General features: G+C 37.9%; 2 protein-coding genes across 12 annotated transcripts; both read right to left on the bottom strand.

Annotated features, from left to right (window-relative positions):
- Positions 1 to 26,371: 26,371 nt before the first annotated feature.
- LOC135585586 (uncharacterized) lies at positions 26,372 to 29,279 on the bottom strand. 2 transcript variants are annotated; one of them, XM_065163837.1, is made up of 5 exons: positions 29,027 to 29,279; positions 27,728 to 28,498; positions 27,448 to 27,654; positions 27,280 to 27,371; positions 26,372 to 27,182 (listed from the first exon to the last, which is right to left on the bottom strand). In XM_065163837.1, the coding sequence occupies exons 2-5, from the start codon at positions 28,460 to 28,462 to the stop codon at positions 26,513 to 26,515; spliced, it is 1,704 nt and encodes a 567-aa protein (XP_065019909.1). In that variant the 5' UTR covers positions 28,463 to 28,498; positions 29,027 to 29,279; the 3' UTR covers positions 26,372 to 26,512. The 2 variants fall into 2 exon arrangements, with proteins under 2 accessions (XP_065019909.1, XP_065019908.1); XM_065163836.1 differs by having other exon boundaries at positions 29,059 to 29,276.
- Positions 29,280 to 30,368: 1,089 nt separating this feature from the next.
- Positions 30,369 to 69,121, bottom strand: LOC135645671 (uncharacterized). Of its 10 annotated transcripts, none has more exons than XM_065164297.1 (22): positions 68,666 to 69,120; positions 53,797 to 53,859; positions 51,110 to 51,456; positions 50,905 to 51,001; positions 50,757 to 50,834; positions 50,609 to 50,668; positions 50,410 to 50,514; positions 49,671 to 49,781; positions 39,664 to 39,705; positions 39,377 to 39,493; positions 39,100 to 39,296; positions 37,502 to 37,758; positions 37,290 to 37,408; positions 37,118 to 37,160; positions 36,934 to 37,025; positions 36,367 to 36,415; positions 35,592 to 35,662; positions 35,364 to 35,483; positions 33,845 to 33,930; positions 33,612 to 33,657; positions 32,697 to 32,799; positions 30,369 to 30,641 (listed from the first exon to the last, which is right to left on the bottom strand). In XM_065164297.1, the coding sequence occupies exons 1-21, from the start codon at positions 68,891 to 68,893 to the stop codon at positions 32,746 to 32,748; spliced, it is 2,382 nt and encodes a 793-aa protein (XP_065020369.1). In that variant the 5' UTR covers positions 68,894 to 69,120; the 3' UTR covers positions 30,369 to 30,641; positions 32,697 to 32,745. The 10 variants fall into 10 exon arrangements, 7 of the variants coding, with proteins under 7 accessions (XP_065020369.1, XP_065020371.1, XP_065020374.1 ...); XM_065164299.1 differs by having other exon boundaries at positions 37,290 to 37,405; XM_065164302.1 differs by having other exon boundaries at positions 37,290 to 37,411; positions 50,757 to 50,819.
- Positions 69,122 to 72,089: the final 2,968 nt, after the last annotated feature.

Below are 72,089 nucleotides of genomic sequence, written 5' to 3'. Positions count from 1 at the left end.
TTGATCCCCTAAAAAGATCAACCCCAAGCTTAGAATCTGTAAGGGTTCTAGCACTTGGTATCAGAGCATCATTCTTGGCATCTCGTTGCCCTTCCATAGCCATTCATCAGCTCTCCACAGTAACCCAAAGTAAGTCGATAGTGTCTACACCATCTCATTCTGGGGATATGCCTTAGAGACCACAGCTTACCTTCTGAACAGAGTTCCAACTAAGTCGGTAGTGTCTACACCATATGAAATATGGAAAGGAAAGAAGCCCGATCTTAAGATTGTTAAGATTTGGGGTTGTCTTGCCCACGTTAAAAGATAAAACCCTGATAAGTTGGAATCGAGGATAGAGTGGTGCAAGTTCATGGGATATCCTAAAGAAACTTATGGGTATTATTTCTATCATCTCGAGGACCAAAAGGTCTTTGTAGCGAAGAGAGCAGTGTTCCTTGAGAAGGAACACATTCTTGGCGAAGACAGTGGGAGCATGATAGAGTTGAGCGAGGTTAGAGAACCTAGCTCAAGCACCACTCCACAGCCCGAGTCTATTCAGGTACCTAACACACAAGTTCCAACTTTACGTAGGTCCAACAGAATATCCCATCCTCCTGAGAGATATATGGGACATATTAGAGGAGAAGATGTTGAAGATATTGATCTCAGACCTACGATGAGGCTATTATGAGTATAGACTCCGGGAAGTGGCAAGAAGACATGAATTCTGAGATGGATTTTATGTACTCCAATAAGGTTTGGAACCTAGTTGATGCGCCCAAAGGTATTGTACCCATCGGTTGCAAGTGGATCTTTAAGAAAAAGATCGGAATAGATGGAAAGGTAGAGACTTATAAAGCAAGATTAGTGGCTAAGGGGTATCGTCAAAGGCAAGGTGTTGATTATGACGAAACCTTCTCACCCATAGCAATGCTAAAATCTATCCGAATTCTATTGGCTATTACAGCACACTATGATTATGAGATCTGGCAGATGGATGTGAAAACTGCATTCCTTAATGGGAACCTCGAGGATGAGGTGTATATGATACGACTTGAGGGATTCGTGTCCAAGAACTTCCCAAATAAGGTGTGCAAGTTACTTACATCCATTTATGGACTAAAGCAAGCTTCTCGAAGTTTAAACATAAGATTTGATGAGGCAATCAGATCTTATGACTTTGTTAAGAATGAAGATGAGTCTTATGTGTACATGAAGGTAAGTGGGAGCGCTATCACCTTTTTGGTGTTATATGTGGATGACATCTTGATCATTGGGAATGACGTAGGAATGCTATCCACAGTAAAAGCTTGGTTATCTATACACTTCTCCATGAAGGACTTAGGGGAAGCATCATTTATCTTGAAGATTCGAATCTATAGAGATAGATCCAAGAGGATGCTTGGCTTGTCCCAATCCAGGTACATAGAAACCATTGTCAAAAGGTTTGGCATGAAAAATTCTAAGAGACGTCTCATACCGATAAGACATGGGATATCGCTTTCTAGGAGTATGTCCCCAAAGACTCCAGAAGAAAGGGCGAACATGGATATGATAACTTATGCCTCAGCGATAGGGTCTATCATGTATGCCATGCTATGTACTAGGCCTGATATAGCACATACTCTGAGTGTCACGAGTGGGTATCAGGCGGATCCAGGCTTGGAGCACTAAAAAGCAGTAAAGTATATCTTTATGTACTTGAGAAGGACTAAGGATATTTTACTAGTATATGAAGGTAATAGCCTCAAGGTTGAAGGCTACACAGACTCAGGTTTTCAGTCTAATATCGATTATAGCAAGTCGAATTCGGAGTATGTGTACACCTTGAATGGAGGAGCAGTGTGCTGGAAGAGTTCCAAGCAAGATACTACTGCTAACTCGACCACAGAGGCGGAGTACATTGCTGCATCAGATTCAGCAAAGGAGGGAGTCTGGGTGAAGAAGTTCATCACAGATTTGGGAGACATGCCGGATAGCGAGGAGCCAATTTTCTTATATTGTGATAACAATGAGACAATTGCTCAAGTGAATGAACCCAGGTCTTATCAGAAATCTAAGCATGTTCTGAGGAGGTTCCACCTTATCAAAGAAATCATAACTCGAGGAGATGTACTAGTGGAAAGAGTTCCATTCGAAGATAACATTGCAGATCCATTGATAAAGTCATTGTCTCAGATTATCTTTGAGCGTCACAAGGGTCTGATGGGGATCAGACACATAGGTGATTGGCTTTAGGTCAAGTGGGAGATTGCTAGTCATAGGTGCCCAACAAGCCAATCACATGAGTGATGGCACATGTGACTTGACACGGAATCTTTTTTTGGTTATTATATTTTGGCATTTATCACTTTATATTGATTATTGCATATATGCAAGTATATATTGTGATGTCATTGGATTGTGCAATGGGAATCTGATTGTGATGAGATCACAATAATGAGACTGATTCACCTTTAAACACAGATCCTAAATAATCTCGGTCATAGGTTACTCGAGAGGGACATTATGATAACCGGATAGACTGGTGTGTTGTATACCCGTCCATATAATGGATGCAGCTGGTCTCATAGTTGCTCGTGTGGGGACACTAGGGATACAGTACAGGTACTCATTGGAGAATGAGTTCACTGATTGATCCGCTTTTGGAATGCTGGATGGTTGATGATGCCTTATTGTTAAATAGCGATTCCATATTCCTAGTGGTGTATTTGGTCCTTAGACTTGAGACACTAAGGATGTCCTGTTTGAGTGCTCCACTCTTTCATACCAGACTTATAGGTTTGGATATCCCATATCTAGTACAATTGGCCATTGGGAGTGGCAATCGACATTACGAGGGCTATTGAATGTCAAAAGAGGATCATCCACTCTTGGTGTCATAAGAGGAATATCCTATTTGTTCTTGCTCAGATAAAACCCTCGCCAGGGTCATTCGGGTTGAGAGAGAAAGAGTTTTCCGAGAGAATCCGATTAGAGCGAGACTCGAGTAGAAACCGTATAAGTCTGACAGCACAATGCTCAATATACGGTCTCTGGAATATTGTTAGGACCCTTTTTCTAAGCTTTTGAATAATGTTTATTGAGTCTGTTTAGTCCAGTTATTTATTGAGTCAATTTGGTTCAGTTAGAATCAAGTAGAGGTTTATTTAATATTTATTTATTATTAGAGTTCAAGTCTTGATGGACTTTGGGTGGAACTCTATAAATAGGGATGTAACTGCTTCTTTTCGATAATCTATGGAAAATATTATTCTGTCTTTTGACAAACCCAAGGAGGGCCGATCCCCTCAAAGCGATCAAGGAGGGCCGATCCCCTCGAAGCAATCAAGGAGGGCCGATCCCCTCGAAGTGATCATTATCATCCCCATTTCTCTTCTTTCTTCGACGATAAGACTTTAGGGTCTTATCATTTGGTATCAGAATGACGATAAGACCTTTAGGGTCTTATCATTTGGTATCAGAGTCTACGATAAGACTTTAGAGTCTTATCATTTGGTATCAGAGCCTATGATAAGACTTTAGGGTCTTATTATTTGCTATCAGAGCAACGATCCTTGGCGCAGCCCGTAGCAGCCTTGCTTCCCTTCTTCCCCACCACCACTACAAGGCAACTCTTTCTCCATCGTTGTCGTTGTTTCCCCGGCCAGCGACCTTCGACCACCGCTCGACATCCTCGCTGCTCCACCTCATTCAAAAAAAAAAAAAAAAACAAAAACAAAAACAAAAACAAAAACAAAAAAAAGAGGGAAGAAACACGAGAGGAAGAAGAAGCCGCAGCCACCCCTGCGTCCCCTGCTTCCGGCCAGCCCACCCGCCGTTGCTGCTCTCCGGTCAGAGCCCACCATCGCCCCGCTTCCCGGTTGGCGACCACCGCCGCCGCTGTTCCCCGGCCAGGAGACGACACTGCCAGCGTCCATCCCAGCCCTACTGCCGCCGCTCGCCTCCCCTTGCGTCGCACCGCAGCCGCTCGACCTCTCCTCCTCGGCGATCGTTGGTGACGCTGCTCCCAGCCGCGCCACCACCGCTACCTCTCCACCGCCGCCCGCCTCCCCTTGTGTCGCAGCCGCAGCCGCCGATTGTTGCCCTCCTCGCGACGACCAAAACAGGGCAACTCACGGATTGCCCTTGTTCCCAGCCGCGTCACCACCACTTTTCCCAGCCGCATCGCTGCCGCTCGATCACCCGGCCAATGACCTCTTCTCCTCGCGTCCCCATCTCGCTCGAGCGAGAAGGACCGCCGGCACCGCAGCCGCAGCCGCCGGTTGCCGTTGCCCCTCCTTGCAGCGGTTGTAGAAACAGAGCTTCCTCAGTTGCCGCAGCCCCTCGTCGATCGTAGCCACGCCTCGAGCGCCGTCACCTTCCAGCCGACCCACCACCACTACCAGCCACCGTGCGGCGGCCGCTGCTCGCCTCCCAACCGCCGCTCCCCCTGGCTCGGGCGAGAACGACTGCTGCCACTCCCCCTTGCTCTGCCCCCTTGTGACCGAAACAGGGCAATCCTCTTGCTGCTGCCCAGCCAGCGACGACGCCGCTCGTCGCCCAGCCTGCCACCGTCGATTCCTATTTTCCACTGCGACCTTAACCTCGGCAACGCCACCGCAACCGCCCTCCAACAGCACACGCAGCAAGCTATTGTGCGACCGCTTCAACCTAGGCAACGCACGCACGACTCCTCTTCTCAACCTCGGTCGCTTCAACGGCACCGATGTGTCCTCAACCGCATGCGATCCATTGGCGTAACCAACGCCTCCTTCCGTAGTGCGGTAGAGACAGAGCAACGCTGTCTTCCATCCGCACCATCGCAACCACTACAGCGACAGTTCCTTGGCGACGCTGTCCCCATATGCAGCCACATCAACGCAGTCGCCTTCCAACCCCGGTGCTCTCACCCCACGCAGCGATAGAATTAGCGCAGCTACTCTTCCTCCAATGCAGCGACCGCAGCACTGCCCTTGGCGTCCACCTCCTGGCAACTTCGCATCGACAATATTGATGCCCTTGACCGATACCAAAAACAGAAGTTGAGATTATAGATTTTTAGTCTTACGCAATGGCCACTGATAACTGATGAAAGCACAAATGGAAGCATTGGAAATCAGAATTGAGAACCGACTGCAAGAAACACTTAATGATTTCAAAAAGAGCCTACTAGAGAGCCTCAGCAAATTTCAACAAAATGGGGGCTCAAGTTCTACGTTGCACAGATCTGAAAATACAGGAAAAGGGCCCCAAGATTGTGACACAAATTACTCACACATGAAGATGGAATTTCCGAGATGGAAAGATGGAGATCCGACCAATTGGATCTCTAAGGCAGAAAATTTTTTCCGTTTTCACAGAACCCCAGAAGAATCCAAGGTAGAAGTGGCCTCAATCCAGCTCAAGGGAGATGCACTCCAGTGGTACGATTGGTATGAAACTTTCCACGGAGTTCCTTCGTGGGAGCAGTTCAAAAGAAGGCTTCTTATTCGCTTTGGCTCATCTGAATATGAGAATATTGATTGCCAGCTCACCAAAATTTGTTAGACTTCTACAGTGTTAGAATATCATAGTAGGTTTGAAAGATTGTCAAATCAAGCTAGAGATTGGTCGGACCGATAACTTCCGGATACATTTATTGAAGGGCTTATTCCAGATATCCGGTGTGAAGTTAAGGCTCGTTAACCCCGCACTATGATAGCTGTGATCTCATTTGCAAATCTATATGAGAAAAAAATTAGCAAGGAAAGATTAGCAAGGGGTTTGTACTATGATGAAAAATAGAGTATAGATCACCGATGTAAACGAGGGCAACTTCTGATGATTGAACCAATTGGAGAGGAGCCGAAAGCTAAGAATGTGGACTCCGATCAGGAAGGTATAAATTCTAATGATGTTGAACCTACCATACATACAATGCATACATTAGCCGACTACTCTAACCCGCAAACTATGGAAGTTGCCGAAACTCTAGAGCATCAGCCTATTATAGTTTTGATTGATACTGGTAGCACTAACAATTTTATGGACAGTGAGATTGTTGATCGATTGGCCCACCACATTGAAGACTATGACAGATTCGAAGTAAAGATCGTTGATGGATGGATTTTCACTTGTGATAGCAAAGGTTCAAAGATAAAATTGATTATACAGGGCTAGAAGTTTTATGCAATTATTACTACACTGAAAGACCGACCTATTGCTTACACTATCAAAAAGTGGAGATCATACTTACTTGATCAACGGGTTGTGATGCGTTACAGATAGTCTATAGCTAAAGTGCTAAAAGAGAAGCTCTCCGAGATTGATGCTGCTCAGCCTTGAGGACAAGGCTGATTTGAAGAGGGAGGAACTGTTAGGACCCTTTTTCTAAGCTTTTGAATAATGTTTATTGAGTCTGTTTAGTCCAGTTATTTATTGAGCCGATTTGGTTCAGTCAAGTAGAGGTTTATTTAATATTTATTTATTATTAGAGTTCAAGTCCTAATGGACTCTAGGTGGAACTCTATAAATAGGGATGTAACTACTTCTTTTTGGTAATCTATGAAAAATATTATTCTATCTTTTGACAAACCCAAGGAGGGTCGATCCCCTCGAAGCGATCAAGGAGGCCGATCCCCTCGAAGTGATCATTATCATCCCCATTTCTCTCCTTTCTTCGTCGATAAGACTTTAGGGTCTTATCATTTGGTATCAAAGTGACGATAAGACCTTTAGGGTCTTATCATTTGGTATCAGAGTGACGATAAGACCTTTAGGGTCTTATCAGATATTAAATGGATGAGGGACTATAAGTATATGGTAACTGAGGACAAACAGGTCCAATGGATTGGATTCCCCTGTATCGTCTGGGGACTACGGCGTAGTGGCTTAGTACGTCCATAGTCGATAAGTCGAGTGAATTATTATGGAGATAATAATTCACTAAGTTAGAAGAAGTTCTAATAGGTATGACTAATGGCCAGCTCGATATTGGGCCTAGAGAGTCACATACATATGGTAGGCATTGCGATGAGTGGAGGTTCGGATATGAGATATCTGCCGGAGCCCTTGTCTTATTAGATATCCAATAAGCTCCTGTATTATTGGATCCCATGGACGAGATCCAATAAGAGCCCATGAGAGATTATTGGATAGAGATCCACTAATCTAAAAGGCTTGGGTAATTGGATGCATATCCAATACCCACTAGGGGAGAATCCATTAGGTTTTGACAAGGGGCCTCTATAAATAGGAGGGATTCAGAGCCTCATAGGGAAATGAATTGATGTAAAGAATTGCACTTTTGTGTTATTCCTTTCTTTTTGCTAATGACAAAGGGGGAAAAAGAATTGCTAATGTGCACATCTCAAAAGAGAACCAAAATTTTCTAGCTTGCACAATTCAAGAAGAAGCATATCACTCTAGCTTGCACATCGCAAAGAAAATCAAACTTGCTAGCTTGCATGTTCTAAAATCATGTAAAAATTACTATTCACTATCTTGCATTATGTTTCAAAAATTTGCTAACTTGAACATCACAAAGAAAAGAAAACATGCTATCTTGCACATCTCAAAAGATGTAAAAATTTTTTTGCTAACTTTTATATATGAAAAACTTGCTAGCTTGCATAATGATATATGATGTTTCAAAAGCTTGAAATTATGTTTATAATGTAATGATTGTTAGGATCAAGAGTCAGCACTAAGAGGGGGGGGTAAATTAGTGCAGTAGTAAAATAACGTCGGTTTAAAAACTTTTATATGATAAAAACTAATTTCGATGTAGAAATCTGATTTCGGAAACTTAACTTTGAAATACATTCGTAAATGAATTGAAGGCAGTAAGCAATTGAAGAGGTTTGCAGTTAAAGTCAATTGCTCAAGACAAAAACGCAAACCAGATTTTAGAGTGGTTCGGTCAACATGACCTACATCCACTTTCAGCTTCCTCCGACGAGGTCACCGGCATCCACTAGAGGCCTTCATTCAATAGGCGAAGGCCAATTACCTTTTACACCCCTCTTCTCCTTTTTACGGGTTTAGGAGATAACCCTTACAAGCACTCACTCTCCTCTCTAAACAGAATTCTAACACTTAGACTAGAGGAGGATTCTCATAAAAGATTTCTATAGCAATTCTTTACTTTTAAACTCTTTGTGCTTATTTGCTTTAATCAGGGATGAGAGGGGTATTTATAGGTTTCAAGTTGATTTAAAATTGGAGCCTAAAACTTTCCAATCCTAGGTTCCTCGGGCACGGGCAGTACTACCACCTGTATTGGGCGGTATCACTATCTAGTGTCAGTCGACACTAACACTATCCTAGGCAATACTACCGCCCAGGTCTAGCGGTACCATCGCCTGGGGGGCAGTGCTGGGTGGTACCACCACCCAGACTGGCGGTACCACCGCTTGGCACCCTGCTAAGGGTGGTACAATCGCCCAGACTAGTGGTACCACTGCCTGACATGATCTCGAAGACTGTGCCATGACGGTGAGACTCCTTGGGGCACTGTTTGGGCCTTTTATTGGGCCCAACACAGTCCTTACATGGGCCTAGCTGGTCTCTAATTAGGTCAGCCCAAATCCAAACCCATTTACGTGCTAACTACGAAATCTAAGACATTTGCTAAGCTAAATAAGTCCATATGTCTTGGTTTCTTCCGGCAAGCTTCCGGCGATCTTCCGGCAAACTTCCGACGATCTCTCGACAATGTTTCAGCGGACTCCCGGTAAGCTCCTGGACTTCACGATGATCTTCTTGTTAAGTTCCAATAAGCTTCTCTAGCAAGCTCCAAGACTTCTAGGTTGGTTTTGGCAGAACATTTGATGAATGTCCGGACTTCCGACGAACTCTCGAACTCCCAACGAAGTCGCATCATTGATTCTAGGACTTCATTTTGCTTCATTCCTTGTTATCGTAGTTAATCCTGCACATGTAAAAACATACTTCAATCTAGATAATTAATACTAAGCATTAATCATGTTGTCTGGCATGTCAATGGTCCCTTGACGCTTCGTCTGATTCTTCGGCGCATCGTCCTCTCTTGTGGCTTATTGCCCAATCAGCCAGTTGACTCCGCAACTCCGATATCCTTGGTGCAATATCCACTCTTCTTAGCTCGATGCCCGAATCCATACCTTGAAGCCTTCTGTCGATACGTCGACCGATCCACCGGTTCGACGTCCAATCTTCTGACATGTTTTCCTCCGGCACAATATGATTCTTCCTGCTTTAATTGTCTCATCCTGATTGAAGTATCCTGCATCATTCAAAATGCAGATTGAAAATATAACCACTTATCAATCGGTTTCATCATCAAAATCCGAGATTCAATAATCTCTCCCTTTTTTATGATAACAACCAATTGATGACGGAGTTAACCTTAACTCCTAGAGTTTAAACAAACTCCCCCTATCAATATGTCATATTGATAGAAACTCTTGGATTCAAAAATCCAAGTAACATGTCATGATCAAATCATGCATGACATCAACATACTTCTCCCCCTTTGTCATCAACAAAAAGGAGAAGTACCACTATCAAGTATTTAAACATACAAGTTCAAATCGTTGCATAATAAATCTTCAAGTTCTACCATTATGCAATTTTGCTATCATCATAGATATGCAAGGTAGTAAGATAGCAATTTCTACAATATACAAGCTAGCAAATTTTACAACATTTTAGAACATGCGAGCTAGCAGTTTTGAGATGTTCAAGAAAGCAACACTTGCTTCTTGAAATATACAAGTTGCAAGCTAGCAAATTTTTGCTTCTTTTACAATGTTTGAGCTAGCAATTTTGCTTCCATTACAAAGTACAAGTTAGCATATTTTGCATCTTGAGATAGGCAAGATATCACTTTTGGTATGCAAATTTATAGTATGCAAGCTATCAAATTTTACACATAAAAAATTTAGCAAAATTTTACATCTTTTGAGATATGCAAGATGGACTATTTTGCCTCTTTTTGAAATGTGTAACTTGGCAAACATTGCTTCTCTTGAGATTTGCAAGAGTACTTCTTGCTTCCTTTTTGAGATTAGCAAGCTAGCAAGTTTGCCTCTTTTAGAATTGTACAAGCTAGCAAATTTACTTTCTAGCAAGTTTTGCTCCCCCTTTGTCATTGTCAAAAAGAAGGGAAGACCCTTTACATCAATTTTCAAATTATGACAAAGGTAAATAGTATAGATGAAAATTCAAGTCATAAATATCAAAACAATTATTTTATCATGAATATTTCATCATTGCATGCATCATTATCACAAGTTAAAGTATTACATGCATAATACCAAATCATCATGTATATAAAATATAAAATCATCATTACATGCATGATTCCAAATCATAATTCTAGAGTATTATTTTAGAAAAGGATAATTATTGATTTTTATATTATTTCAAAAATCATAGTGTTGCATGCATCATTCCAAAACATTTCAAGCCATACAAGCCATAAATACAAAGAGATTATGTCATGAAGGATAAGACCAATTAAATACCAAAAGACATGATTCATATAGTAAATCTCTTCTTTAAATAAAATATCGAGAAAAAAATCGTAGGAGTTCAAAGAAGAGATCTTGAAAAAAATGTTAAGTAATTCCAAGAAATCAAGATATGATTTTGATAAAACTTATTCAAATTTAAATCATCAAAATCATTAATAAATCTTTTCAAGAAAACTTAATGAAGACAAAAGTAAATAGATTATCATGAGAACTCGATTCATGCATAATGTCTCAATTTTTCATGAATGTCATAAGACAATTTATTTCAATAAATATGTTTTTATAAGTGGATAAAAGAAACATAGGAGATCTTGATTCGTGCATAAGAAATCTAAAATTATAAATTTCAAAAAATCAAGATAAAGCTCATTCAAATTCAAATCGTCAAATCAAAATTATTTTCAAGAGATTCATAAAAAGAACATAAATAGATTCATTAATCTTTCCTTTTTAGAAAAATCAATAAAGTAGGAAAAAATAAATTCTTCAAGGAGAAACCTTTCCTCTTTTTAGTTGTTTCAATTTATTTGATTTAATTCATAGAAGCATGCATTTTTCATTTATTCCAAATGAAAACAAGCATCATCGTTTAAAAACAAAAGTTTCAATATACTATAAATCATCAAGCATAATTTCAAAATGTTAACCTTCAAATCATTACTTTAAATCCTCATGCATAATATAAAATCATTAAGCAAGATACAAAGTCATTTAACATTTTCATTATGTCTTATCTCATTATGTCTTTAAAACATCAAGCATTATTGCATTAAACATAGAATATTTTTATTTAAAATAAAAAGCAATACGGAAATCATCAAGATGCACATTATTACTTCATTACATCATTAAAGCCTCAACATGATTTCACGAGGCTTAAATCATTTTTCAATCAAAATCAAAAATCATCAAGAAGAAATTTTTCAAAAACATACATAGAATTATCATTACATTTAAATCTAACATTTTATTATAATTTTATAAAACATGTAATTTTCATGATTATTTTTAAAATCACTAGAAAGATAAGTATGATACAATTTTATTTTTGTATTTTCATTACATCATAAAACATGCAATTAAAAAAAATGTATATAATTTTCTTAAGCTAAATTAAAACTAAATTAAAAATAAGTTATGAGAAGCATTATGTAATTTTAAAATAAACTAAAGGCATTTTGATTAACTCAATGTCGAAAGCCGTTAAGGCATAGTTTGTCACCTTGCCTTTGTTGATTTTCTTCTTGTCTTTGGAGGAGCTCGATTCATCCCAATTTGTGTTCTTCTTCTTGCGTTCAAAGCAAGTACTTCCATTATTTTTGTTTTTTAATTTTTGTTTAATGAACTTTTTAAATTTCATTTGTGGTTCAAGTTCACCATCACTTGAGCTTATGCTCGAGTGGTCTTCAATTGTTTTATGTCTCAAATCCTTCTTATTCTTTGGAAGGTGGTTCTCAAGTTCTTCATGTGTATTGCACGTCATTTCATATGTGATCAATGAACCAATTAGTTCTTCAATCGAAAAATGGTTCAAGTTCTTTGATTCTTGTATTGCCGTTATTTTTTAATCCTAATTTTTTGAAAGCAATCGTAAAATCTTGTTAACGAGTTTAAAATCCGAAAAACTTCTATCAAGTGCTTTTAAACCAATGACAACATCCGTAAAACGGGTGTACATGTCTCCAATGGTTTTGCTTGATTTCATTCGAAAAAATTTAAAATCATGCATTAAAAAGTTGATTTTCGAATCTTTTAATCTACTTGTGCCTTCATGTATGATTTCAAGAGTATACCAAATTTCAAAAGCTGTTTCATACCTAGAAATTCAATTAAACTCATTTTTGTCTAAAGCGTAAAATAAGACATTCATAGCCTTTGCATTAGAGATAACGTATTCTTCTCCAAGTCATTCCAATTGTTCACTGGAAGAGAAGATATTTCAAATCCATTTTCAACTATGTGCCATAAGTTCAAATCCAAAGAAAGCAAGAAAACTCTCATTCGAGTTTTCCAATAAGTGTAGTCCGTCCCATTGAAAAAGGGAGGACGAATGAGAGAGTGACCCTCTTAAAAGCTGAAAAGAGTCATTTCTCTTAGGTGTTAAACCAACTAAGAAATCACAAGTCTTTGATACCAATTGTTATGATCAAGAGTCAGCACTAAGAGGGGGGTGAATTAGTGCAGTGGTAAAATAATATCGGTTTAAAAACTTTCATATGATAAAAGCTGATTTCAATGTAGAAAACTGATTTCGGAAACTTAACTTTGAAATACATTCATAAATGAATTGAAGGCAGTAAGCAATTGAAGAGGTTTGCAGTTAAAGTAAATTGCTTAAGACATAAATGTAAACCAGATTTTAGAGTGGTTCGGTCAACGTGACCTACACCTACTTTCGACTTCCTCCTCCGACGAGGTCGCCGACATCCACTAGAGACCTTTCTTCAATAGGCAAAGGCCAATCACCTTTTACACCCCTCTTCCTTTTCACGGGTTTAGGAGATAACCCTTACAAGCACTCACTCTCCTTTCTAAATAGAATTCTAACACTTAGACTAGAGGAGGATTCTCACAAGAGATTTCTACAACGATTCTTTACTTTTAAACTCTTTGTGCTTGTGTGCTTTAACTAGGGATAAGAGGGGTATTTATAAGCTTCAAATTGATTCAAACTTGGAGCCTAAAACTTTCCCATCCTGGGTTCCCCGGGCACAGGTGGTACTATCGCCTGCGTTGGGCGATACTACTGCCTAGTGTCAGTCAACACTGACACTATCCTAGGCGGTACCACCGCCCAGTTCTGGCGATACCACCACTTGGGGGGTAGTGCTGGGTTATACCATCACCCAGACTGGCGATACCATCGTCGAGCACCCTGCTAGGGGTGGTACAACCACCCAGACTGGCGGTACCATCGTCTGACACAGTCTCAAAGACTATGCCACGACGGTGAGACTTCTTGGGTCACTGTTTGGGCCTCTTAATGGGCCCAACATAGTCCTTACATGGGCCTAGTTGGCCCCTAATTGGGTTGGCCTAAATCCAAACCCAATTACGTACTAACTATGAAATCTAAGACATTTGCTAAGCTAAATAAGTCCCTATGTCTTGGTTTCTTCCGGCGAGCTTCCGACGATCTTCTGGCGAACTTCCGACAATCTCTCAGCAATATTCCGGCAGACTCCCGACAAGCTCCTGGACTTCATGATGATCTTCTTGGTGAGTTCCAATGAGCTTCTCTGGTAAGCTCTGAGACTTCTTAGATGGTTCCGCCAAAACTTTCGACTAACGTCTGGACTTCCGACGAACTCTCGAACTCCCAATGAAGTCGTGTCCTTGACTCCGGGACTTCATTTTACTTCATGCCTTGCTACCGTAGTTAATCCTACATATGTAAAAATATACTTCGATCTAGACAATTAATACTAAGTATTAATCATGTTGTCCGGCATGTCATTGATCCCTCGACGCTTCATCTGATTCTTTGGCGCATCATCCTCTCTTGCAGCCTATTGCTTAATTGGCTAGTTGACTCCGTAACTCTGATATCCTTGGTGCAATATCCGCTCTTCTTGGCCCGATGCCCGAATCCATGGCCCAAAGCCTTCTGTCGATATGTCAATCGATCCACCGGCTCGATGTCCAATCTTCTAACATGTTTTGCTCCGGCACAACATGATTCTTCCTGCTTTAATTGTCTCATCCTGATTGAAGTATCCTATGTCACTCAAAACGTAGATTATATAAACAAACACTTCTCAATTGGTTTCATCATCAAAATCCAAGATTCAACAATGATTTAAAATTATATCTCAGTAACTTGATAGTTGCACTGCTCCTTTTTTTTATGATAAAGAGGGAGAATATATGATGATGATGTATAAGTTATGATGATAATCATGCATGGGATGATCTACTTGGATATTTTAATTATGCATGATTTTATGTTGCATGCAAGGATATGATTAATTGGTTCTTTCAATATTCATGATGCATGCAATGGTAAAATTCTCTTAATTCTATGAATTCAATGTTCTATTAATATGATATATTAATATGGGGAGTTTAATTTAAACTCCATCATCAATTGGTTGTCATCATAAAAAAGGGGAAGATTATTGAATCTCGGATTTTGATGATAAAATCAATTGATGAGTTTGTGATCTAATCTGAGTTTTGAGTGAAGCAGGACTACCTTCGATCAAGGAGAGGTAAATTGATTAAAGCATAAGGAATTGGACATTGGGCTGGAGTGAACATGTTAGAAGATTGGACATCGGGCTGGAGGATCGTCCACGTGTCGGCAGAAGGCTTCGTGCCATGAATTCGGGCATCGGACCGAAGGAGCGGACATTGCACCAAGGAGATCGGAGTTACGGAGGCCAACATGCCAATTCGGCAAAAGGCTGCAAAAGAAGACAATGTGCCGAAGGATCAAACAAAGCGCCGATGAACCAATGACATGATGGGAAAAGGATTCATGCTTTGTAATCATTTGTCTAAGATCGAAATAGTTTAGGGGGCTATTGAGTTAGCTTTTGGTATAATCATGCTAACTCAATTATAGGCCAATTGGGCCTTAATTGGGACTAATTTGGGCTCATTAGGAGGCCCATTCAGTGACCTAAAAGTTGGGTCAGGCGGTGGCACCGCCAGAACAGGCGATGGAACCACTTGTGAGTTGGAAAACTCAAAAAACTCGATCTCTGAGGCTATCAAGTAGTGGTACCACCTAGTAATAGTGTGTCAAGTGGTGGTACCACCCAGTGTCAGGCTGCAGGCGATGGTACCGCCTAGTGCAAGCGGTGGTACTGCTCGTACCCCGAAATCTCGGGGATTTGAATTTTGGGCTCTAAATTTGAATCCATTTAAGGCTATAAATACCCCACTCTTTCCTGCTTGGAAAAGGAATAAAGTGAGTTGAAAAGAGGGAAAAATTCCTTGAGTAAAAATTATAATATCTCTTGAAGAGTAAAGTCCCTTCTTCCTAGTATTTAGAAAGTTCTTCTAAAGGGAGAAGAGAGGTCTAGGTCTAAAAGAGAGGTGTAAAGATTCTTTCTTGAGCCTATCAAAAGGAGAATAGAGTTGTAATAAGGTGGTTGGTCTTCATCTATTGAAGGAATACCGTTAATGGATATCGGTGGCCTCGACGGAAGAGGAATCAGGAATAGATGTAGGTCACGACGATCGAACCACTATAAAACTCGATTTGCATTTACTTCTTGCAATTTACCTTTACCACAAACTGCCTTATTTTCTTTACTTTCTCATTATACTCTTCTGTATATTTTCAAGTTAAACTCATATTTTTGATACGAGCTTTTATGGAAAGAAAGATTTTCGAACCAACATCGTTTTTATCCACTGCACTAATTCAACCCACACACCCCCCCCACCCCCCGCTTAGTGCCGACTCGATCCTAACATGACTCGTATAAGTTTGCAAGTGAATAGAGAAGAGGGGATTGGATAGTTTGCAATGAAGTAAAGTAGAATGCAATAAAGAGAATAAGCAGTAAGGAAATAACACACCAGAATTTATAGTGGTTCGGTCGTAGTGACCTACCTACATCCACTTCTGATTCCTTCTTCGTTGAGGTCACTTACATCTACAAAAGGTCTTCTTTCAATAGTCGAAGACTAACCACCTTTTTACGATACTTTTTTCTTTTTACAGGTTTAGTAGATAACCCTTACAAATCACTCTTTTACAAGTATTCCCTCACGCACCTCCCTTAGGATTAACTCTAAGCACTAGGAGGAAGGAACTCAAAGTTTTGCCAAAGTTTACTCAGTTTTTTCCTCAAGAATTCTTGCTTCTTTCTTACTGCCCAAGTGGGGTATTTATAAGCCTAAATGGTTTAAAAAATAGAGCCAAAAATTTAAATTTCTAGGTCTTCCGGGTACGGGCGATGCCACTGCCTGCACTAGGTGGTACCATCGCCTACAGCTTGACAATGGGTGGTACCATCGCCCAGTCTAGCAGTACCACCGCTTGACAGCCTCGGAGACTAGGTTTTTTGAGTTTTCCAACTCAAAAGCGGTTCCACCGCCTATTCTGGCAGTGCCACCGCCTAACCCAACTTTTAGGTCACTGCATGGGCCTCCTAGTGAGCCCAAATCAGTCCCAATTAAGGCCCAATTGGCCTCTAATTGAATTAGCATGATTACACTAAAAGCTAACTCAATTAGCCCTATAAACTACTTTAATTTTAGACAAATGATTATAAGGCATGAATCCTTTGTCCGACATGTCATTAGTTCATCTGGCCCTCATCCAATCCTTCAGCGCACCCCCTCCTTCGGCATATTGCCTAATCGGCATATTGAGTCCCTCAACTTCTGATCTTGTTGGCGCAATGTCCGATCCTTCGACTCGATGCTCGAATTCATGGTATGAAACCTTCTACTGACACGTCAACCGATCCTGCAGCCCGATCTCCAATCTTTTGATATATTCAGTCCAGCCCAATGTCCGATTCCTACTAGTTTAATCAATTTGCCTCTCCTTGATCAAAGCTAGTCCTACATCACTCAAAACATAGATTAGATCACAAAATCATCAATTGATTTCATTATCAAAATTCAAGATTCAATAGAAATTATATCGAGAAGATGTTGAAATTATGTAAATGAACAATGTAGAGTGCAGCTAAGTAATGAAAGTAAGCAGTAAGGAAAGAACACACTTGATTTATAGTTGTTCGGTTATTGTGACCTACGTCCACTTTCTATTCCTCCTCTATCGAGGTCACCGGCATCCACTAATGGTCTTCCTTCAATAGGTGAAGACCAACCACCTTCCTACAACACTTTCTCCTTTTTCGGGTTTAGGAGGCAACACTTACAAACCTCACACCTCACTTGAATGATCACAAGAAAGGGAGGAGGAGGACACTTAGTACTTTTACAACACTTTCATACCCCATCACTTCAATTAGGACTCTTCTAGCTAGAGTCCTAACAGACCCGCCCTCTTCAAATCAGCCTTGTCCTCGAGGCTGACGATTCATGAATTCTGGGAATTTGATCTTCAAGTCGTTATAGTTCTTCCAAGTGGTATCTTCTGTTGGTAGGTTCGCCCACTGTATTAGCACTTTAATAGTGGGTCATCGTCGTCGAGTCACAATCTGTCGATCAATAATGGCACTTGGCTAGGTCTAGAGTTCTTCTTGGGTAGTCAGATTTAGTGGGTGGCTTTGGGCTATCTCCAAGCACCTATTTACAACTTATGTCTGGCGGTCGATTTGTAAGTGATATGTCATACTTCTTTTCAATTTAGTACCATACATATGGAATAACTTTGTCCAAAATCTACTCGTGAAGATGCAAGAAGAATTTGTCATAAGCACAATGCGTCCCTTATAGCGTAATTCTTTTGAGTCACAATTGTAATAAGCCACGGAGCTTGGTGCTTCCTCCAATTTTTTTATGATCTTACTGGTCTCCGAATCTTTCTGTCATTCCCTCTTAATATCCTTAAGGAAGTCAGTAGTCGAAAGTGAAATGACAAAAAATTCAGCTTGCTTAGGTAGTCATGAAAGCGCATCTGCAACAACATTCATCTTTCCCCTTTTTGTAAGTTATTTCATAATCATATCCAAGAAGCTTTATTACCCATTTTTACTACTCGGGGGAAGATATCTTATGCTCCAAGAAATATTTTAGGCTTTCATGGTCGGTCTTGATTTGAAAGCATCGCCCGATCAAGTACGATCTCTACTTCGTTGCTGCGTGCACAATGGCAAGCATCTCCTTATCATATGTTGACATGTTTTGATAGGAGAGAGATAATGCCTTGCTAGTGTATGTGAGTGGTCAACCATCTTGCATAAAAATGTCTCCAATTCTGACTCCAGATGCATCGGCCTCAACGATGATGGGTCGGTTGAAATCTGGTAGCGCTAGCATCGGCATCGTCGTCATAGATACCTTAAGTTTGTTGAAGGCAATAGTGGCTTTGTCTGACCATTGGAATGTATCATTTTTCAATAGAGAAGTGAGTGGTGCACTAATTTTTCTATAGTTTTTCATGAACTTGTGGTTGTAGCCTATTAAACCGAGAAAGCCATATAGCAGTTTTATATTCCTCGGGGTCGGTCAGTTCTACATTGCTTCTATTTTGGAGGGGTCCACCATCACACCTTCCTCTGATATGATATGCCTAAGATATTCCACCTTTTGTTGAAGAAAGCAAAAATTCATAGTGGTCGTTGTGTGTTCGAAAGGTGGTTTTCGGTATATCTTTTTCGCACACTCGTATTTGATGATACCCGGATCGAAGGTCCAGCTTTGTGAAGATTTATGCTCCCTTTCATCTAATAATTCATCTACTACTAGAATAGGGTATTTATCCTTGATGGTTATGCCATTGAAAGCTCAGAAATTAACGCATATTTGTCATGTTCCGTCCTTCTTGCGTATAAGTAGCACCGGTGAAGAGTAGAGGCTGCAACTTGGCCGAATAACTCCTGTTTCGAGCATCTCTTTTACAATCCTTTCTATTTCATCATTCTAGAGATGTAGATACTAATATGGTCGATTATTTGCTGGAGGTTTGCCTGGAAGAATCGTTATATAATAATCATGTCGACGGGTAAAAGGTAGGTTGTGCGGTTCGTCAAATATATCTAAAAATTCAGCAAGTAAAGGAAGTAGGTTTAGATCTTCAAATTCTATTAGCTCTCCTTTAGTTTGTTGCTCAAGTTGTACCAAAAAGCCGCTGCATGCTTTATGCAAAACCTTCTCTATTTATTGTGTGCAAATCGTCATTACGTCGCCCCCACGTTTCCTGTGCAATATCACCTACTTCTCCTTACTGCAAAATTTCATAATTAGTTGTATAAAATTCCAAGAAATATCACCTAATGTCGTCAATCATTTAATTCTGAGCATGGCCTTATGCAAAAGTTTCACTTGCGGGTGCCTACGATCATACTTCAAAATCCATCCATCGGCAACCTTAAAGTCAAACCTGCTGTAATTCTCAATAGGTAAGGCCATTTGGACATCAACCTTATTGTTTAGGAAGTTATTAGTACTGCCCGTGTCAATGAGAATAGTGATCGGTTGTTGTTTGAGAAGACCTCCAACTTTCATCGTTTGCGGGTTTGAGTAGCCGGCTAGTGCATGTACCGTAACTTCGGTTGGTTGTGGCTCTTCTTCTGCATCTTCTTTTTCATATTCAAGACTCTCTTTTGGATGTTCCATGACCACTTCTTCTACCAGTTCAATCATAAGAAGTCTCTCTTTACTACAGTGATGCTCACAGCTCCATGGCTCATCGCAATGCCAACATAACCCCTTCGTATATCGCTCCCGAAGCTCTTCTTTTATCAACCTCTCTGGTGCAAGGACTTGATCAACAGTAGGAGGGGTTGAGGGCTTTAGTATTGCTGGTCGAGGAGTAACCCTAGTCCTCTAAGTTTCAAGGTTCAATCACTCCTCTTGATGTCGTGCGAAAGATATGGTTGCCATAAGCGTGTATGGTTGTCGTGTTTTAACTTCTCCCTGGATCTCCAGCTTCAAGCCCTTAATGAAGGTCCCCAATAGCTATTTTTGAGATCAATCATGAGTTTGATTAGATAACATTTCAAACATAGTTTGGTACTCCTGAATGATGGAGGTTTGTCGGATCTTTGCTAGTTGTCTGTCAATGTTCTTATAATCGGTTGGTCCGAAGCGGATCAGCAGTCCTTCTTTAAATTGTCGCCATGAGAGGATTCCATAAGTGTGTTCAAACCAATCAAACCATTATATGGCATCCCCTTCAAGATGTATAGCCATAATTTTCACTATAAATATGTCTGTAGTTTTGTGGTACCGAAAATATCGCTCCGCGCGCGAGATCCAACCAATCGGGTCTCCTTCTTCCCATCTAGGAAAGTCCACCCTCATGCGAGGATAGTTGGGGTCGGTCATAAAGCCTCCCCTCCCTTAGAAGTCATCTCTTTGGGCTTAGTGCGATTGGACAAAGCTCTCTCCTTGATGTGATTTCTTCGGGCTTAGTGGTCAGCTCAATCTGAGTTCAGTAAAGAGCGTCCGAATCTTATCCTCCATTTATTATTATAGTGGTACTTCCTTCGTTGAATTTTTGTAAATGTCCCTATACTTTTTGAAATAAATGGATTGAGCATATGCAATATGTTAATTTTATTGAGTGAGTGAGACCTTGATCAGATTAATTAAACAGAACACAAACTTAATTACTGAAAGTTCTGTGGAATAAATAATCGAGGTGATTGATCAGGAAAGGTATGAAAGACTCAATTTTATGATACTTATACTTCAGTACAGTTTACAACTAGCGTATAAGAATATCGAATGATCAATTTAAATTTTCTGATAAGTCATTAGTTGACACCTTAAAATGATATTATTTGAGGAATTCAAGATTATATCCTCAGTATAAATGATAAGTTGTAAGCTCAAGACTCATAATATTTTGCATACTACTCAGGAAATATGTAACACTAAAATAAGAATGAAGCGTAAGTTTATAATTACTATATAAACTCATAAAAGAATATCTTTATAATAAAGTATTACAAAGTTATATAAAAAAAATTATAAGATTTGATTTGAAATGAAAAGGTATAAATATAACCTTTATATAGTTCAAATCAAATATTATATAAATTATTTTTTTAATTAATTTGATGCTTCAACATATGTTATCAATAATATATATTCATTAAAAAAAAGAATGAAGGGAGATAAAACCAAAAGAGAATAAGATAGTTATCATTATAGGAAATCATCTTAAAGTGAAAGCGATATTAGTTTGTATTTATTGTCTACATCTAAAGATGATTCAATTGATAGATCTTGAGGATCCATGTTGTATTCTTATAATTCTGGGAATTTGGATTCTTTACCTAGAATTATTAGAATATCATTTCCTTTTTGGTGGTTGTAAACTTATTGTAATTTAATAAAAATTAATCTTCGAATTCTGTATAATAGTTTATATAGAATTAATATGAATATTAAGTTTACAATAATTCTATAATTAAATATTAAAATAAAATATAGTTTTATAAACTCTTTGAGATTATGCTTATATCTGTGGGTCACTCTATTCCTTCGTCTCATTAACGAGAGACATTTTATCATCATATAAATAACTTGTTGAGATATGATTATATATATCTAATTTATGTAAAACTTATGACCATTGACACTCTTGAAGTGTAAATAAATGAAGTTAATAGATAATTAGATAGATCATCATATCTAATAAGGTTAATGAATTTTATGGTATTTATAATGAATCTAATTATAATTATAATTCTTTTGCTAGATTCTTGAAAAAATAAGGTATATGATTTACCAGATGTATTATAGTAGAAAATGATTGTTGAAATATATAATCGTATCTTTATAGATATGGTTAGGAGTATGATAGGTTATTCTTTTGTACTCAAATTAATGTGAGAAGAAACTCCAATGACAACTATATGTATTTTGAATTGTGTTCCTAGTAAGTAAATTACATGACTTTTTTTAAGTTATGAAATGATAAGAAACCTAATTTAAGATATTTACATATTTGAGACTGTCCCATGGAGATAATGATTTTCAACTCACATAAAAGAAAATTAGAATTAATAAATATTTTTAAATATTTTATTATCTATTCAGAAAAGTTTAAAATGGTATATAATCATAGTACGAGAACAATTAAATCTGGTAATGTAAGATTCCTATAAAATAGCAAATCAATAAAAAAGAAAATCTCAAAATTCAATTTTGATATGAAAGAGATATAAGTTAATACTCCTTTATTATTCGAGAGACTGTTGTTACTCAAATCATTAAATGATTTGATAAAAGTGAATAATAAAATAATATTATTAAACTCTTATATTATATTGATATCGCTATTAATGATTTTGTAGAACAATCATAATTGACAACCTTGGAAATATTTAAAAGGGAAAGGGATTCTATCATTTATGGTTATTATGTGACATGTCTATAAGAATTATATTATGATATATGAATTAAAATTGATCTATTATTATTTTCACAAGTCATAAAAGTAATGATTCTGTAAAAAGTAATACGATGCAATAAAAGAAGAGTTAAAATTAATAACCAGAATGACATATGATAAATTTATCAAATTATCTAATAATTATAAAAAAATCTATTATATAAATGTGACTCAAAGGACAATGTCGAACAATATAATGGTTAGACTTGTGATTAAAAGTTTTACTCATAAAGAATGTATCGACTATAATGAGATATTTAATTTTTTTTAATGAACTCGTTAAGAAGCTCATTATGAGTTTGAGTTATATCATAATGATATAAAAATATTTTTTAAAGATCTAGCTTTATATAGGTTACTTTAAATAATTTATAAATAAAATAAAAGAAATATAAAGTTTGGTATATAAATTCACGAATCCATTTATGACCTTAAACAAGTTTCGAGATAATAATATATAAAAGTTCTTGATATCATTATTTTCAGATTTAAGAAAAATACTATTGATCAGTAAATATATCAGTGGGAGCAAATTTATTATATTGATCTTATATATGGATAATATGTTGTCTTACCAATAGTGATATTGATTTATTATATTAAATCAAGAAATTTATCATTAAGAGTTTTAAGATGGTTAATATAAATAAGGCATCTTATATTTTTAACATTGAGTAATTAAAGGATAGACTTCAATGATTATGAACACTATCTTAGAAAGGATATATCAATCGAGTGTTGAAAAGATTTAATATACAACTTTGTTCAGTAAATCATAAAAGTAAAATTTTAGTCAATAGTAAATGCTTTAAAATAACTTGAAAAGAAATAGATAAAGAAAATATTCTTAGTATATGCACAGTTAGAAGTCTATGCTCAAGCTTGTGTCAGAATAGATATCAGTTTTATAATTAAAATACTAGGTATATATTGGAGTTACCCAGAAGTAAAAATACTAAAGAACTACAAAGAAAGTAATAAGATATCTAGAAGGGACAAAAGATTATATGCTCACATGTATGAAATTATATTATTTTGAAATAATGATATTTTTCATATGTTGATTGTATAAATTACCTCGATAATAGGAAATCCACCTTACAATTAATATCTATATCAATTAGAGGGTAAATTTATTATTATTAATAATAGAAGCTGATTTTGTGACATGCTTTGGGGCCACTGATCAAACTTTTTAACTACGAAATTTTATCTCTGGACTTGGTATGGTCAGACTCAATTGCCAAATCGTTGAAGATATTTTGTGACACCGCATTAGTTTTTTCTTTAAGAATGACAAGTACTATTGCATCTTTATGCATTATGGTATAAAGTACCTGATGGTTAGATAAGAGGAGTCCAGAAACATCCAATGTTAATTAATTACCTGAGTTCTACTATATTGATTGTTGATCTATTCAATTAGAACTTATAGCCTAAAGTATTTTGAAAGAACATATTCTTATGATTGAGTTTGTGAGCAACCCATAAAGGATATGATGATGCATGTTTGAGTGGATATTGTAATTAACATTCTTGCTTACATACTTAAAGTTATTTGTTTCTGCTATCTTGTTCACAACTATATATATACATATTATGGTTGAAGTGATGATAGGATTGTCTTGACAAGACAAATTATATGGGTCATTTTGGACTACATTAGGAAAGGCTAACATTATTGTGGTATATAGAAGAAAATATAGCATTGATGACATACAATCGCTATGACTTATATTGTTAGTGCGACTTAATGTAGTATTATTATAATTTTTGGACTTATTGGCCTATTTTTAAAATTCGCACGTGTGTATATAGTTTTTCTAAAATTTTAGAATTCAAATGGATCAAATTATTTTTAAATAAATTTTATTTAATTAATTTTAATTTTAAGTCTTTTTTTATATCTTACTAATTATTGGCCCAAGTGGAAGAATTTTAGATTATGTGGCCCTATTTAATTATGTAAGATATATTATAGGTATTATTGGATTCTGATTATGGTTATTGATCAATATAAAAGAAGTTCATATTAAAATAAAATTTCTTAGGAGGAGGTTTGATCTGAACCGATTCGTTGGCTTAAATCCATTCAAAATACTTTAAAAATGATAATAAAATTAGTATTTATGAAAAGAATGGATATCATCGGATAAAAACAAATAGAGGGAAGAGTGTCATCTGATAAAAAATCAATAGTAAGAATAAATTAGTTTTCTTGTTTTTATCATTTAAAACTCTAAACAGTTCACAAACATAAACAGGAGTGCTCCCGGTGAATTTCTCACAAAAGTCATAGCTTTTTTTCCAGAAATAATAAAAAGAGAGCGAGAAGGCTGCAAAGCATAGATGAAATGGTAAAACACTGTTACAATGCACATTTCGGCAGCCATCCGTTTAAACAAAATAATCCATCGCAACAGAGCAAACTCGTGGTTTATGTTAGAAGAAATGGATCTCTTTTGTATTTCAATGAGATGCTTTCTTTTGCTCTCTTTTTCCTTTTTAGTTTACTTTTATGTACATCAAGCATCTAAATCCAACTACGCCTGTAAGAAGTCCTACGTCAATCCGCGATTCCCCAGAAGCTGCCAAACCAAAACAGCCCTTCTCGAGCTATTAACTCCTCCCACACCATCTCAGCTTCCATCCAGGAGTTCCCTTCACCCTTCATCAGCTCCTTCAGCACCTTCTCAGCTTCCAAACATGAGGAGCTCCTGTCACAAGGACGGAAGTCGCAACACGGAGCTCCAAATTTAGCTTTTTCGGCATCCAACACCGTCTCGTTGGTCCTGTCATCCTTCTTCGATCTTTTCTGCAGTTTTCTCAGCACAATTCTCTTTGATTTCACAGCCAATTTGTGTGGCAATCTGATAAAGAGAAAAACTGTGATCTGGAGGAGAAAACAAGGGCAGCAACAACATACCACGACGCAGTCGACGGCAAACATGCCGCAGTCCTCCATGGAACCCGACATTGTATTCTGCTTTGGAGAGAGAGAGAGAGAGAGAGAGAGCGAAACAGTAGGGACTCGACGAGAAGACATTGCTTAAAAGAATGGGGGTGAAGATGAAAGAAGCAACAAAACTTGGCTAGGCAGAAGAAGGCTTGGCTTGCCACTGAAGTCACTTGGAGAGGGTCGCACGGCATTTTATATTGGATACTGCTCTTTATTATTAATACTTGGTTGTCCGAAGGAAGACGTAATCTCGACAGCAACAGCTAAAATAAAAATAAGACGTAATGAAAATTATAATTGCGCTGGAGATTCGAGAGGGCAGTTTACAGCAATGAACCGATCATAGGGCTGCTCAGATATCGTAAGGTGGATTTCTTTGATCTTTTATGATAACGTCTGTGTTTTTAAATTTAATCCAAAGATAAGTTAAATGTGTTGACATTTTGGGTGGGTTTACATAAATAAAAATCAAGGAATCGATGGTGAATTAGAGTACGAATATTATTCTCTATAATTAATTAATTTTTAACGTTTTGATCTTTATATTTTAAAAAGTTACATTATAAAATAAATGAATAAGACGAGAAAACCTTATAAAATATTTAAATATTTCATGAAATTAAATTAAATTATTTACAACGTCAAATGAAACGAAAATACAAGATTGTTCTCTATAGTTAATTAGAGTACGAATATTATTCTATATAGTTAATTACTTTTTAACGTTTCGATCTTTATATTTTAAAAAGTTACATTATAAAATAAATGAATAAGACCAGAAAACCTTATAAAATATTTAAATATTTCATGAAATTAAATTAAATTATTTACAACGCCAAATGAAACGAAAATACAAGATTGTTTAGTAGATGAGTTAAGAACACGACCAGTACTAGAACAGAACAATCGAGTGATGTCCCCAACCATACTAGATTCAAATGTTCTTTGCCTTGATGATCCTTAGCCTCCTTCTTGCTGCCGCTTTCACATTTCTCCAACCATCATACTAGTTAGATTCAAGGGTTCTTTGCCTTGATCCTTAGCCTCCTTCTTGCTGCCGCTTTCACATTTCTCCAACCATCATACTAGTTAGATTCAAGGGTTCTTTGCCTTGATCCTTAGCCTTCTTGCTATTTGTGCTGCTCTTGGATGGAGGGGCTTCTTGCTGCTGCTTTCGCATTGCTCCAACTCTACCCAGTTTATGACCCTCAAGATCAGTGACTGCGGGCAGGATACTACTGCCATCAACCCATCACCACCACCCATTGATCCTTTAACTTTCTTCAGACCTGACTCCAACGCTGTCTCCAAAAACTCCATGAACCATTTTCCCGCTTCACCTCGTATCTGTTTCGCCAATTTGATTGAGCTCCCTAAACTGGAAGTTGGTGCTTTGACCTCTTCGGCACCAGTGTCGTCCTGTCCTTTCTTATGGTTTGCGTTTGATCTTGGGTGCTTGCGGAGGCTTGCTCTGAACTCGTTTGTCTCACCAACGGATTTGGATGCTGCTACCGCTCTTCTCTTGGTTGAGGTTGCAGTCGAGTTGTTTGAGTTGTGATCTCTCTCTCGCAAAATGGATGCGTCATCCTTGTCGATTTGGTTCTTTGTCGATTCCTCCTGGGGTGGTGGAGTGATTAAAGTAGCTGCTTGAATCGCTTCTATATCAGCCACTGCCTGCACGATCTCTTGGTGAAAGCTCAGAAACTGATCGAAGCAAGCGGCTGGTGCTTCGGGCTTCGCACTACTGCTCAATTCCGAAAACGTTCTGCAACAAATTCACGGAACCATATCTAAACCTTCAAGATCCAATTGCGAGTATGTAGTCCCGGATGTCGGGAGGGGTAGTAGTGTTACAGTCTCACCTGACGACCCGAACTACAGATTCGGTGGCAGAAGCATCACGGAGGGCCTGAAGAGCTGCCTTCTGAGCTGCTTCTCTATGCTCCAGAGCCTCCTGCAAGACAACGGGAGTACGTATAAGCACAGTTACAAACCCACCAAGCAAGTTGGTACAACGTAAAGGATTGCACCTTTCCGAGAACGCTGAGCCTTCCGGGCAAGGACATGCCTTCGCTGGAACTTTGCTTTGCGGTGTCACATTCTTCAGATAGATGGTAATGCGTGTTGTCGATCGTAGTTGAACTGCTTTGTTCATCAGATGATGCCCAACGAGAGTCCTCGGCATCTCTGGCAGCACTTCTCAATTTGGTCATGGGTGTGTGAGTTACGTCCTTAACCTGTATCAGAGATTAGCAGACGCTGCTTTCAGCGGCCTCACGAAGAATAGCAAGTTTTCTTAGGGGAGCTTACCACACTTGGGAAGGGACTCTTTGGGATCTTAGGATCTCGCTCGGCGACGGTCTTGCTCCTTGAGAATCTGGAGATGCTGCAGCTTTTCCTTACCGCAGCTGAGCTTGCTTCCTTGGCGTCCGACATCTTAGACAGAAGAGCCCCGCTCACCGACGATCTCGTATTGATGCCGGAGCTTCCTTCCTTGCCTGGTGTTCCACTTGGTGGTGGCGACAAAACACCACCATGCGTCCGGCCCTTCCCCGGCGTTTTGTCCTCGAAGTCCAAGGCCGTCGGCTTTATGACGGGGTTCTGCTCCCAGGAACCTCTTCTGGGAACGGAAGAAGCAGTGGCGTGCCTGGCCGATGATTTCTCGCCGCTTCCTCTGCAACGAACGATGGGTTCCGGCGTGCCCATGAGGGGGTGTCGGCCGGGCAGCGGCTTGGCGCCAACGAGCACGGGAACGGGGGACCCCGGCTCCAGCCGATCGACGTGGATGAACTGGCCGAGCTGTAGCTTGTTGCTCAGAACAAGGTCGTCTTGGTCGAACGGCAGGCTGGCGTAGATGGAGTTGGACGAGTCGGAGAGCTTGATGTAGAAGCCGTGCTTGGGCCAGAGGTCCTTCTCGTCGAGGTCGGCGGGGACGATGTCGGTAACCTGCAAGAGTGCGGTCCGGTGCTCGCCCACAGGCTTCTGGCTTCCCGTGTTCATCCCATTGAGAAGCTTCATCAGAACACCGGGCGCGAGTGCTGCCATGATGTGAAGAAGGTGGAGAACACAAGCACCGTGCGGCTGAAACAAACAAAGACGTCAAGTAAATCAATCGATGTTGCAGGTGACGCTCTCCATTCCTACAGTGGATGCATTCAAGATGTGTGGAGCAACACAAGAAGAGGAAATTATGGTAGCTGAATGCCATGGATCGTCAGTGAAATGTAATACACGAAGAAAGTCGATCGGACCATTTTTGAACATTGAGAATAAAGAAGGAATAATATGGCGCACCAAAAAAATGTATAATAATCCTTCTCTGTTACCGAAATAGGAATAAGAACCAACGACAATCGATCTGCTCAACCAGCACGGCCAGAACAAGAGAGTAAGATAGAAACAATTATAAAGAAAATTAAGAAATAAAGAAAAGAAAACAAACAATTTATTCAGAGATTCCTCCATCACATGCCATTAAAAACACAAGTCTAGCAACCATCACAATAAACAAATAAATAAAAAGCTGAAAAACAAAAAAAGACCATTCAAGATGTCCACAAATCTATGGGTTCATTCATAAAGAAAGACAGAGTGGGAGAGATCAATCACTTGAAACCAAGCTGAATTGTGAGAATCCAAACCCCCAAAGAAAGACGCAGGCAGGGAGTCCCGAGGTGACGGCTTTATCTTGACAGCGAATGCTGTGGGATGGACGAGAGATGCTCTTTCAGGAAAAACCAACGCCGAATGATCGATCACTGCGCTGCAGCTGCAGCTGCAGATTCGGGGAGAGCAGGAGAATCGGTATGGGGAAGAGGAGGTGGGACGGCAGGGGAGAGAGCGCGGCGGCGACAAAGCGTTGAAGGCAGGAACGCAGCAGCGTGAACTTACAAATCATCACATCATTATTATTATTATTATTATTATTATTATTATTATTATTATTATTGTTGTTGTCGCTCCCAACGGTCAAAGAAGTCGACTGAAGCATCAAAAGTTTACTTCTTTAAGCCTCCGCATTCCACAGGGGTGCACTTACACGGAGAAGCAGCGATGGCCAGCCTTGTGGATCCCACGGCTTATTTCCAGCTCCGACACGGGTACGTTACCCTGCAATCAAACGGACGTGAAAAGGGAAGGAGCGTTCGGGATTTGGAACGTTGCGCAACGGTCAAATCTTCCTCTTTCGTATTATTATTATTATTATTATTATTATTGCTGCCTGTTATATTTATTTTATTTTAATGAATGGGAGTTAAAATTACGAGAATACCGTCATGCCCTGCGAGTTAATTAAGCATTTGGAAATACTGCCGGAAACAAAATACAACTTACAAAATCTAGTTGAAGTTTTTTTTTTTTTCCAAATTTCGTGAAATAAAATGTTCACCTTCGTGACGGAAAGTGTGCCCCGCATTAAAATAAATAACAGCCGTCGTTGGTCGAGTCAACTCCTTTTTGGGCATTCATAACATATATATATATATATATGCACGTGTTAGTTTACCGCATTCGCCAACAAACAAATGAAATCAGAAATTTCTTTATTCATTTTCATTATTCTTAATTCAAAAGAAAAAGTATATTATTTGATTAATGTCGATAAAATGCAAAAGTATTGTTAATTCCCATCATAAAGCAATCATCATTATAACAAATTATGAAAATATTACGCAACGAAATAGGTATAATAATCATCATTTCAAACAATGTTCAAAATCATACTAATACATGGGGAGCACTAGCTCTGAGACACCAATCTAATCATCAGCTCTTCAAATCAACTGTTTGAAGTCATATCCGACCTCCATGACGCATTTGAAACCAAACAAATTCTCCTGTATAATAATTATCATGCTGGATCCAACAAGAAGTTTGATGAAATTATTTGACAGTCATAAGCATGAACCCATATCTCTTGTACCGGGTTTAATACAGGTTGATCAAAGTCTCGAACTAATGTGCATCACAGCATACTGAATATTTTCATACTATTTTAAGCATACAGTCCACAAGGCATTTAGTTGAGAAAAAAAAAAAAAAAAAACAGCTCGCTTGATAAAATAGGGAGAGTTTACAACAGATGCATTTATCAGCAAACTCACCAGCAGGCACACATGTACAGAATGAAAAAGGGGGGCAAAAAATACATGCATTTATGGCTTTGTAGAAACATCTATTTGAAAAATAGACCCTTTTTCCTCCCTTTCCTCTTCTCACCAGCCTGCAACAAATAGGAAATTTCATTTTACTACTGACACTCCCTAAACCGATGTGCATGTGTACATAAGTATAATAGAAAATTCAGAGAAATAGCATATATAAACCACTTGAAGTTACAGAGATGGGAAAGATGCCAGAGGGCTCTTTAGCTCAACTTTCCAACCAATTTGTCAATCATTTCTTAAGTATTCCATTTCTTTTCCATTCTAGTAAATGATATTCCAATTATTGCGGGGTTTTGTGCAGAATTCACTAAACTGCAAAATACTTTTTCTGTCAATTACAAAAGACTATAATTTAAACTAATCAACACTTATTTCCAACACACTTGTCTTTGGGACACAGTACATTAAAGGGGAATCAAGAAAACAGTATTTTATATCTACAGAAAAAGTATGACATAGAAAAGATAATTACTCTGTTATTGTAATCAAGAATTCATGGAACCATATACAACACGATGGGAGAACGTTGTAGAGAAAAAAGTTTCAAGGCACAACATATTGATAACCAGATCTTTGGTAAGTGAAACCATTGTAGAAAAGTCAGAGATTAAAATTGGCATTGACCCAGTTCAGGATCAGTAGATAGAATAGTTGGATTCAAGGTCTATGCAAAGTATATAAAAAATTGCATATATAACATAAGATGCCAGAGGGCTCTTTAGCTCAACTTTCCAACCAATTTGCCAATCATTTCTTAAGTATTCCATTTCTTTTCCATTCTAGTAAATGATATTCCAATTATTGCGGGGTTTTGTGCAGAATTCACTAAACTGCAAAATACTTTTTCTGTCAATTACAAAAGACTATAATTTAAACTAATCAACACTTATTTCCAACACACTTGTCTTTGGGACACAGTACATTAAAGGGGAATCAAGAAAACAGTAGTTTATATCTACAGAAAAAGTATGACATAGAAAAGATAATTACTCTGTTATTGTAATCAAGAATTCATGGAACCATATACAACACGATGGGAGAACGTTGTAGAGAAAAAAGTTTCAAGGCACAACATATTGATAACCAGATCTTTGGTAAGTGAAACCATTGTAGAAAAGTCAGAGATTAAAATTGGCATTGACCCAGTTCAGGATCAGTAGATAGAATAGTTGGATTCAAGGTCTATGCAAAGTATATAAAAAATTGCATATATAACATAAAATACAAAAGTATACTATTCATTTTTTCATTTTTTTTCATTTTATTTTATGCTCAGCCTCTTTTTTTATTTTGTTTTTTTTCTTTCTTTTTACTCTCTGTCTCTCTCTCTCTCTCTCTCTCTCCCCCTGAACTTTGTTCATTTGTCAGTTCACAATCCCTTTCCTTCTGAATCTTCTATGTTATGGCAGCTCAAAAAGGAGTGCCTAGCAAGGTTGGCATAGGAGTTGTAGGTAGCCTTCTCAACCCTTTTTCCTATCGCCATTTAGACTTCTTTATCTTCTTGATGGCAGGCTGGAGCAAGCATCTGTGACATCAGGGCATCACAAATGGTGGAAGTTGACAGAGGTGAACACAAGCGGATAAGTAAAGGATGATCATTTGAGGTGAATAATAATCAACGGGCTATTTTTACACATAATTAAGAATGGTCAAATTCCTTTTTAAACCATTCAGTTTACATAATTCACCAGAAAACTGGCCAGGTCATTCAGTTTCTCTTGGTTTTCATGCCTGTCTGATTCAACACAACAGAACCTAAAAGGGGTCGGGATGCTGGTTTCATTGGATGGAGCAATTGCAGCATGTTCCAGTTCTGATAACTTGGAGAATAATTCCCAACATCATTTTCAGCAACTATGAACTGCAACAATGGCAATTGCATAGACAACAAATTACAATAGCTTCTACTAGACTATTTAGCATCCCTGATAATTTCTGAACAATATTATTCTTTAAATGGACATTTGTTTATACATAATGGATGATAGCTACACCTGGGTCAAAGGCAGTTAGACACTGTTTGAGTATGAATCTAAGCCATGTCAGCAGCAAGGCAAGATACAGGTTGGCTAGGAACAACCTGCCGATATAGAGAGCTTGGAGGTGGTTACCAGAGTTAATGGAGAAGTAGCTACCCTTTGTAGATGTTTACTGGGCCAATCAAGCTGATGCTTTATTGGCTGCAGAGGCAACAAGAGTGTCTGAATTTTGCATCTGAAATGAAGTACTGAATTTAGATTTTGCTAGAAAGATTACTTCACAATAGTTAAAATAACTGATGGTGAATGATTTCCACTTACTAGCTAGGCAAAACTTTGCATAGTTAGTAGAGGGTCAAAAATTTTGCATACTCATGATAAGCAGAATGTGGAGTTCTGATTGAAGCATACTGCCTTACAATAGCTGAGATGATAACCGGTTAATACACAATCCACAACATTTGAGACAACACACAAAGTGTTCAAAGAAGATTAAGCAGCTACCAATTAGCTTTTGATAATTGTGCATTCACAAAAATTTTTCATGAAAGCACATCAGGTGGGTGATTGGCTACCTATCATGATAAGCTAATCAATGACATGGACAGCGGGCCACAGATGGCTTAAGTGTTTTGTCTGTGAATGCTGGGGCTTTGTTTGGTGCTAAATGGTGCCATGTCAACTTTAGAGAGCCATGACAATTTCTTCTGCAAAGAGGATTGCCTAGTTAAACTCCATAATTGAAGTCTTCTTATGATATTTTCAGTCCATCTCTTAAAAATGTTCATTCCAAATCCCCAATCATGTAAGCTATGCCACGTAATAGCGCAACCAGTTGACAAATTATCACTCAATAATTAAATTGTGGAAGAAATAATAGTACCTTTATCGGTATTTAAATGAGCAAAAAATTGATAGACCTGACTAAACAGTTAATCAAATGGATATACTGAGAGCAAATATGGAAAAAAATTAATGTCATTAGAAGATCAGAATATGCTAAGTTCATCACTGAATGCACATAAATACTGGGATAAAAGTATATACCATCACTTTAAATAATCTCATTGTAAGAACAATTGTATCTCGCAGCCTGAAAATGCAAACACGATACATCACTATGAATAATTAGTAGAAATAGCAACAAGATGGCACATACTTTGACCAAGATTACTCATATGCTATGGATAACATTCAATGGTGTAGCTTATCACTAAAACATCAATTGGTATAACGTGGATTAACTGCTAAAATACTAAATGGCATAAACAGAAACTCACACACTACTAACTTCTGTCTTCAACAGATGTTCTCCGTTAGTGCCCTGAATCAAAAACTCTGTAGGATGTACATACGGGATTGCAATCTGCAGAAGCACAATAAAATTTTTATTCATAGTGTTCTACTTCAACATAGTCCACAGGTACCTTAAACATGTGTACACAAACAACTGAAGGTGAAAGGAATATCATATTTAAGAAAGGTCATGCAGATGTTGAAATTACAAACTTGACCACCATAGAGACAAATAAACAAAGAAATATATGGAACTAAGTAATTTCAGATTAACCAATATACAGATAAATAAACAAAGAATTATGGGGAACTTCCAAGCTACCAAATGATTTGCCTGCCCCATTTGCTCCGAATTCATAATCAATCCCAACAAATTAAAAGGTCCCATCATAGGCCTCCCAATTCATTTGCATCCAAGCCTTCATCACATCACTTATAATCCTTTAGTTGAAAACAAGATGTCATCATTATTTTACCCTATTCTTGATCTCAAGAACACACCTGGATCATTCCCCATTTTCTTTATCAAGTAGCACTGTGATTTATAAATACACTCTATCCATCCAATAGTTCTGACCACCATCTCACAGTTGTCATCTTAGGTCTCACTTGATTATGCCATATTTTCGCAGCTTGATATTTGAAATTTTAAGACTAATCAACCCTGTTAATGTCTTACTCTAAGATATAAATCATTACAATATTATCCCTAATTTTCAGTATTAAAATCACGAATTACACAATATACACATCAAAACTTAGTCCTTGCATTTAATTTGTGAAACTATGTTTAACTAGTTTAAGTTCATTATGTTTACCACAGTCCATCTCAATAAAAATCAGAGCAACTATAAGTAAACATATGTATGTCTTCACAATATTTTTTGCTTCAAACAGTGATTTTCTGTAGTGAATTTCTGTTTTTGAAATAATCTAGTTTCATGTTGGACATCAAAAAGGACTGAGAGATCATTTCATCACAAAATATAAAATATGTCAAAATATTCTAAATAAAGGCAATTGGAAATATTTGCCTATTGTCTATAACATCTTCGAGCATAGTAAAATCCTTCAATTTAAACTTAAATAATCCTTTCTCATTACACTTGAGTTTTTGTACTATTTTTCTTGGACATAAAATATCTTCCCATTAATGTATGGAAGTACATTATATCTAGGAACAAATGCAACAAATCTTTACAAACGTCCTCATCAGTTGTGACCAAAGGCTACATTACCTTCAGAACTTGCATCGAATGATTTTTATACACATTCCAGTATATATAGCATCAACAAGGATAAAAATTTAAACAAATATAGACATTATACCTACATCTGAAACCTTATATCTTGTCATGAGGGAACTTTTTCAAAATGAGAATATGACTGAAGAACATGAAAAAAACCAAAAAAGGGGCATAAAGAGGAGGAGAAAAGAGAGAAATTGGGGGGAGGGAACAGGATCCATTTAAAAATAAATGCATGACAAGGGAAGCATCATACAGTAGTATTTGGTTGAAATTTCTCCGTGACAACAACACCACGTGGCCCAGTGCATTTTATGCTGTAACCTTCTCTCTTTATTGACAAAATAGCAGGATCCCATATGTCAAGATATCTAGTCTGCCGATAAGTGAACACATTCAAAACACTAGTGACAAGTATTACCCCAGTGTACTTGATTTCCCACTGACAAATGCAAGAGATAAAAAAGGCTAGCAAAAAACATACCGATAGCAAAACCTCATATGATACATGTCCATCCGAAAGAGTTCTCTTAATTTGCTCTTGCATTTCAGGATCTGTCAAACGATAAAGTAAAAGTGCATATTTATATAAAGTTAAAAGATAGGCTAGTGCCTTAAACAAAATTAAATATTAAGAACAGAATCAGGCACTTAGCAACAAGATTAATATAGCAATGCTAACTGCACGGAGACATAAACATTCAAGTAAAAGAGGAAAAGGTAACCTGAGACAACAAGGTCTTAGTTACAAGTCTTAAAGTAGCATGCAAGTAACAGATGTTACAATTAATCAGCATCAGAGAGAGCAGTAAGACAAGTACGATTAAACATCTGTGGAAGTTCTGCCCACAGCAAAAGAACTTTCTCGATATAGTAAATATACATAACAGTGTATGCTTCAACAAACTATTAGGAGAACTGGATCTAAGCCCTACGACTTCTATGCAATCCATAAATCAACGTTTACATAAATATAGAGACTACTATTCAGGTTCTGGATAAGGGATAAATTGCAAGTAACATCTCTATACCATCATACAGTCCCCCACTTGTGGACCAGAAAATTTTCAACTAAAAAACACAAGTGATCTACACTTCACAAGGTCGGATCATTTGTGAGTGCATGCTTTTAAGACAATATCATCTTGTAGGAAGAAAAATTTCATCAAAAACACAAGAATGCCTTGGTTTCAAATATCATGTTTAACAGAAAATGAGAGATAGAGAAACGTCCAACTCAATAGAAACATGTGCCTCACCACAAGTTATCTTTCTTTGATCATTAGCGAAAACCTTTACAGGTTCACCCTACAGTAAGAAAAAGGGGAGGTACTATTAGCAAAAATGTCACCTAAACCTGTGTAGTTATCAACAGAAAGTAATGAATATATTAATCTATTATTTCTTAAATTAAACACAAAAATCTGCTCAATATGACCACAAGACTTCCTGCTGTTTGTTCCTGAGACCATATCTACTTCAGCAAATGGAAGTACTTTCTGTAGTTGAAAACTTGAAAAGTTTCCAGAAGAACATTTATGGACCGAGAATTTCTTCCACAAGAAAATTCTAAAAATTCTCTATGAAAATTATAATGTAGATGATTAACGTTTTGAACAAAAAACTTCTGCATTTCTCTAAACCGTTTAACTACAAAACACAGATTCATTTCAAAGATGATGATCAGAACACATCGCATTTGTAAAGCAACAACAATGATCTACCAGTCTTCAGTCTGTAATCTTCCTTGCAATTCAAGCAGGCTATCATCTCTTTGGATTTGACACAGTACAATTGCAAAAATTATTAACAGCAAACAGATATACCTTCCGCTTCCTGTCATCCAGGGGTTGGACTTCAATAGCAAGGTATGAGTCCACGTCATCAGCAGTAACTAAATAAGTGGGTTGTTTTGCTCCTACCAACAGAGAGATCATGAGCGCCAAATTTCCTTGAACAAAGATTAACAAGAGAAGGATAGAACTTGGAACAATTTGGGAAATATTATACCTTCGATGTAGTTCACAGATCCATCTTCTAAATACCGTACCCACTACAAATGGGAAAAAGAACTGTTGTTACCACTTACTAATGAGACTGAAAATAGCAATCTTTATTTCAACCAAAAATATAAATGCTGCAATGTTTGTTGAAACAATGGTACAGGAGTTAGAAAAAGCACCCCAAAGTTACAACTAGTAGTTCCATTGATTGAGTAGCCACTTGCTTGAAGTTCCCTTCCAGGAAATGCTTCACCAGAAATTCGAAGACCGTCTATTGCTGGCAAGGGATCATCATCTGCTGCTGCATATTTGAAGTTATTATAAGAAGTCATGGATCATCACTTCATAACCTGAAATGAAACATAATACAAATGTATAAATAGTCTCATACCTTCGGAGAATGAAGAACTGGGCTCCTCAAGGACAGTTGGAAGGTAAGGGTAAGAGTTTGGATCATCCTGTCCAGATGATAAATAGGGGGAGTTTCCAGGAGCCCAGTGTACAGTAGGTTCTCGTCCATGCTGAAGAGAAACAGTCTCAGAATCATCATTCCTGCTGCTTTTAATATTTTTGGAGTCAGCACTAAGATGTGCAACATGAGAGTCATCTTGATTTGTTTGAATTGAAGCATCGTAGGCAATGGAATTCCTGAAAAGACAAAACAGAGACAGGAATAATATCAAGGCAGTGGATAGATTGCCCCATTTTGCGCCACGGATGGCATATGAATCACATTAATTAGCATAGTACTTACAACAATTTTTTTTTTATTGAAAACAGATTTCTGCTTCATCATAGCAATAATATAAAGAAGATAGCAGTAACACTGATGTAAATATGTGATGAAAGAACAAACGTGTGATTAAGCAGAAATCGGTAAACAAACCACTGGAAGAAAAAACAGAAAAGAAGCAGCTGCTGCACTCTCCAAAATGTCTGCAAAAACTCACTTGTGTGGCACCTCTAAATTCTAATGCATTTGTTGTTTGTTACTTAAAAAGCACCAATTCCTGGCCTGTGATTTTTGGTTCAAGCAAATAAAGGAGAGAAAAAAAAGTTTAACAGTCACAATAAACTTGAACCAAGGCTTGAAGTCCAGTCCTTGCTGCAGTAACTCTATATATTCATCAGGCAGGATGAAGGTCAAATCTCATGTACCTCTGTAGTACAACCACAACTGTTGTTGCTCACAAGCTTACCAAGTCAATGAAGAAGCTTTGGAGAACCTGAAGATCTATTACCTGTTAATAAGGGGCGAGGTTGAGAAGGAAAAGGAGTATAGGAATGGAATACAAGAAAGAATAATAAAAAGAAGATAATAGACACTGGAGGAAGAAGAGGGGTAACAAAAGAAGTAAAAAGAAAACAGAAGCAACATTAAGGACAAAGCTCGTGAAATTTCTTTAAGTTCAAGCATCGACTTGACAAATAACTAAAGATGCATTTCAACAAGAAGTGACCAAGGGTGGTGCAGTAGGTGTTCCATACAAGTTAGAACTAGATAAAGTCAAAGACATCAAGAAAAAGTAGCAATATAGTATTTTCAAATAACCAAAAGAAGTACCACCCGTTACATTGAATAATTAGATCAAAGCCTAAATGGGGTCTTAATTGAACAAGAATAACTCTGGAAACATAAAAAGAACACCATAGATCTCAATGTGCACAAAGAAAAAACCCCACCTGTTAATTGAACAAAAAGTAGCAAGATAGTTTAATTAGATAGTATATTTAATTATAATTAGACCCCACCTGTTAAAGAAATAACCCCAATGTGCACAAAAAGTAGCAAGATAGTATATTTTCAAATAACCAAAAGAAGTACCACCCGTTACATTGAATAATTAGATCAAAGCCTAAATGGGGTCTTAATTGAACAAAAACAACTCTGGAACCATAAAAAGAACACCATAGATCTAAATGTGCACAAAGAAAGAACCCCACCTGATAAGAGCATCTCATGAATAGTGCCAAGTTATCAAGACTGACCTTCTGGTTAAAGGAATGTTTGTTTCTGGGATGTCATGGTCCAAATTCTTTGCGTGAACACTACTTGGAAGAGGTTGCTGGTTCTGGTTCCTGACTGCCTCCCAGTCAGGTTTCGTTTGAAAGTTGGAAGGAGAAGAAATTGGAGACCGTGCATGTGGATAGGCTGCCTGTGGCACGATTTCCAGGTTATTTTTGTCCTGACACAAACATATTAGATTAGGAAAACTTGATTTAAGATACCAAGGAGGAAACTAAAATGAAACAACATATGACATACAGAAACAGCCACTTGTGCACCAAGCAGTTCGGAAGGTGATTGTGGTGGAAAGCCTGGATTATTTGATGACTCTGCATACCAAGGAGCTAACTGGTACTGAGACTCTTTCAGTTTCTCCTGCAGAGAGTATGTTTGTTGGCAAGGTTATTTCAGGCTTCTACAAGAAATTTTCAGCAAAAAAATATTCAATTTTTACCAGTTAGGTGCACTTCCCTAATGGTCAACAAAACATATTAATTTTTAGAACACAATACATGTATCAACATCTATTCTAAGAAAGAGGATACCTCAGCGATGATGAGTTTTTCCTGCAAATGTCTGAACAAAACCTACAAGAATTAAGTGCACATACAATAAGAAAAGACATAATACAATCAGTTTCTTAAAAAAATCTAATCAAAACATATTAACCATTGATAAGTCACAATATTTCTGAATTTCATTCTTAAATATGTCTTTTAAGTAAAAAAATCATATCTTATAAATATCTTTCAATTTGACATCAGGTAGGAGAACTTGTCATTCATTATATGCAGAAAGACAAAGGAAGTTGCATATCCAACCTGAACCATTATAGTCTTATTCAAGGTTTTATATGTCATGTCATAACCATGCTGATCAGACACTAGCAAAGAATGCCAGTAACATACCATGCTAGTACAGCATGTCTTGCACGCAATTAGTAGTCTGGCTCACATATTCAAGCTTTGACATGCTTTCTTGACTGTTCGCTTACCCTTAAATTCACACAATAGATATGTACTTTAAGCCATGGATCTGCCATCCTGTCACGAACAAACTTCTAAACAGGATGTTTGATGTAATGCTTATGTATGTCCGTGTCTTTTGGTATGTTCATGCTCTACACAGCATGTAGAGGGACGGACGAAGGCTTAATAGTCCCATTTTAGTTAGGTTGGTGGCCGCTTTAGGCTTGTAAATAAAGGTTGTGTCATTTGGACACGTATAAGAGATTTTTGATCTGATGAAATGGACTATTTTACCCTTTGTTGTGCAACTATTCAGAGCTTGTAAAGTCTGTTTGTAATTTGCATTGTCTATGAAGTGTTTTCGGAGATGTTTGCTTGTGGATCCCGACTGAGGCGTTTTCTCTACCCCGTTCTCTCTTATGTGGGTCCTAATGGACCATGGGAGGCTTCGGGGAGGCTGACCTTTGCGGACGGACACGCAAGGGTGCCGCACGACTTAGGCAAAACCAGCTAAGTCCGTGACAATCCGATGTTCTCTTTTTACTTTTTGATGCTTTAAACATCATAATGCCGTGATTGAACTAATTTATATCTGTTAATTATCGTGAAATAGGCTGTGTAGAAGAATGTATTTAGAAAACATTTCATTTTAGTCAAAAACAAACCAAAGCATGAGTAAATTGTTGAAAACATCATACACAGTGGACAGTGTACAATAATAAATTCCAAATAGAAGACCAATCATAAATATTATATATTGGAAAGTTTTAACATAACCCCAGTGTCAGACTTTTAAATCAAAGGTCACATTTTGACCACTCAGTACCAAAAAGAATGAAGGAAAAACACATATGCCACCATCTGCTAATTTCAAGTTGATGCAAGTATTGTGAAGATACTATTGATGCTGTGGACAAATTATGTATTGATATTGTCATGATCAAAGTATTGAATACTCATGAGACCTGAACCTACCAACCATGTATTTACCAGTCTGACCAATTACCATATCGAAATCTATGTAGTTCAATCTGAGTTCACATATTATTTGCTTATAAAAATTCTACTGGTTCATTTAATGGTACCGGACTGTATAGGTTGGTTTACCACTAGTTTAACAGTATCATCTTGGTTCAATAGGTCGCTGAAACATACATAGAATAAGTATTTAAATCCTTGATCAGGATGTACCATCCATAACAAGATAATCTGCATTGGTATTAAGAAGGGTACATCAAAAGACACATCAAAAACCATCCAGATGGCTTGATGCATATCCACTATGCTACTGGACATGTCCTGAGACTAGGAGGCTGCTTGGGTGTTGGTTCAGGAGCATGTTAAAGGGAGGATGACCCAGGAATGATTAAACCCAGTTCGAGTTGTGCTCCAATTCAGCTCAACCGGAGTTCGAGTCGAACTCCAGTTCAATTTTAATCTGGCCAAACTAAACCCAAGCTCAAGAGCTAGATTCAGTTAGCTCAAAGAACCAATCCAGCTCAATCCGAGTTTAACTCAGATAGAATGGAGAGTTGGACTCCAATTGAGAATCCAACCCTAGTTAGGAGTCCTCCCCTCCACAGTTATAAAAGGTGTGGCAGCACTATTCACAGCAGAAAAAACATCAGAAGCTTCTGTTGAATCTCGTATTTTGATGATAAAACCAATTGATAAGTGTTTATGATTTGATATGCGTTTTGAGTAACGCAAGATGCTTCGATCAGTGAGAGACAATTAAAGCAGAAAGAATCATGTTGGGTCAGAGAAAAACATGTCAAAAGATTGGACGTCGCGCCAGAGGATCGGTCGACGTATCGACAGAAGGCTTCGAGCCATGGATTCGGGCATCGAGCCAAGAAGAGCGGATATTGCGCCAAGGATATCGGAGTTGCAAAGGTCAACTAGCCGATTGGGCAATAGGCCGCAAGAGAGGACGATGCGTCGAAGAATCGGACGATGCGCCGAAGAATCGGATGAAGCGTCAATGGACCAATGACATGCCGAACAACATGATTCATGCTTAGTAATGATTGTCTAGATCGAAGTATATTTTTATGTGTGCAGGATTAACTACGATAACAAGGCAGAAAGCAAAATGAAGTCCCGGAGTTAAGAACGTGATTTCATTAGGAGTTTGAGAGTTCGTCGAAAGTCCGAACGTTAGTCGGAAGTTCTGTCGGAACCAACCGAGAAGTCAAGGAGCTTGCCAAAGAAGCTCGTCAGAACTCGCCAAGAAGATCGTCGTGAAGTCCAGAAGCTTCCCGAGAGTCCGCCGGAACATTGCCGAGAAATCGTCGGAAGTTCGCCGAAAGCTCACCGGAAGAAATCGGACTTATTTTGCTTAGAATATATCTTAGGAATCATAGTTAGTACATAATTAGAGTTGGGATTGAGAGGTAATCCCATCAACTCTGTTAGGGGCCAACTGGGCCCGAAGTTGGGTTGGTTTGGGCCGGATTCAAGGCCCAACCAGGATGCTGAAAGCCTGGTCGACAGTGGCACTGCCTGGGGAACAGCACCCCAGGAATTCTTTGCGGTGGTACCATCCAATGGCAGGGTGCCAAGCGATGGCACCGCCCCTGTCAGGCGGTGGTACCGCCTAGTGCAATGTTAGTGTCAGATTGACACTAGTAGTGGTACCACCCGTACCCAGGAAATCCGGGATGGGATATTTTTAGGCTCCAAGTTTGAATCAACTTGAGACCTATAAATACCCCTCATCCCTGGTTAATAAACACAAGTATTGAGAGTAAAAAAAGAAAGAAACACTGCTGCAATCTTGTGTGAACTCCTCTCCTTCTTCTAAGTGTTAGAATAGTTTGAGAGAGGAGTAATTGGGGGTGTAAGGGTCATCTCCTAAACCCAGTAAAAGGAGAATCGAGTTGTAAAAGGTGGTTGGTCTTCGTCTATTGAAGGAAGACCGATAGTGGATGCCGGTGGCCTCGACGGAAGAGGAATCGGTGGAGTGGATGTAGGTCACAACGACAGAACCACTATAAAAATCTGGTTTGCGTTTTGTCTTGAACAATTTACTTTAACTGCAAACTGCCTTCTCATTACTTGTTACGCTCTTCTTATTGCCTTCAAAGTTAAGCATTTCCGAAATTGGTTTTATCGTACAAAACGAAACGATTTAAATCCGTGATTTTACCATTGCACTAATTCACCCCCCCCTCTTAGTGCCGACTCGTTCCTAACAGTTGGTATCAGAGCCTCATTTTTCTCATTTGGTTTAACACCCAAGAGAAATAACTCTTTTCGACTTTCAAGAGGGTCACTCTCTCATTCGTCCTCCCTTGTTTAATGGGACGGACTACACATATTGGAAAACTCGAATGAGAGTTTTCTTGCTTTCGTTGGATTTGAATTTATGGAATATTATCGAAAATGGATTTCAAAGGTCTTCTCTTCTAATGAACCATTGGAATGATTTGGAGAAGAAGATTTTTTCTTTAAATGCGAAAGCTATGAATGCTTTGTTTTGCGCTTTGGATAAAACTGAGTTTAATCGGATTTCTACTTGTGAAACGACTTTCGATATATGGCACACTCTCGAAATCACACATGAAGGCACTAGCAAAGTTAAAGATTCGAAAATCAACTTTTTAATGCATGATTTTGAACTTTTTCGAATGAAGCCAAGTGAAACCGTTGTTGACATGTACACTCGTTTTACGGATGTCGTCAATGGTTTAAACGCACTTAGTAGAAGTTTTTCGGATTTTGAACTTGCAAACAAGATTTTACGTTCTCTTAATAAGAGTTGGGATTCAAAAGTAACGGCTATTCAAGAATCAAAAAACTTGAACCATTTACCAATTAAAGAACTTATAGGGTCTTTGATGACCTATGAAATGACGTGCAATGCACGTGAAGAACTTGACAACCACCTTCCAAAGAACAAGAAGGATTTCGGACTTAGAACAATTGAAGACCACTCGAGCATAAGCTTAAGTGATGGTGAACTTGAACTCCTCATGAAATTTTTAAAACAAGAATCGAAAATTAAAAATGAACTTGAAAAGAAGAAGAAGGCGACTTTGGATGAATCAAGCTCGTCCGAAAACGAGGAGAAAACAAAGGTGAGGAGGCAAACTACGCCTTAACGGCATTCGACAATGAGGTAAACAACTCAAACGAAACTCCTTTAATTTATTTCGAAATTACATAATGCTTTTCACGAGTTGTTCTTAAATTAGTTGAGAAAAATTATATATATATTTTTTGAATTGCATGTTTAATGAAAATACAAAAATAAAATTGGATCATGCTTACCTTTCTAGTGATTTTAAAAATAATCATGAAAATTATATGTTTTATGATAAACAAACAAAATGATTTTGATTAAAAATGTCTTATGCTCAATGAAACCATGATTGACGAATATGCTTTATGTTTAATGATTTCTTTGACTTGTATGCCTTATCATGATGAATATTTTGAAAATAAATGTTTGTATCATACTTGATGATTTTTATGCATAAGGACTTAAAGTAATGATTTGAAATCATATGTTTTGGAATTATGTGTTACACTTTTTGATCTTGATAATTTTTTTAATCTTTCCGTTTTAAACGTTGATGCATGGTTTTGACATAAGAAAAAATATTTGGACATGCTAATATAAAACCAATCACACAAATTGAAACCAAAAAAAAGTTTAGATATCTTTAAGAATCATTCAACATTATGTTCAACGAAACCATGCTTGATGTCTTAATGAAAATGTACTGATGATTTGAAAGCATTTTTAACTAGTTTATATTTCGAACTTATGCATAATAATTTTTTCGATCTTTTGAAAGTTCTTTTTTGGTGTTAATGAATGATGCATGGATTTGGCATAAAAGAAAAAAACATACATGTATGAAATCAATCAATAAGTTGAAACAAAAAGAGGAAAGCATTTTTCTTGAAAACTTCTCAATCCCTACCTTATTGATTTTTCATTAAGAGATCAATAAAATTATTTATGCCATTTTAAATCTTTAAAAAAAATGTTGAGATTTTAATGATTTTGACGATCTGAATTTGAATAAGTTTTATCAAAATCATGATCTTGGTTTATTGGAATTACTTGAGATATTTTTTTTAATCAAGATCTCTTCTTTGTACTCCTACGATTTTTCTTGGTATTTTACTAAAGAGGAGATTTTTCTATGTGAATCATAAGATTTCTTATGCATGAATTAAAATCTTTTTCTCCTATATTTCCTCTTGCGATTTACTAAAGAGAATATCATTTTCGAAATTCATGACTTAAAATTTCATTTGAATATATTTTATTATATGATCTCCTAAGAATTCTTTTCGTTAATTATTTAAGAGGAGATTTGTTAAAATGGATCATGGTTTCTCTTGATTTCTCGAATTTTAGACTTGATCTTTCATTTTTTATGATTGAAATAATGATTGAAACATTGATGATATGAATGCATAAAATACTCATGATATTGTTTTGATACTCTAAAATGATATAAATTTGCTAGCTTATGAGTATCATGTATGATATGATGATTGATTTATTTGTATCATGCATGAAGGATACAAATGTAAGGTTTTGAAATTGTGCATGTTTTAATTTGAAAATATAATGATACGCAAATAAGATTGATACTTTACCTTTGTTATGATTTGAAAATTGTTGTAAAGGGAAAAGAATTATAAAATTATATTATTCCCTTCTTTTTTACAATGACAAAGGGAGAGATAAAGTATTGCTAGCTCAAACATTGCAAAGGAAGCAAAAATTGCTAGCTTGCAAATTGCATGGAGAAAGAAATGCTATCTTGCAATATCAAGCAAAAGTGTTATCTTACCTATCTCAAGAAGCAAAACATGCTAAACTTGCACATCTAGCAAAATTTACAAACTTGCAAAACTCAAAAGTTTTGCTAAATTGCATGATGATAAAATTTGATATTATGTTTATTATGCAATGATTTGAACTTGTATATCCAAACATTTGAAAGTTACACTTCTCCTTTTTGTTGATGACAAAGAGGGAGAAGTATGATCATGTTATGCATGATGAAATTTGCAATGACTTGAATTCAGCTTGAATTCAAGGTTCTATTAATATGGCATATTGATAGGGGGAGTTAAGATTAACTCCATTCTCAATTGGTTGTCATCATAAAAAAGGGGAGATTGTTGAATCTCAAATTTTGATGATAAAACCAATTGATAAGTGTTTATGATTTGATATGTGTTTTGAGTGACGTAGGATGCTTCGATCAGTGAGAGAATTAAAGCAGGAAGAATCATGTTGGGCCGGAGAAAAATATGTCAGACGATTTGACGTCGCGCTAGAGGATCGATCGACATATCAACAGAAGGCTTCGGGCCATGGATTCGGGCATCGAGCCAAGAAGAGCGGATATTGCGCCAAGGATATCGAAGTTGCAGAGGTCAACTGGCCGATTGGGCAATAAGCCGCAAGAGAGGACGATACGCCGAAAAATCGAGCGAAGCGTCGATGGACCAATGACATGCCGGACAACATGATTCATGCTTAGTAATAATTGTCTAGATCGAAGTGTGTTTTTATATGTGCAGGATTAACTACAATAGCAAGGCAGAAAACAAAATGAAGTCTCGGAGTCAAGAACGCGATTTCGTTGGGAGTTCGAGAGTTCGTCGGAAGTCCGGACATTCGTCGGAAGTTCTGTTGGAACCAACCGAGAAGTCCAAGAGCTTGTCGGGAGTCCCCCGAAACATTGCCGAGAGATCGTCGGAAGTTCGCCGGAAGCTCGCCAAAAGAAACCGGACTTATTTTGCTCAGAATGTCTTAGAAATCGTAGTTAGTACATAATTAGAGTTGGGATTGGGAAGCAAAACCATCAACTCTGTTAGGGGCCAACTAGGCCCGAAGTTAGGCTGGTTTGGGCCGGATTCAAGGCCTAACCAAGATGCTGAAAGCTTGGCCGGCGATGGCACCGCTTGGGGAACAGCACCCTAGGAATTCTGGGCGATGGTACTGCCCAGTGGCAGGGTGCCAAGTGGTGGCACCGCCCTTGTCAGGCGGTGGTACCGCCCAATGCAGTGTCAGTGTCAGTCTGACACTGGTGGTGGTACCGCCCCGTACCTAGGAAACCCGAGATGGGATATTTTTAGGCTCCAAGTTTGAATCAACTTGAGCCCTATAAATACCCCTCTCATCCCTGGTTAACAAACACAAGTATTGAGAGTAAAAAAAGAAAGAAACGCTGTTGTAATCTTGTGTGAACTCCTCTCCTTCTTCTAAGTGTTAGAATAGTTTGAGAGAGGAGTAATTGGGGGTGTAAGGGTTATTTCCTAAACCCGATAAATGGATAATCGAGTTGTAAAAGGTGGTTGGTCTTCGCCTATTGAAGGAAGACCGATAGTGGAAGAGGAATCGGTGGAGTGGATGTAAGTCACAACGACCGAACCACTATAAAAATCTGGTTTGCGTTTTGTCTTGAGCAATTTACTTTAACTGCAAACTGTCTTCTCATTACTTGTTACGCTCTTCTTACTGCCTTCAAAGTTAAGCATTTCGGAAATCGGTTTTATCGTACGAAACGAAACAATTTGAATCCATGATTTTACCGTTGCACTAATTAACCCCTCCCTCTTAGTGCCGACTCATTCCTAACAGCTTCATCGCAGCAGCCGGCCCTAAATGTTGAGAATCTGCAACAGCCTCAACCATCAGAATCCAGCAGCAGCTGACCCTAGAGTTGAGAGACAACGGCTTCGTCAGAAAATCAAAGAAGTCCAACTGGCCCTAGAGTTTGAGAGAGGAGTCCGCAGCTTCTTCTTCAACAGTCGTAGCAGCAACTCCAGCAACAGTGGTAGCCATCCACAACACCCTAAGGAGAGCTGCTGGCGACTGAGAAAGAGGAGGAGAGAGAGACAGAGAGAGAGGTGGCAGCCAACTTGCAGCCTCGAGAAGTCAAGCTTGTTGCTAAAACGAGTCTCTTCGTAGTTGCATGTTTTAGGTACTCCTTTTTAAGAGCAAAATAGATTGTTTCCTTTCTAAATTTCTTCCTGTAGTGGTTTTCTCAATCGTCCCAAAAGATGTAAATTTGCTCAGAGGAGGGATCAAAATCGAGTCCTTCCCCCAAACAAATCACGGGAACAGAAGCTAGAGGAGATTTACATGATTAGGATCAAACAAGCAAAAAAATATTGATACTCTTAAGTCTTAACACCAAGTGGTAACCAACCAAAATGATGAGTTCAGCTTGATTAGCCTCAATATGGATTAAAACTAATCTATATACTGCAGTAACCAGATGGCATACAACAGAACATTGTGAACACCACTACTAGATGCCATTTCAGTTTGGCACAGTGCATAATGTTCTTTATAGTTGATGTTTTAATATTGCCTTCGTTCGTTTTTTTTTTTTTTTTTTGGAGAGCTAGTTAACAGTTTAGTTCCATATGCTTCCACTTGGTAATTCCATAGGATTTACTGACATTAAGGATGGACTACCCAATATTAGATCATTAACATCATCATCAAATGCAAGGCAGTCTTCATTTCATCTAGAGATATGCAGCATTAAAGGTTCACTTCCTCAGAAAATAGCTGCAACAAATCCATTGGGTCCTAAGCAGATTTTTCATGCCATCCTTCTACCTATCAGAAGAGAACCAATTATAAAATGAACAATGATAAAGAAAGAGATGATTATACAAGGAACAGCCTACCACATAAGAGATCATAACAGATACATCTTTTTTCACTTGTCAAAAAGAATTTGACATAAATTGCACATCCGCAGGACACAAGCAGATTAAATTTCTAAATACCCATCAACATTCCTTGGCAAGATTATAGATGCATTTTTCTAGTGGGATGTGGTCAACCACATATATGTGAGGCATCAATATGCTTTTTTTTTTCACTTGGCACCATTTGATTCGCGTATGAATCACTGAAACTTGCATGTAACTGTACGAAACATATTCTAGTATTTCAAATGTTTTTTCCTTTAGTAATCTGCAGTTGCAGGAGAAATCACAACTCTCAAAAGCTAAACTAACAGAATTTACCACTTAAACCAAAATTTACAATCTTATTTTCCTGGAAAAACAACCTGGCAACTTCAACAGAGGCACTTCTCTTGTTCCAAAACACCGACTTTCTTTTGCTCAAGTGTTCAATCCTAAATGCCACAGCTCATCAAAGTGTCATGTACCAAGCTGAATACTGATGAAGGCTAGCATGGAAGCACATAATATTGCTTATGATACCTCAAAAGCAAAGGCATAAATGACTGAGATCCTACACAATTTGTCCTATCAAATATGAGGTTGGATAGACCACATATAAAATAAAGTATCTGCTCTTAAGAAGACCTTTCTGTGTCTTTTTAATCTGGAACCAATCCAATGGATTCCTATGTTATGTATGTCTAGCAACAAAAACATGCCACAGTTTGTCAAACCATGGTTATTTAGCAGAAACACAAAACATGAACATGCATAACTACACTAGGCTCACATCATAGAACAAATACAAGAAACTCAGCGAATAAGGTCCCAATGTTCACATGCAAAAAAACTGGTTCTGATAGCTAAGATATTTACAGAAAACTCAATACACTAACCTTGAGATTGCTGACAATTGACTGAGCATCAACTACAGAAGGCTGGAGACCATGTTCTGATAAAAGAGGTACTAAAGAAGATACAAAAGTTGATCTCTCTGCATGTGCCGCCTACATAAAGAACAGAAATGGATACAAAATCTCATTACTGATTGACAGTGCTGAAAATTACTCTAAAGAAATCAATTGATTTTTCCTACACACTAACAATACCCAGAAAAACCCATGATTTTGAATGTCAAAGCAGTTAATAAATGGCTACAGATCATAAAATGCTAGAAAAGATAAATCAATCTGCATCAGAAGCAGACACTAACAAAACAACCCAGACAATCAGGAAATCCTGATCTGCAACATGGAACCAGCTGGAATTTTGTTTGGCTGAGATGGATTGGTTGATCTGCCAATAATTTTTTAAGAATGGCCAATAACAATCTAACCCAGGCCAAGTTGGATTCACCAACTGCCAACCAAATCTAGCCAGATTGGCCAATCCTACTCGATCTCAACCGATCCGACAAGATTTAAGAAAGATAATACTTTATCCTATTACTTAGAAGAATCCGACAAGATTTAAGAAAGATAAAACTTTTTCCTATTACTTAGCAGAAAATGTAACTCAACGGGTAGTATTAAATAGGAACAACCATTAACCAATAGAAACTCATGTGTATAAATATATTCAAAGTTTTACATGTCAAAATGACGAGGAAGTTCAATAATCAACAAGAAACAGTACTTGCAATGCATATGTTAGACGGATGTTCTCTTCAATAATATCTTGTCTGTAGGAAATAGCTTTTGATGCTGCATCAACCAAATCCTGCTGTTGCTGATCAAATGCCTGAATCATTGATTTGTGAGATTTCTTTAACTTAACAATGACAAGTTTAATATCAACAATTATAGAGTTTCAGGATAGTGATAAGCTTGCTCACCATACGCATATAAGCAATACGCTTTTCTAGAACATATTTCTCATTGCGTATTTGTGTTTCCTATAAACAATGTACCACAATTTGATTAACAATAGAAATTTCCACAGCCAAAGAAGGGATATAGAGACTATATCATGCTTTCATTCACCTTCACTGAATAGTCAGCAAGATGTTTCCTTAACTGAGCTATTTCTTCTTCATGCTCTCTGACCTTGACAATGAGTTCCTGACAAAAATAATATCTCACTTCCAAACACAAGTAATTGCAATTGCAATTCTAGAGAAATAGAAAATACCTGTTTCCAGAGAATATTTGAATTGATACCAGTCACTGGCACCAGTCCATTTCCAGGTGAATGAAACCGCTGATCATGTTCTCCATCCTTCTGTTGCCTACCAAAAGGGTATACCACATTCAACATCATAAATTGTCAAGGCTGCATTCAAAGATTCATGGTATAAATGTGACATAATAAATTTCCATGCTGCACATAAGCTTACCTGTTAGGAGAAAGGGATCTAGACGATGGTGTAGAGTACTGAGATGGACCAGCACTATCTCCACCAGACTGTGTTCCAGGAAATTTTTTTAAATCTCCATTAACCTTGTTGCCCTCAAAATAATGTTGATTTATTGTGCTAGTTTTCACAGAAGATTCCTCCCTTCTAGCAACCCCATTCTGATGAATTACAAGCATACCCTGAGGATTCAATGAAGAACGATTATCCACCCATCTGTTCCTGTCCACCTGAGTTCCAGCTGAAGAATTAGAATGATGAGTTTTGTAGGCCTCCACATCGTCATTTGTTGGTATCTCAGAAGGTCTTGAAGATGTAACCTCTAATCTCTGAAAAATAGAATGGAAAAAAGTCATATCCACGAGTCAGATCTGTGAAGGCATCGAACATAAATTGATCTTTAATTGCTTTTGTAATAATAATGGAATATATCACAGAGTCAATTACATCATACAATTATGAAGCCTGTATAAATCTTCCTGGAATGAACCCTAATCAGAATAGTTAACAAAATCCATGCAAATACCAATAGATCACATATTGTTTCTAACACATTTACATAAGGCTTAACTTTTTTGTTGGAAAAGTAGATGACAGACTCAACCATATACTTAAGAGGAACATACAAGAATAAGAAGCAGCAATAAGTGACACTATCGAGATAGTTGTTCAATCGACAACTGTCTCGAAGTAGAGAAAACTGTGGAAAGTTGGATGCTTTACATGAAAGAACAGAAACAAGGAATTGAACCACATATCTTCCAAGTTCTTCTAACATTAAAGAGAATTTTCAACAAAGATGAGGATGTTAACTCAAACTGATTCAACGAACAAAACAATGCAAAATGTTAACCTACCATGCCAAAAAAGAGAAGAGGTTTTCTAAGTCCTCATCCAATGGCAGAAGTTCCAAAAATACATGCATGCTAAGACAAAAAAGTTTGAAAGTTGTCCATATGATCATTGTGATTGCATCTGAGAGTAACTTCTTAAGCGTGCAACTGCCTGAGTATTTTTAATTGCCTTCTTAACAAGTGAACATAAAACAACCAGAGATGACCAGTTTACCACCTCCTCAGAGAGTCCAACTCTTGATGCCATGGACTTCAAAAATATGCCTCTTTTATGATGCAAAAGCTACTTATGTTGTTTCTATGAAAACTATGAAGCTAATAAATTGGCTATAGTTGTAACTTAGAGGAACATCTAGATTATTTGAAGACACTTCTTCGGATAGTATTATCAGTGTCAAAAAATATGAAGTGTATGGTTGCATCTTGGAGCTTTTGAGCACTGAAAATTATGCTTTATTAATGTATCGATAAAGATCAAAAAATAACAAGCAATAAATGTAACATTTGAAGTGATTGATGTGCATGACAAGAAATCATGCTATCATCATGAAGTGATTGTTGTGCATCTGTTAATTATAAATTAACCATCTAAAGATGTTCAAGAAGTTGCTAATTTTTTCACCATAACTAGAATCTGTTTCCTTACCATATGTCGCTCTGGCAATTGTTAAATATAAAGTGGTAAATATTTCTCACTGTATTAAGATGGCAACAGATATTGCTCAAAGAACCTTAGGAGTTAGGACCCAAATGTTGGCCCTTGTCAGATCACTTATGTTACCTGTCAGAATTTAGCGAGATGAAATTATACATCAGTTGTTATTTTGCAGTAAGATGGCAGATGAGATTCCTCCAATTATGCCTATGAGGTTGACATCAGTTAGTTTACATTGTTGTGCTTTGTGCCATCAGCTGGTAAAGAGAAAGCTTTGCACTCTTACTAGAAAACAGATTGTCAACTATCACAATCTCAATGGTTTTCTTGCACCTAATAAGCACATTATGATTGCCATAAACTACAAATATTAAATCACTTAAAAATATTAATCACCAATGCTTAAAAACCTTTGAATGTTGCAGTAAGATGGCAGATGACATTCTTCACATTATGCCTTTGACATTGTTGAATAAGTGAAAATTTCTTGCATATCCACATAAAGTTGGCCAACCTGATGAGGAGCCAACTTTTTTTTCTATTTGAAAAACATAACACCAACCTACAATTAGTTCTTAGAATATACAGACGCTGCAAAATTAACAATGATATCTCAACAAAATCAAATAGTTTTATACTGTTATGTTTTATGCTAGAAAATGGTTTAGTTTAAAGAGAAAGATTTGATGTCTTGTCAATATCAAATAATTAAGTATCAAAAGCCCAATGTTTTTTTTCTTTTTGCACCTATTTAGCATCTCATGGTTGCCATAAACTTTTATGTCAAAAGCTCAATGTTTTTTTGTACCTAGTTAGCATATCATGGTTGACATGAAATATAAACACTAGAATCATTTATAAAGGTAAGAACCTATTAAGATTAAATAGAACTTATTGTTATTATAATTGATTATTGGCTTAAAGACCAATTATGATTATTCCAATCCTGCATGATGTAGTCCATGCACAGTGTGCCCACTCTCAAATTATGTCCATCAACTCTAATCAGTTCTTATCCTTGAGAAGTAAAATTTTCAAATCAACATGCAACTTCATCAAAAACATAGATACCAGGGGCATCTATTTCAAAAAATACCACAGAATAAACATAACTTCTGAAATGAAAAACTAAAGAAAAGTAAGTGGATTAGATTGCTTACATATCTCTTCAACTCTTGTGTTTTAATTTGGAGCTCATTTCTTAATTGATTATTCTCTTCCATCTGCAAAACAACAGCACCAGTTAGAAAAGATACATTTCTGATTGCCTGAGTCACTGAAAATAACTTATTTTTCAAGGGGTAATTAGTTGTTTAGAAAACTACGTAGTCAAAAGTGCTAGGCGCCGAAAGGCACCACGGTCCCAAAATACCCGAGGCACTAGGCACTCGCCTAGGCGGTCACCCGAGCAAAATGAGACACTCCTGAATATTATAATTTAAAATTTATATTTCATGATTAATAAAAATAAACTAAAACTAAAATAACATATCAAACTTGCATGTATTTAAAGAACTAAACTACATTGTTCACTACAGCAGGCAGCTACTGTTCTCAACTGATCCAGTGCACACTGATGTGCAACTTTACATGCACAAAGTTGTATCTTATGTATGCACAGTACCTCCTAATGCTGTTCGAACAACATCAGTTGTCCAATGAATTCATAAAAACTAATGCACAGACCCACTTTATGTGGGAATGCTCAAATGCTATTTCCACTAAAAGCTTTCCACCCAATCTACAATAAGTAACAAACACTCATTGCACGCATACTAGATTCTTGTAAAACTCAATTCCAAAACAATTACCATTGACCGAGTAGAAAACATAACCTCTAGAAACTCCATAGAAAAAAATCCAAAACTCAAGCATAAAAACATCCGAAGAAACAATTCCAAATACTCCAAATTTGATACATCAAAAATGAAGGAAGCACAAGTAATATAGGACGATAGGAGGGTGACATGGGATTGTCTAATTTGCTACAATCTGCTCATATGGACTTTGCTGATGATATGATATTTTTTTCAGCCAACAATGTTGCCTCATAATCTTTAACTCAGCCCACTCAAATATGATAGCTCACCAGCATATTCCCTGCACAAAGTTAAAGTTGTTTCAAGGTGCTTTTCTTCATGACCAAGGAATGCATTAAAGGAGTTAGTTAGCAGTTGTAAAACTCTTAATTTCGAAATTCCCTATGCATGAAGGGTTGTTTCATGCACTAGTACTTATTTTGATGTTTAGGGCTTAGAAAGGACTATAAAAACTGATGATATTTTGACAGAAGCTTTCTTGGAGTACTCCCTTAAACTCTATATCTCTTGGATACGTCCTTGAGTGGTGAGTCTTTTGTTTTCAGTTCTGTATCCTCGTTTATAATCCTTAGGATGGTGAACTTTCTGTATCCCTTTGTGATTTTAACTTGGTGGTGAGCTATTTTTCGATCTTATTTAAGTTTTATCATGAGTTCGTGCATTTTCTATTCAAAACACTCATTTTAGCAAATACAACTGTACTACGACTTTTCTTCGAGAATTTGTTCCTTGTCTACTATGACTTTTCTATCTGAAATACTTATTCCAACAAATACAACTCTACTATCGGTTTTCTATCAAAATCTATTCTAGTTTACCCCTCCATTCTACATCACCCACGGTATCTGTTTGGTATCAAAGCTAAAGGTTAAAGATCATGGCAAAGCAAAATGAAAAAGATATAGTTGATGAAGGTAGTTGTCATGAAGATGATGTTGAGTCATTGAGGCTGCAGCTACGAAGATTGTTGCGTAGTCTACAAGAAAAAAATGAAATAATCGAAGGGCTTCAAAGTAGACACAACCAGCATGAAAATGATGTCCATGAATTTACTTATGATGATGATACACCTCCTCATCCAAGGGAGTCGAGAAGATTTCGGGCAAGACATAGAGTCCAAGACGAGTTGTCACGAACTTAGCTGATTTTACCTAAGTCGTGCGGCACCCTTGCGTGTTCGTCCGCAAAGGTCAACCTCCCCGAAACTCCCATGGTCCCTTAGGACCTACAAAAGATAAAACGGGTTAGAGAAAGTACCTCACTCGGGATCCACAAGCAAACATTCCAGGAAACACTTCATAGACAATGCAAATTACAAATAGACTTTACAAGCTCTAAACAGTTGCACGACAAAAGGTCAAAATGGTCCACTACAGATCGAAAATCTCTCACAAGTGTCCACATGACACAACCTTCATTTACAAGCCTAAAGCGGCCACCAAACCCAACTAAAATAGAACTATTAAGCCTTCGGTCATCCCTCTACATGCTGTGCAAAGCATGAACATACCAAAAGATACGGACATATATAAGCATTACATCAAACATCCTGTTTAGAAGTTTGTCCGTGACATTCTCCCCCACTCATTCCTTCAACGTCCTCGTCGAAGCCTTTGTCGACACTGCAACCCCTCGCCTTTGCTGAGTCTTCAATCTTTTTCTCCAGCTGCAATGCGCCTTTTGGCTCACAGCTACTCTCCGCTGCTGTTGTTGAGTAGTCAAACTTTTGATCCGCCATACTGCTTCAACTCGCCAATGACTCTGACTCTAATGTGGGGTTAGCTGAGTTGTGTTGATCCTTGTTGGTTCCTGCGAATCCTTCAGATGAAGGAAAAGACCATCCTTACTTTACGTCAGTCTCTCATATGATTCATGCTGCTTGAACTGGATGGATGCTTGTTGGAGCTTTGACGAGCATCGTCTCGCAAACTTTTGAAGTTTTTGGGTCTTTCCTCTATAAAATTTGTCCATCGACTCTTCTTTCGCTTAGATGTCCCTTCCAAGTAAGTTCGCATCACTTCCACTTTCGATCGACATTTCGTTGGGAAATGAAGCGGACAATCTACTCTCAGTAGCACTGATCACCGTTGGTGAGGATTTGACAACTATTGTCTTCCATTATCTTCGAAGGGTCTTTGAACCTGTGCAGAGCTCCTCTACTGGATAGATAAGAGAATTGAGGTACTCGATTTCGCCCATTCTCTTAAGAGTTGATAAGGCAAAGGTTACTTGACTTCACCCGCCTCCTTGAGGTTGTACTCCATGCATCGAGCTGGTTACTAGCCTTCGCCTGCTCTTTGCTCACACTTCTGAAACACTCGAAGTGTTTGCACTCCTTGCATTGAGTTAGCTACTGTGATTCACCTTCTCAATACCATCGAACTTCTAGAATGTAGGAACTTTTCACCCCAACTTAGAGTAATTCTCTAATAGATTTGGTCGCCTCTGGAATTGTACCGTCTTCTCCATCAACCCTGCCGCCTACTCCATTGAGTAGCAAAGGTACAGCACCGCGTACTGCCTGCTTCGTTCTTTGGTTGTGCACTCTTGCATGACCCGAAGTCCTTCAATTTCGGCTATCTTGATGAGAAGCTAGTTGACACAGGTCATACGAAGTTCCTTGGCCTCTGCCCTTCAGCCTTATCTCGGTACTTAGAGTTTGCCTCTGCATGCTCCACCTCCTCAGCCCCTTTCACGACCAAGCGCTCTCCCTCCATGAGAGCAAGGGATCAATGACTTTCACGAAAGTCCTGCCTCTGCGATACCATGGCACTGCCATGCCCATGGCCCTACTATCCGTCGCCTCGCATCTGCATCCCTTTTCTTCACGATCAGTAGATATATCTCTGTGGCACTCCTCCGAGTCTCACCTTCATTCTAACCGATGCTTGATTTTGGATAGCTAAGTCCCTTTGGACTCATCGTCGCTTCCTCGCCCCTTTCAACCCCCTGCTTCAACACCTCTATGTTCTCCAAGCAACTCCCTTTGGTTGATGGAAAGACAGACTGCAACTCCCATGCATGGCCTCTGCCATCACGTTGTAGGGTTTGCACCGATTCTGTTCTCTTTAGCTTCCTTGGCAGCAACGTTCGTTTACTCGACCTTGTCCTTTGACTTGTCGGGCTCCCTTAAGCGAATATGGGCTCTGGAGCAGTCCAACTCTCCAACTGCTTCGATCATACCTCTGCATGATCAAGTCCCTCCTATGGGACTCACTGGTACTTGCATTCGAACTTTTCCCTTGGTGGAACATAGCCCCCATATGCTGATGACCAAGGCTTTCATCCGATGCAAAATTCGATGCACGCACGGAAGACCCGCCTCTGCGGTACCATGACCTTCACTCCTTGAATCCATAGCCCTTCTTGTCGTCATGTTGTTCACCGAAGTGGAGCTTCCAATAGCTCCCGATCATACCTCTGTATGATCTAATCCCTCACGGGACTATGTCGTGTGTATCGCATTACCACGAACTATTCCACCACGATCCGCTACACCATGTCGCCTCCTGGTGACATCTCCATTGCATTCTGATCCTTGTGGGATGAACTCGAATTGTGATCCCTCCATGTGTGGCCTATGCCAATATATCGCAGGGTCTCTTCCACCTTCGATTTTGTTCGCTCCTTTGGCAATCGACCTTCATCCACCCACTCTAGGGTCACACTTAGATGAAGCATCGCTCTAGGACAGTCCGTCGCCTAGTAGCTCCCGAAGTCCATCGACTTCGCTGAAAGTGGTGCACCATTGTCTGGATCCTGGGCCTCTGCCTCTACCAGCACAATCTCCGCTGCGCACCGCTTCCTTCATGGCAACTTGAATGGCAACACTGTGGCATATTCTTCAAGAGTACCCGCCTCCGCGTCCTCTTGCCCCGTGCCAAGGCCTTTTGAACCCAACTTCGCCTCCGCAAGTTGAGTCGCCTTAGTTCTCCATCAAATGCTTATCCGAGATAAGGTGCATGTGCCCAGAAGCTCCCTTCGTCTTTGACACTATGCAAGATGAGTCTGCTCCGTCAGAATAAAGGACCCATGGAACAACATGATCCTGCTCATGCCTCTGCAAGAGTTCATGTCCTTGACCTCTGTCCAAGGAAAGCTCTGTGCCTCCACTCCATGTTCCATCTTCTATGCTGGCTCCCTTCATGCGGCTTAGGTACTTCGCCAAGTTACACCCAAGTTGCTCCCTCCTCGTTTTGCATTGAGTTGATGGTGGTCCTCGCGCCCACCATTCCACGGGTCAGCCCTCCCTTGAGTCCGATCTCCATATCGACTCCAAGTGTGCCTTCATTTGTGTTGCTTTGGTTTGCTCCCCCTACTTAATCTCACAATGCATCCACCAATGCATTCTCTCAAGCGAGATCATGCGACGACTCCTCATCGCTCGCTCAGTCCATTAAGCTTCATGGAGTTGTTGTTTTTTAGGTACTCCACCTCAACATATGTGATCTGTTGCACATGATTATCCCTCTGGAGAATCGGGACCTATCCCTCCTGGATATATGTCCTGTTGGAGCAACATCTCTCTACGCTTTCTCTCTGAAAGTTTCGGAGACCACCATCCCCTTGGACTACTCCGATTTGCTGAACAAACTGTGCATTGTTCTGCCTCCTGCAAACGCACTTGCTAGATCGCACCAACTCCACGTCAATACAGCCCCAGCTGCACCACTCAAGGCCTAGCAACATGTTGAACTCCCTGCACACTTCAGCCTCCTACGAACATATCCTTCTCATGTCGAAGAGAAAGTTCCAATGCTCCATGGCGTCGAGTTTCGGTCGCATTGGGATGGCTGCGAACATTCCATTGTCCGCATACAAGCCCATGCATGAGTACCGAATTCTTTGAGTTAGCAATTCCCCTCACCTCTGTGAGATTTGCACAACTCTTTCGGTCGCTAAGCAACTCATTCCACCTTGCATGGTCTCATCCTTTACCAAGCGCCTCGCTTGCCTTGAGCATCATCAAGTATAATTGTCAACGTTGAGCTGTAGCTCAAACTCAACCATCCCAACCTTTGTGCGCTCCGCATTCTTCCAAGCTTGCTTGTTCTCGTGGTGCCTCTTGCGCGAAGGGTTGGCCATTCCTCTGAATGTCAATCTCAAATGCCCGCTCCTCCGAGCGACTCCTTTTCCTTACATCTTCATGCCCGTTTTCCCCCAAACGGTCGCGCGTGTGCTGACTGCCCTCAACGAAGCCCCGCTAGGTACCCCATGTTTGCATGCCAAGTGTTTCTATGAGTGCTTGTCCCGCTCTAATACCATCAGTCACGAACTTAGCTGATTTTGCTTAAGTCGTACGGCACTCTTGCGTGTCCGTCCGCAAAGGTCAGCCTCCCCGAAACCTCCCATAGTCCCTTAGGACCTACAAAAGAGAAAATGGGTTAGAGAAAGTGCCTCACTCGGGATCCACAAGCAAACATTCTAGGAAACACTTCATAGACAATGCAAATTACAGACTTTATAAGCTCTGAACAGTTGCACAACAAATGGTCCACTACAGACCGAAAATATCTCACAAGTGTCCACATGACACAACCTTTATTTACAAGCCTAAAGCGACCACCAAACCCAACTAAAATGGGACTATTAAGCCTTCGATCGTCCCTCTACATGTTGTGCAAAGCATGAACATACCAAAAGACACGGACATACATAAGCATTACATCAAACATCCTGTTTAGAAGTTTGTCCGTGATAGAGTGGCAAAACAAATAGAACTCGATTGGATATTCTAGAGTTTAAAGGTAAAATTAATGTTGATGACTTCATTGATTGGCTTAATACAGTGGAAAGAATTTTCGATTTTCATGAACCACCAGAACAAAAGAAGGTAAAACTTATGGCACTTAAACTTAGACGGAATGCATCTTTTTGGTGGGAAAATCTGAAGAAACAAAAAGAACGTGAGGGGAATAGTAAGATCGTGACATGGGAAAAAATGAAAAGGGAGCTGGAAAGAAAATATTTACCTGACAATTATCGGCAAGAGATATTTCTCAAAATCCATGATTTTAAGCAAAAAGATCTTAGTATGGAAGAGTATATAGCATAATTCAATAATCTAATGTTAAAAGGAGAGCTTGTGGAACTAGAAGAGTAAACCATTGCAAGATTCTTAGGAGGTCTAAAGCATGAGCTTGCTAAAGTTATTCAACTGTAGCCATATTGGTCTTTAAATGATGTGAGCAAGCTGGCATTAAAAGTTGAAAAGCAATAGAAGTTTGAAAAGAGTTCTCGATACGGTTCAAAAGAAGGCTATACAAAAGGAGGAAATTCCAAGCCTACTGTCCAAAGCAAGGTGATATCGAAGGTGCAAGAAAAGGTTGAAGAATCTGCTAGCAACAAAGAAACACCTAATTCTTCTACCCCAAGTGGCCGAAAATGCTTCAAATGTCACGATTTTGGACATATTGCTTCAGATTATCCAAATAGGAGGATTGTAACTTTAGTTGAAGATCATAGTGATGGAGGAGTAGATGAAGCTGACAACAAAACAAAATATGATGAAGATGAGGAAGTGGTTACTTATGCAGATCATAGTTTGTCTATTGTATTGCAACGTAGCTTACAAGTATCTTATGTGACCGAGGATGAAAGTTGGGTGAGAAAAACGTGTTTCACACTAAATGCACTTCTCTTGGCAAGGTGTGCTTGGTGATCATCGACAGCAGCAGCTTTGAGAACGAGGTATCTTTTGAGATAGTACAGAAGCTAAAGTTGGACGCAATCCCTCGTCCACATCCATACCAATTATGTTGGTTGCAAAAAGGAAATGACATAAGGTAACTAAAAGATGTTTAGTTTCGTTTTCTATTGGCAAGTATTATAAAGACGAAGTATGATGTGATGTTGCTCCTATGGACGCTTGTCATTTGCTGTTGGGAAGACCTTGGCATTACAATAGAAGGGTGTTGCATGACGACTACAAACATACTTATTCTTTCAAGGTGAATGAAAAGAAGATTATCTTAGCTCCATTACAACCTTCCGAAATCAATGCACCAAAGAAGGAAGTTAGCGCTTTTATGTACTATGGTGAATGCAAAGGTGAATTAGACAAGGGTGGTCATGTTATAGCTCTAGTAGTAGTAGAGGAAAATGAACAACACAAGGAGACACCAGCAATCATGAAACAAATCCTGGAAGAGTTTAAAGATGTTATATCGGAAGAGATTCCACGTAGCCTTCCACCTTTGAGAGACATCCAACATCATATTGATCTTATTTCGAGGGCTATTCTACCTAACAAGGCAGCCTACAGAATGAGTCCCAAGAGCATTGAGAACTTCAAAGACAAGTGGACAAGTTGATGGAAAAGAGATTGATTCGGGAGAGCATGAGTCCTTGTGCAGTCCCAGCCTTGTTAGTGCTTAAGAAGGATGGTTCTTAGAGAATGTGTGTAGACAGTCGCACCATCAACAAAATCACAGTGGACTATCGTTTTCCTATTCCAATGTTAGATGATTTGCTTGATCAATTGTGTGGTGCTTATATTTTCTCTAAAATTGATTTGAGTGGCTATCACCAAATAAGAATGAGGCCCAGAGATGAGTGGAAAACAGCATTTGAAACTAGAAAAGGCTTATATGAATGGTTGGTTATGCCATTTGAGCTATCTAATACTCCTAGCACTTTCATGAGATTTATGAATCGCATACTTAAGTAATGCATTGGAATATTTGTTATAGTTTACTTTGACGATATATTGGAGTACAGCAAGAGCGAAGAGGAGCATATGAATCATCTAAAAGAGATCTTTCTTATTTTGAGGCAGTAAAAGCTTTATGCTAATCTAAAGAAGTGTGATTTCTTTACTTCTAGTGTTGTGTTTTTGGGGTATGTTGTTTCAAAAGATAGAATTATGATGGATCAAAGTAAGGTAGAAGCTATAATTGGCCAACACCTGCTTCATTGCATGATGTGAGGAGTTTCCATGGCTTAACTTCCTTTTACAGAAGATTCATCAAGGGTTTCAGCTCTATTGTCACTCCAATCATTGAATGTTTGAAATGTGATAAATTCAAATGGACTAGTGAGGCTAATGATGCTTTTGAGCTTTTAAAAAGAAAGGTGACCGAAGCTCCTATCTTAGTTCTACCAAATTTTGACAATGTGTTTGAGGTTGAATGTGATACATCTAATGTGAGAATTGGTATTGTTTTGAATCAAGATGGAAAGCCCATTGCATTTTTTAGTGAAAAGCTGAATGATACGAGAAAGAAATATTCTACCTATGACAATGAATTTTATGTCATTTATCGAGCTTTATCTCATTGGAGTCAATATTTTCTTGCCAACTCATTTGTCCTATATTCTAATCATGAGGCATTAAAGTTCATTAATCACCAACACAAGCTAAACAAGAGGCATGCAACTTAGGTGGAGTTTTTGCAATCTTATAACTTTAGAATCAAGCATAAATCTGGTGTTCAAAATGTGGTTGTTGACGCTTTGAGCAGAAAGCATTCTTTATTATCAGCAATGAAAGTCAAAGTGGTTGGATTTGAAACATTCAAAGATCTCTATAAGAATGATGTGGATTTCGACTCAATATGGCAGAATTGCAAATCGGGTTCCTTTAAATAATTTTCTATCTTTGATGGTTTTCTTTTTCGAGCTAATGCTTTATGTGTTTCATCTTGTTCTTTAAGACAAGTAATTATAGCTAAAGCTCACGGTGGTGTTTTGGGTGGACATTTCAGTAGAGACAAGACTCTAGCTCTTGTTCAATCAAACTTCTATTGGCCTAAGATATTTAGAGATGTAGAGAGACATGTAAAGCAATGCCAAGTGTGCCATTTGGCAAAAACAAGAACTCAAAATTCTGGATTGTACACTCCATTGCTTGGGTCAAATGCTTCATTGGAGGATGTGAGTCTTGATTTCGTTTTGGGACTGCCAAGAACTCAAAGGAACAAGGATTTTATCATGGTTGTTGTTGACAAATTTTCAAAAATGTCTCACTTTGTTCCCTGCAATAAATCGAATGATGCATCTCATATTGCTGATTTGTATTTTAAGAAGATTGTTAAATTGCATGGTATTCCAAGAACTATGGTGTCTGATCGAGATTCAAAATTTCTTAATCATTTTTGGAGAACTCTTTGGAGAAAGCTGGGTACTTCTTTGAATTTCAGCAGCTCGCATCATCCATAAACTGATGGGCAAACTGAGGTAACGAACAAAAGCTTGGGAAATTTGCTAAGAAGCTATGTTGGCAAGAATATTAAGCAGTGGGATCTCATTCTTTCATAAATTGAGTTTGCCTACAATCGTTCTATGCATCATAGTATTAATAAGAGTCCTTTCGAGGTTGTTTATGGTGCTAATCCTATTGGTCCTTTGGACTCCGTCCCTCATTCGACAACTAAGCAATTTAGTGAAGATGCTGATGAAAGAGTAAAGTAGATAACGAAGCTACATGAGGGTATTAAAGCAAATATAGAAAAGTAAAATGAGAGGTATATGGAAGTTGCCAACAAACACAAAAAGCATATAGAGTTTAATGTTGGTGATTTGACATAGGATTGTCTAATTTGCTATAATCTGCTCAAATGAACCTTGCTGATGATATGATATTTTTTTCAGCCAACAATGTTGCCTCATAATCTTCAACTTAGCCCACTCAAATATGATAGCTCACCAGCATATTCCCTGTACAAAGTTAAAACTGTTTCAAGGTGCTTTTCTTCATGACCAAGGAATGCATTAAAGGAGTTGGTTAACAGTTGTAAAACACTTAATTTCGAAATTCCCTATACATTAAGGGTTGTTTCATGCACTAGTACTTATTATGGTGTTTAGGGCTTAAAAAGGACTATAGAAACTGCTGATATTTTGGCAAAAGCTCTCTTAAACTCTGTATCTCTTGGATGCGTCCTTGAGTGGTGAGTCTTTTGTTTTCAGTTCTGTATCCTCATTTATAATCCTTGGGGTGGTGAAATTTCTGTATCCCTTTGTGATTTTAACTTGATGGTGAGCTATTTTTCGATTTTATTTAAGTTTTATTGTGAGTTCGTGCCTTTTCTATTCAAAACACTTATTTTAGCAAATACAACTGTACTGAGACTTTAAGAATTTGTTCCTTGTCTACTATGACTTTTCTATCTGAAATACTCATTCTAGCAAATACAGTTCTAATATCGGTTTTCTGTCAAAATCTATTCTACTTTACCCCCTCATTCTGCATTACCCCCAGTATCAGAGGGCAGCGGTGTACAAAGAAGAGGGAAAGAGGGAAGAGGGAAGAACAACTGGGGAAGAGGGGGGGAGGCGAGGGGCTGCAATTAACGTAGGAGGGCTGCGACGGAGCGATGTGCTGAACGTAGGAGGGCTGCGGTGAACGGGGCAAAGGTAGGAGGGAGGAGGGAAAAAGAGAGAGATAGATATACCTAGAGGGAGAGGAAGAAGCCATCGCCACTACCATCAGAGGAAGACCCGCCACTGTTACCGTCGTTCATTGATGGGAGGAACTCTGCCGCCATGAGGAACGAAGTGGGGAAAGGACTTCAGCGTTAGGGCACTTGCGGGTGGTGGTTTCTGCAACAGATACATGGTTCAATCGAACCAGATGAGTGTTTTGGTTCGACTCAGGCTCGACGTGGCCTAAGTTGAACGAGGTGAGCACTCGGCCCACTCAACACCTGGGCCCAGTCGAGCACTCAACTTGCTACGTGCTTGGGCTATGCTTGAGTCAAGTCGCCCACCCAGCCCAATAGGCGAGCGCCCAAGCTTCGCCTCACTTGGGCACCCGGTGACTTCATTGTTAGAAAATGCCTAAAAGAGCAAAGCTTCAACATGCGTGCACAAGAAAAATAAAGAAGACTGACTGACTCAGTTCAAGCATGAACTTCCACCATGACCACCAAACTAATTCCATGTAAGACTTAAACAAAAAAAAATAAAAATCTTTAATTAACTTATAAACATTTAATGATCTGCTCAACATTAATAATTCGATGCAAAAAGATACAAAGGCCTAATTGGTTCCATTAGAGACATCATGTCTCGAAGTAATGTGCACATATTTTGGAGAAAAATCAGCCCAGTTCAACAAATCTCAATTGATCTTGCTGATGAAACCAAGAGAGCGAAAAAAAAAAATACATCAAGTTATCATAATGCAGGAAACTATACCCTCAGCAATCAATAAGTCTCAAAGCCCACCAAGTGTGAAGAAGTTTTCCCCCTCATCTGTTTCTATTACTAATCAAGTATCCTCAAATATAAGAAATTAAATAAATGATATGTTAGAATTTGTGATTTGCCAATAATATGTGCATATTGTTTATAACATATCCTATTATCATCTATCAGTTATAATCATGCACCACAAATAAACTTCTTATAACTCTTTATCATAGACATTTTCTTGTTTTACGGGTACATACATTTTCCTTGTCTTTCCTTGTTTCTCTATTTCTGAGTTTTAGTTCTCTGGTCCTTATTTATTTCATTTTTCCTGCTAAATTCCATTTCAGTAACCTAATCTAACCAATCCAGAATAACCCGAACTGCAGATCCAGTCAAACCAATCAAATACTCGAACAAATCCTGGTTTTCACAATCTTGCTGACAAATGAGAACAAGATCAAGATGATTTAGAAGATAATCATTATGGAAATCTGCTTAAAGAAATACCCATATATCAATATTTTGCTAAATTCAGTGAAGAGCATTCAAAGAATTCACAGTTTATAATTCAAGAGAGATATAATATTGTCAACATTTGAAGGATTAATGATTTAACCACAGTCCAAAAAGATCTCAATGCAAAGCATGTAACAAAATACCAAAAATTAGATAAGGGATGTACCAAAGATTGCTAGAAATGTCTTTCAAAATTTAAACAAAAATCAATTCCACAGGCTTCCGCAGCTCTATGTATGACTTGAAAGAATATAGTTATTGACTCATGTTCCGAGTTTAACCTATAATCTCTCAAAGACCAACCAACTATCTATAATAATATCAATAACATCAGGTATCTCCTTTGGAAGCATATCATTCTTGTAAAATGCTTGGTATTCTTTAATCCTTGCCAAACTTAGTATCCTTTCCAAGGTCATTCAAAGTCCACTATTTCCTTTTAAGCCCCAAATGCATTTCCCAAATGTCGATCATTGGTTTTGCAAGTCATCCCCCCATGATAGTCATACGTCATTGAAACAAAGTGGTCCACAAGCAAACAATATACTTAAGCTCACATAATATGTCATTTTCTTACAACCAGTAGATGGAACACCCTAGTTCATATATTAAGATAAAAATTGGATGATTAAAATGGTTCACGCTAAAGTTCAATGAATTAAGAGAAAACAGGGCATGTGCTTTCACAGCTTGAGTTCAATACCACATAGGTCTTGCCCAAAAAAAAAAACCAAGAATAATGCTCATTGGGAGTCAAATGTTTCACCACTAAAATTAAATGAAAAAAATAAAATAAAGCACTCACTATCATAACTCATGTCCAATATTACTTGTCTTGCACACAACAGAAAATACTACAGATGCTTCTTAGGAGTGAATAAGGTCTTGTATATCTACTTCAGATCTGATTTCCCATGAAAGTCAAACGAAGAGTCTCAAAATCCACCACGAAAAATCAGGGCCATTCCACCATTAAGATTGGTCTTGACTACTGAAGGACCATGTCTAATCGAAGCTCTTTCCAAGTTGAATCAAAATTAAAATGTTTAGCTTTCAAGAACTTGGAAGCAATAAATCTGGCTATTTGTAACTGAAGAAAACAAGGTAGCTATTTTATAGCCACTAAGGTACCTTTGTAAAAACAGAATGAAAGTTCCAGCAGCTGCCACAATTGTCAGACCTCATGTGAAGATAGTTAAGCATAAACAAAATAAAATTTAGAGTTAGTTTGGCTATTTTAACTTTCCATGCTTGACAAGTCTTCAGTTACAACAGGAACTGCCATAATCCAAAATTTTCCTGAACAATTAAACCCAACTATTTCAACAATCCATCCACCATTCTAATGGTCACTATACAAATATGGTATACCACTCTTCAATAGCACATTAAGCATGTCAATTCCACCTGGTGGAAGATGTCCTAATTCGAGCTAAATCTGCAATTCAAAAGTTCTACGAGTCCTCAAGAATGATTTTGTTCCACATGCTTTATGTAAGTTCTACCTACAAGGACAACGTTTCAATCATGCAAACTTTGTTCGACATGGTATGTTGATCTTCAATAGTACATATTGCAATGCAAACTTCTTGCAGAGATACATGTATCAAATGATCCACTTCTCTAAAACCTGCAGCTTAGAACTCTAAACGTCCACCTTTCTTTATGAAGATGAATAAAGAGCTATTTTTAAACATTCACCTTTTCACCCCTTGCATTGACCAAATTTCTGTAACTGAAATTGTAGGCTTCCTCACTATAAGCAGTCAAAGGAAACCCCTCCATTGGCAATGATGAAGAAACTGGGTGAAGGTTTTACATGCACTTTATGCTTCACAGATGAAGAACACTATTTATCTTTAACTTTCAATAGTTCAAGAGAGAAACAACATTGCCGAGCACCAAGCCACACATCAAAAGTGATCTCTATGTCACTTTTAGCAGGAATGCCATGGTAATTGATAAGATCCTTCACTGTGTATTCTACTCTTTAATCCAACCAAAACAGATGTTGACAGAACTTCTGGCTAATGGAAGTGGCGTTCATTTAAAAAGCTAGTCTGCACAACCACCTTCAATCTCATCTATGTTTTTGCTTATCTGCCCATGTTACTGATAATGAGGGCAAGGAAAATCATTTTGTGGAAACAAAAACCATTTTCTTGCTCAGAACACAGACATAATAGAAAGTTATTCATCATTTTATGCCTGCAACATTGCTACTAGCAGGCTAAAATTTAAAGCTCAGTACAAATTTTCCACAGGTTCTTTAAAGTACCTAACCGTTGTAATAAAACTCTAACGTCACCATTTTGCATCCACATTATTATTCCCTCGTCATCAGATTCTTAGTCTAGAAAAAAATCTCACCTCAACACGATTTGCTACAATATAATTATCATGCTTACCCATATATTGATCAAACCGGACTTTGTGCAAACAAATTCATAATTTTTTAAACCAATCCACATCTAAAAACTAAACAACGCCCTCCGAGATAAATTGTAAGTAACGAAATCACAGTTCCTGCGGAAATATGGGAGAACGACCAGCTGACCTGTTGCATGATGGTGTTCTCAGCGTCCTCCACAGCCTTCATGACCTGATACAGGCTCTCATCGGGGCCGTCGCCCAAGCACAACCCGGACAACCGGTCGGCCAGGTTCCCGATACCCCCAACACCGCGGCCGCCGTCACCGCCATCCACGGGAGGAATCCACGGAGACGTCTGGTCGCCTCGGCCGCCGGCGTGATCCCTCCTGGGGTTCGAGCCGTAGGGCCGCATGCGTGAAATAAGAAAACTCCCCTCCCGGCGTAGGTCCCAAATCGTGGAAGCCCAAGAACCTCAAATCAACCATCCAACAAGGTCGAATCGGATCGAAAACGCACCAACAGTCGGATCTCGGAACCCTAGAAACCGAGGTCGCCAGAGAGAGGAATCGGAGCTCGAGTTATCCCTTCATGTGAGCGAGTGAAGAGAGAGAGAGAAGGCGAAGCGTCTTGAGAGATCGGGCGACAAAATATACCAACGTCTCTTTTTTATTAACAAGAAAAACAAAAGAAACGCCCACGAAGGGAAACTATATTCACGGGATTGCAACTGAACGCAATGGAAGCCCCCGTGTCATGACTTTTCTGGCCGACGGCCGTGGGACCCTGGTGTCTGCTGCTCCTGAGGATCACTTATACTTGAACCGTTCCAACGGAGCTCGCTTTTAGTTGATCAAAAGCGCATCCAAGCCGTCCATCGGAGAGTTACCGCAACCGACGATGCAGATCTTCAATGTCGAGCTCTTAGTTTTCTGACAATTAAACAATTCGACGTTTTAATTGGTTACGACGTAATGCTTGAAGTCCTCTGATCTCTCGTTGTGTCCGTTCTGAACGTTTCGACGAATCCATTGAAAAGTAAAATCATATATTTCTGAGGATTAAAATGTGTTGACTGTGAGTTACAAGGAAAAGCAAAGGAAACTGCACTCGATGAAACTGATGACTTGTTAGCTGTTGAGGACATATTCTAGAGGAAAAGATTGAGTGACCGAAGTCTCGACTTTGTGGACGTGACTGTGAAGACAACCGATGGAAACATACTAAGATTCCCATTGCTTTTATATATATATATATATATATATATATATATATATATATATGCAGGTGCTAGGAATTTTTTATGCATTCCCGAGTGCGTTGAAGCATGAGTTTCCATGAGTGTGTTACATCTGTAGTAGGAAAAAATATTTATGTTAAGATTAAAATTAAATAAATTAGATCTAATAATATTAGGATGCATACATTTTATTGTTTCTCAAAAGAATAAATCTTATTTGATCTGCAAACACACCGTTAGATCTAAGATATCAATGAGAACTAGATCGTCAGATCTGAGATATCAATATGATGAGAACTAAATCCTTCTCCTCTCTTCCTATCCTTTGGACCATTTAGATTGATGGACTTAGATTGATGGGGAGAAGAGTTAAGAGGAAGACTGTAATCCTTCAACTAAATCATCTATGAGATGTTTCTCTTTAGCCCCTAGAGGTCCTATCTATTTATAGGCGAGAGCAAATGGTCTAAGATAAGTTATTAGGAGAATTCCTCCCGGTTATCTCCTAAGGAATCCTACTTTAACATAAACTTCTTTTCTATTGGTCAATAACTATAATCAGAATCCAATAATACCTATAATATATCTTACATAATTAAATAGGACCACATAATCTAACATTCTCCCACTTGGCCCAATAATTAGTAAGATATAAAAAAAGACTTAAAATTAAAATTAAATAAATAAAATTTATTTAAAAATATTTTGACCCAATTGAATTCTGAAATTTTATAAAAACTATATACACACGTGCGAATTTTAAAAATAGGCCAATAAGTCCAATAATTATAATAATACTATATTAAGTCTGATTAACAATATGAGTAATAGCGATTGTATGTCATCTATGTCATACTTTCTTCTATATACCACAATAATGTTAGTCTTTCCTAATGTAGTTCAAAATGATCCATATAATTTGTCTTGTTAAGACAATCCTATCATCACTTCAACCATAATATGTATATATATAGTTGTGAACAAGATAGCGGAAACAAATAACTTTAAGTACGTAAGCAAGAATATCAATTACAATATCTACTCAAACATGTATCATCATATCCTTTATGAGTTACTCACAAACTCAATCATAAGAATATGATCTTTCAAAATACTTTAGGCTATAAGTCCTAAATGAATAGATTAACAATCAATATAATGGAACTCAAGTAATTAATTAACATTATATGTTTTTGGACTCCTCTTATCTAACCATTAAATACTTTATATCATAATGCATAGAGATGTAATAGTACTTATCATTCTTTGAGAAAAAACTACTGTGGTGTCACAAAATATCTTCAATAACTTGATAATTGAGTCTTACCATACCAAGTCCTGAAATAAAATTTTGTAGTTAAAAAGTTTGATCAATGGCCCCAAAGCATGTCACAAAATCAACTTCTATTAATAATAATAATAAATTGACCCTCTAATTGATATAAATATTAATCGTAAGGTAGACTTCCTATTATCGAGATAATTTATACAATCAACATATGAAAAATATCATTATTTCAAACTGATATAATTTTATACATGTGAGCATATAATCCTTTGTCCCTTCTAGATATCTTATTACTTTCTTTGTAATCCTTTAGTGTTTTTAGGTAACTCCAATATATGCTTAATATTTTAATTATAAAACTGATATCTATTCTAACACAAGCTTGAGCATAAACTTCTAACTGCGCATATACTAAGAATATTTTCTTTATCTGATTCTTTTCAAGTTATTTTAAAGCATTTACTATTGACTAAAATTTTACTTTTATGATTTACTAAACAAAGTTGTATATTAAATCTTTTCAACACTCGATCGATATATCTTTTCTAAGATAGTCTTCATAATCATTGAAGTCTATCATTGAATTACTCAATGTTAATAATATAAGATGTCTTATTTATATTAACAATCTTAAAACTCTTAGTGACAAATTTCTTGATTTAATATAATAAATCAATATCACTTTTGGTAAGACAAAATATTATCCATATATAAGACCAATATAATAAATTTACTCCCACTGATATATATACTGATCAATAGTATTTTTCTTAAATCTGAAAATAATAATATCAAGAACTTTTATATATTATTATCTCGAAACTTATTTAAGGTCATAAATGGATTCGTGAATTTGCATACCAAACTTTATATTTCTTTTATTTTCTTTATAAATCATTTAGAATAACCTATATAAAGCTAGATCTTTAAAAAATATTTTCATATCATTATGATATAACTCAAACTCATAATGAGCCACTAATATCATGATGATTCTTAACGAGTTCATTAAAAAACTAAATGTCTCATTATAGTCAATACATTATTTATGAGTAAAACTTTTAACCACAAGTCTGACCATTA

Source organism: Musa acuminata, chromosome BXJ3-8 (genome assembly GCF_036884655.1).
Source record: "Musa acuminata AAA Group cultivar baxijiao chromosome BXJ3-8, Cavendish_Baxijiao_AAA, whole genome shotgun sequence".
Taxonomy (NCBI): Eukaryota; Viridiplantae; Streptophyta; class Magnoliopsida; order Zingiberales; family Musaceae; genus Musa; species Musa acuminata.
Note: the sequence above shows the minus strand (reverse complement) of the source record. Positions and strands in the feature narration are given on the sequence as shown.

What these genes read in the sequence shown, in the direction of transcription:
- LOC135645671 (XM_065164296.1), bottom strand. Translation starts at nt 68,893, where the DNA reads ATGCGGCCCTACGGCTCGAACCCCAGGAGGGATCACGCCGGCGGCCGA. An exon ending in AGAACACCATCATGCAACAG is followed by an intron (nt 53,860 to 68,665) that starts GTCAGCTGGTCG and finishes GTTGTTTTGCAG; the next exon opens with ATGGAAGAGAATAATCAATT. An exon ending in CATATGAGGTTTTGCTATCG is followed by an intron (nt 35,484 to 35,591) that starts GTATGTTTTTTG and finishes ACTTATCGGCAG; the next exon opens with ACTAGATATCTTGACATATG.
- LOC135585586 (XM_065163837.1), bottom strand. Translation starts at nt 28,462, where the DNA reads ATGGCAGCACTCGCGCCCGGTGTTCTGATGAAGCTTCTCAATGGGATG. An exon ending in AGAGTCCCTTCCCAAGTGTG is followed by an intron (nt 27,655 to 27,727) that starts GTAAGCTCCCCT and finishes TCTCTGATACAG; the next exon opens with GTTAAGGACGTAACTCACAC. An exon ending in GGCTCAGCGTTCTCGGAAAG is followed by an intron (nt 27,372 to 27,447) that starts GTGCAATCCTTT and finishes GTTGTCTTGCAG; the next exon opens with GAGGCTCTGGAGCATAGAGA.